The sequence below is a fragment of the Gossypium hirsutum genome, chromosome A01 (genome assembly GCF_007990345.1).
Source record: "Gossypium hirsutum isolate 1008001.06 chromosome A01, Gossypium_hirsutum_v2.1, whole genome shotgun sequence".
In the NCBI taxonomy this organism is placed as follows: Eukaryota; Viridiplantae; Streptophyta; class Magnoliopsida; order Malvales; family Malvaceae; genus Gossypium; species Gossypium hirsutum.
Window position 1 is genome coordinate 11611398 of NC_053424.1, and position 72089 is coordinate 11683486.

General features: G+C 32.4%; 4 protein-coding genes and 2 long non-coding RNA genes across 17 annotated transcripts; 3 read left to right on the forward strand and 3 right to left on the reverse strand.

Annotated features, from left to right (window-relative positions):
• The first annotated feature begins 8177 nt into the window (after nt 1-8177).
• Nucleotides 8178-10126, forward strand: LOC107917609 (uncharacterized). Its single transcript, XR_001689764.2, has 3 exons — nt 8178-8744; nt 9484-9605; nt 9707-10126. It is a non-coding gene; the product is annotated as an uncharacterized lncRNA (long non-coding RNA).
• A 271-nt stretch (nt 10127-10397) lies between these two features.
• On the reverse strand, nt 10398-13197 carry LOC107917070 (1-acyl-sn-glycerol-3-phosphate acyltransferase). 3 transcript variants are annotated; one of them, XM_016846459.2, is made up of 6 exons: nt 13129-13197; nt 12131-12554; nt 11317-11466; nt 11051-11149; nt 10875-10967; nt 10398-10781 (listed from the first exon to the last, which is right to left on the reverse strand). In XM_016846459.2, exons 2-6 carry the CDS (start codon nt 12455-12457, stop codon nt 10515-10517), a joined length of 936 nt encoding a protein of 311 aa, XP_016701948.2. In that variant the 5' UTR covers nt 12458-12554; nt 13129-13197; the 3' UTR covers nt 10398-10514. The 3 variants fall into 3 exon arrangements, with proteins under 3 accessions (XP_016701948.2, XP_016701949.2, XP_040932008.1); XM_016846460.2 differs by lacking the exon at nt 13129-13197 and adding an exon at nt 12670-13099; XM_041076074.1 differs by lacking the exon at nt 13129-13197 and adding an exon at nt 12694-13074.
• A 4198-nt stretch (nt 13198-17395) lies between these two features.
• LOC107944925 (uncharacterized) lies at nt 17396-20189 on the forward strand. The gene is made up of 2 exons (XR_005901009.1): nt 17396-18551; nt 19669-20189. It is a non-coding gene; the product is annotated as an uncharacterized lncRNA (long non-coding RNA).
• An 8274-nt stretch (nt 20190-28463) lies between these two features.
• Nucleotides 28464-28988, reverse strand: LOC107917694 (uncharacterized). Its single transcript, XM_016846980.2, has one exon. The coding sequence runs from the start codon at nt 28936-28938 to the stop codon at nt 28597-28599; it is 342 nt and encodes a 113-aa protein (XP_016702469.1). The 5' UTR covers nt 28939-28988; the 3' UTR covers nt 28464-28596.
• A 16098-nt stretch (nt 28989-45086) lies between these two features.
• Nucleotides 45087-49229, forward strand: LOC107917801 (probable DNA double-strand break repair Rad50 ATPase). Of its 4 annotated transcripts, none has more exons than XM_041076075.1 (4): nt 45087-45138; nt 45322-45804; nt 46522-46650; nt 47342-49229. In XM_041076075.1, the coding sequence occupies exons 2-4, from the start codon at nt 45388-45390 to the stop codon at nt 48902-48904; spliced, it is 2109 nt and encodes a 702-aa protein (XP_040932009.1). In that variant the 5' UTR covers nt 45087-45138; nt 45322-45387; the 3' UTR covers nt 48905-49229. The 4 variants fall into 4 exon arrangements, with proteins under 4 accessions (XP_040932009.1, XP_040932010.1, XP_040932011.1 ...); XM_041076077.1 differs by lacking the exon at nt 45087-45138 and adding an exon at nt 46745-46907 and having other exon boundaries at nt 45585-45804; XM_041076078.1 differs by lacking the exons at nt 45087-45138; nt 45322-45804 and adding an exon at nt 46745-46907 and having other exon boundaries at nt 46441-46650.
• Nucleotides 49230-50975: 1746 nt separating this feature from the next.
• Nucleotides 50976-54698, reverse strand: LOC107918080 (OVARIAN TUMOR DOMAIN-containing deubiquitinating enzyme 2). Of its 7 annotated transcripts, none has more exons than XM_016847587.2 (10): nt 54372-54698; nt 53871-53955; nt 53722-53767; nt 52963-53071; nt 52730-52821; nt 52577-52639; nt 52100-52218; nt 51906-51981; nt 51729-51799; nt 50976-51334 (listed from the first exon to the last, which is right to left on the reverse strand). In XM_016847587.2, exons 2-9 carry the CDS (start codon nt 53933-53935, stop codon nt 51743-51745), a joined length of 627 nt encoding a protein of 208 aa, XP_016703076.1. In that variant the 5' UTR covers nt 53936-53955; nt 54372-54698; the 3' UTR covers nt 50976-51334; nt 51729-51742. The 7 variants fall into 7 exon arrangements, with proteins under 7 accessions (XP_016703076.1, XP_016703075.1, XP_040932014.1 ...); XM_016847586.2 differs by having other exon boundaries at nt 50976-51363; XM_041076080.1 differs by lacking the exon at nt 50976-51334 and having other exon boundaries at nt 51461-51799.
• Nucleotides 54699-72089: the final 17391 nt, after the last annotated feature.

Below are 72089 nucleotides of genomic sequence, written 5' to 3' on the forward strand. Positions count from 1 at the left end.
TACCAAAATGTTGCTGGCAAGTGTGATGACTTCGAAGATGGTCCCGAGTATGGAGCGGATCAAAAGAAATCTAAATAAGAGACAAGTGAACACACCAAATGAGTTTTCAACTCAGTAAGTCATAAGCCATATAATACAAACAATTAGCTGAATATGTCGATCTAGAATCTAGAAAGGTTAATAGATTATCGAAATTATCAATTCAACTACTAGTCAAGTCTTACTGTTAACTCAAGGTATCATATAACCGAATTCCTTAATTCCTTCCTATAATATTTAACAACGATGAAATAGATGTATTCATATACCTATGTTTAAATTTTCATGTCCCCAATTTCCTATTCGGACAATAGTTTTGCCCTCCATTCAGTTCCTGCATTTATTTTATCAACAACCAATTTCGCGCACGTAGTGCTCAAGCAAGGAAATTCATATCCATAGTACCATGTTAACCCGCACACATAGTGCCTTAGTAATTCACATACATATTGACATTCCAATCCGCACACATAGTGCCATACAAATCCGCACACATAGTGCCATACAAATTCACACACATAGTGCCATTCAAATTCGCACACATAGTGCCAAAATCATTTCGTTTAAACAAGTGATTTATTCAATTAACTAAGTATAATCAGTCACATGCCTTTCAATCAAAAGAATACATAAACGAGAGTAATTCTTTCACGATATGCGTACACCAATTATGTATAAAATAACCAAGTTTAATTGCTTATAGACTTACATCGTTTTAGATGAAACGGTTGCAATCGGCTACTCGATATTCTTTGCTTTGCCCTTGCTTGATTCCCCTCCTTTGGGTTCTTGAGCTAAAATAAATAAATTAACTAATTTAATTACATTGATAGTTAGTTATATCCCATAATATTAATGATTTCATATCACGAGAATCACACGGCTAAAATTTGATTTTTTTCACCTTAGGCTTTTAAGCCATTCGGCTATTGTTCACCTAATACCACATTACTATCCATAACCCAATCAATATTTCAATAAAACACCTATATTTATATATATGTACATACGGTAACCACTCCTTGCTAATTACTCACATATATATATAAATTTAATAATTTCCATTTCATCTTATAACCATCGTTGTTCAAGACATTGAATCTTCAACTAAAGTTTATCTAATGTCTCAAGGCCGAATGCATATAAATTTTTAGCATACATATAAAGTTTATACTTTAAATAATTTATTCACATACTAACAAGCCGAATATCATCTTCACTAAACATTTAAACCATAATTCCTTAACAATCTTTTCACTTTCGGCATTATCACTACCAAAATAACAATTGCACATCACTTTGTCATTTAACAAAAAGTTTCAACACATAACCACCTTGACCGAATACTTCTAAAAACTATCAAAAGCTCCACATTTATTCATACCATCATTTAAGTTCACCAATATCTATTTAGCTAGCTCATTTTCACCTTTCTAATATTTCTATCCAAAACATAAAAACACTATCTTCTTAGCATTTATCCATTATAACCGAATGCACATTTTGTCACCAATTCAAAAAAAATTCACATATGGGTTATAATAAGAGCTTGATTACTAACTCAATTTTCATAAAATTTAATAAAAATAACATAAAATCCTACTTAATTAACCCTTAAGATGGTCGAATGCCCTTGACATTTTCCTTCTTCTTTCCCTTATGTTTTCGGCAATGAGGATGGAAGAGAAACATTCTATTTCCTTGTTTTTATCACCCCCACTTAATATATTATAACTTATTTTATATTATAACATATTTCAATTATATAATCTATTATTATAAAAAGCATATAATTATTGTATGCCAACTCCATTACTGTACCCATAATTTATAAAGGTAAAATAGACATGCAAATCCACCCTTTTAGTAATTCAACAAATTAATCCCTTGGACATTTACCTACCACATTTTTAAAGTTCTCAAACAAGTCCTTTTTAGCTAATTTTACGTCCAAGAGACAAAATTAAAATACCAAATTTTCAAACATATTAATTCAGTCATTAAGCATATAAAATATATGCAATTAAATAAAAAAATAAAATTTTATGACTCGATTTTGTGGTCCTGAAACCACATTTCGGCTAGGGTCAAATTAGGGTTGTCACATATTATGACCAACATACTACCATCTACGCAAAAGATCGAGCCACCGAAAAAGATGCTCAAATAGCTGTTGAAGTTATTGAAGAAGTAGATGCTGAGGATGTAGCTATTGCAAATACTCATGAATAAAGAAACGATTAGCATGGATGCGAAGTTGATGTTTCTTCGGATGAGGTTGATCTCTTAGCTACACAACTGCAACCATCTAGAAACCAAGATGATTCAATGTTTTCAAAGAAAAAAAATGGATTTCTAATGCAAGTGAACAAATTTCTTCTACTTCATTTACTGATGTTGAAATGTTATTAGGGGAAAATATATGGACTGTTGGCCTTGAAATAAGTAGGAACATTGCCTCCAAAGTGCTAATTCAACAAAAGTAAAAAATGATCATTCAAGAAAGTACTCTAAAATTATATTTGACCTTATGTGAAGTAGAAGAATTAACTGAGGATGAGTGTTGTCGTGCGTTGAGCAAAATTCCAGACCATCCAACACAAATGCTCATTTTTTTTAGTCTACTTCTTTCGTGCGATTGAAATGGGCGAGGAGATTTCTTTTTGACCATTAAAAATCATGGTTGTGTTGGTTATGTTTTACTAACTTTAGAAGATTTAATGACATAATAGAATGCCACAGAATACTATTATAGGAGTTTTTTACCCAATTGGGTTAAAAAAAATTTTAAAACACTAAAATAGGGTGTCAGATACATTATTTACGAAAATAGGTTGTTTTTTTGGGTTGAGTCTACCTGACAGGCGCGACCCATTTTTTAATAATAATATATATTTTTTAAATATTATTATTTTATTATATTTTAATAATTTTTAAATTTTTAAAACCCAATCGGGTCAAAATCGGGTCGAGCCAGACCCAGAGGGGCGACCATTCGCGCCTGCAGCAGGGGCGCGACTGCCCTGCAGCCTGCCACGTGTCCCTGCCCCCCACCGCCCGGCCCTGCACCCTCCCATGCCACCTGCAAAGAGAGAAAAGAAAAAATTTTTATTAAGTTTAATAATTATTTAATATTATTATTTTAATAATGTTATTAATTTATTATTTTTTATACTTAAATTTTTTAATAATTTTGAAATTATGTTTAATAATTTTTTAATATTATTAATTTAATAATGTTATTAATTTATTGTTTTTTATGCTTAAATTTTTTAATAATTTTGAAATTAAGTTTAATAATTTTTAATATTATTATTTTAATAATTCTGATAATTTATTATTTTTTATGCTCAGATTTTTTAATATTTTTAAAATTAAGTCTAATAATTTTTTAGTATTATTAATTTAATAAATTTTTATTGGAAAAAATACGAGTTGCGCCATTAGGCGTTCTGGTGTGCCATGGAGATTCGTTTACTGTATACGGCAAATCGCGGCTAACTTCCATCAAGATTATAAGAACGCAGACTGGTAACGACAAGTTGTGAAAATGGGCAAAAAATAACCTTATCCTTTCAATATATTACAAAACCCTTTAAAATTGATGGTTTGATGGTGTGGTTCTAGGGGTATATCTTTGTGGAGCTCGACGTTCACGTTGTGGGCAACTACGACGATCAACGTTCTCTTCATCCATATGTAGGGGTGTAGAGAACGTCTCAAATGCCACTGATGAACTCGAGCCGGGTGGAGTAGAGAACGACGCTGGATATGGGCCGGGAGGAGTAGAGTACGGTGGTGGATATAAGCCAAAAGGAGTAGAGTACAGATGTGGCAGTGGGCTGAAGATATCAAAATCTGAATAATATCCCTGGGCTGAAGAGCCCGGGAAATAGTCATCGGCCCCCAAATCTGGATGATAAGAACTACTCCCGGAGTGTAGCTCCGGCTTTGGCCCACGTTTTGGATCCGGTACTGCCTCCGGCTCTGGCTCTGGGTCTGGCTCCGGAGCTGGTGCATGATACGGATCTGGAAAATATTGCCCAATCCGTGTTGTATGAGGGGGGACTACCATCGACCGCCCACCAAATAAAAATGGTTTCCCCTTCTCATAGTACCACTGTAGGTACTGTGTCGAGGGCCGCAGATCCAAACAACGATCCATCGGTGGTATCCTACCAAACCGGTTATTCCACATCGTAACATACTCTTTATGCACATCTCCCCAATCTGCCCAATGCATCCCCCTCCTAGTCATGCCATGGAGCTTTGTAGGCAATCGTACTGGTTGTGTCGGGATATATTGTACACAACCGAACTGCCGGAGTACTCGATCGCCATGATACCACTCCACCGTCTGAAAATGGATAAGGGGTGCGCTAATGCACCATAAGTTTAAGTGGACGTAGGCATGCGAGGGAATAATGGCCATAATCTTAGGAACAGAATACGGCATCCAAATGAACTGCACAGTTAACATTTTCATATTAACGAGAGTTGAGTGAGATAAAAATAATAAAATTAAATTGATATTAGAAAAACCTACCCCTTCCCAGAATGATTCTCGATCATCAGACGGTATATCGGAACCTTGTATAACCTCCCGATACTCGGATTCGTGCTCCATCTACGAAAACAAATTGTTAGAACAATATAACCCAACAAATTCAATTAATTGCTATAACGCGTAAAGATTCATCACCTATTAACAAGTGAAAATATATATGGCTGGTGACTAATGGATGCCAAGAATGGCATCTAATAAAGTGCCCACGACTGCAGCAGTATGAGGCATCCGCCTATGTCTATCGCAGAAGGATCTGCCGTCCGACAAAGTTCGCGGTACAGCGTGGCTAACACTGCGGACCCCCAACTGTATAAACGCGTGTTATGCAAATTAGATAGTAGCGGTAGGTACATCAAACTGACCTTACTGCCGCGTGAATCCGGCACGAGTACACCTCCTATAAGGTGCATAATGTAACCTCGTGTGGCCTGCATAACCTCCAATTCAGTGGCAGTATTGGGCAAATGCTCAAAATTGGCCTTTAGCCATGAAAACCGCAAGGTGGCAAATTTCCCCTCACTTGGGGAGCGTCCAAGTAACTCATAGCAAAGGCGAGCCGGCCTCGAGATCGAACTTACGCTCGTGACCACGTTCTCGTCGATGGGGAGCCCCAGCTGTACTGCAACGTCTACTAAAGTGATGGTGCACTCCCCGCACAGCAAATGAAATGTATGCGTCTCTGGACGCCATCGCTCGACTAAGGCAGAAATTAAGTTATATCGCAGATCAAAAGTCCGGATCAATGCTGCTGATCCAAACCCCGCTAACTCTAAGAACGGTATTACGCGTTCATCCAGCTGAAACCCTACACTATAAATACGACCCCTCAATACGCGGTACTTGACCTGACATTATTATATTTACGAAATGGTTAATACAATATAATTTCATTCAACAAATAATGTGACTATCAAATAAAATTTTCATTACCATCTCACTAAAGTTACTCGATATGTGACCCTTATTTTCATTATCAATCAATGAACCCATTTGCTGCAAATCTGCAATTAAAATTATCAAATAAATAAAAATTATAAAATTACATTATATCAAAATTACATTAAAATTTCTTACTCTCTTTAGAATTATTTAATTCTATTTCTTACTCTCTTTAGATCGTTTATTCAACATCTTTCCATATTCAAAGCAACTTATTTCTCATATACTCACTTTCAACTAGTCAATTATGCATCTATTCAACCGCAAAGTACTACATTACTTCCAATCATAAAGCCAAATGCATTTTAACATATCATTTATATTAATGTGTTTAATTGTTTAATATATATTAATTCTCTTGTTATGTGTTTTATACAAGTTAAAATATAAGCATAATTTATTAATAGCCTATTTTACTCTTAAAAATATTTTATTTTTTCCTTAAGTTTTGATTAAATTTTTATAAAATTTAAAAGAATCATTTTTTAACACGTTACATAGGTAAATTTAATTAATTTTAAAAGTTTGAAATTAAATTAAATTATAATTTAAGAATATTTGAAAGGATTAACTCTCAAGTTTATACATTTTACATAGGTATAAATTTTTATTTTATTTTTTAGAATGTATTAGTCACTGTATTTCTCACTTTTTGTTAACAATGAAGTGAATGCTAGTAAAGTTTTTTTAAAATAAAATACAAAAAATATTGATTCCAAGTAAATCCGGAAATGGACAACAACTGGCAAAATATTGATATTTTTTTATATATTTATTTAAAAGGGAGGCTGCCATCAAGCTATCAAAATCGAGCATCAATGGCAAAATAATGGGGTTTTTTACCCAACTAGGTTAAAAAAAAATTAAAACACCAAAATAAGGTGTTAGATACAAGTAAAACAAAAAATCATGGACTTGAAAATTTAACAAAAAAAAGTTTAAATTAAAAAACAAATAAAGCAAGACTTGACAAGTAGTATTAAAAACAAAAACAAAAATTAGCAAATAATAAACTATATTCAAGCACAATAATTACATAACACTCTTAAATTACTAATATTTTACTTTTTTTAGAAATGTACCCTTTTTTAATTTTAAAATAATTACAACCACTAAAAATTATCACATAACACTAAACTACTAACATTTTAATCTTAAAATAATTATAAAAAAATTACTAACATTTTTTTCTTCTTCCTCCTTCTCCTTCTCCTTCTCCTTCTTCTTCTTCTTTTTCTTCTTCTTCTTCTTTTTCTTCTTCTTCTTCATCTTCTTCTTCTTCTTTTCTCTCTTTGCTGCTGCCTTTACAAAATTGGGGGACCGGTGCTTATATGGTCCCCCATTTCAAAATTTAATTTTTTTTCTCTCTTTCCAGGTCTCTACAGGTGCCATGGGAGGGCAGGGACACGTGGCAGGCTGCAGGGCAGTCGCGCCCCTGCAACAGGATCGAATGGTCGCGCCTCTGGGTCTGGCTCGACCCGGTTTTGACCCGATTAGATTTTAAAAATTTAAAAATTATTAAAATATAATAAAATAATAATATTTAATAAATATATATTATTAAAAAAAAGGGTCGCGCCTGTCAGGTAGGCTCGACCCAAAAAAATAACCCATTTTCGTAAATAATGTATCTGACACCCTATTTTGGTGTTTTAAATTTTTTTTTAACCCAGTTGGGTAAAAAACCCTATTATAGTAGGTTATATATTATTTTTAAAAATAATGAATTGTAGTTTAAAAATAATAAAGTAAGTTATATATTATATTTATAATATTATATATTATAATTTTTATGAATTCATATTTTAATAATAATTATATTAAGAATTTATTAAATTACATATTATATTATTAAATTGTATTTAATAATAATTATGATTAAATATGATTAAATTATTTATTTTTATTTTTATTAAAATATATTTAATAACAATCTTATTAAAATTTAATAACAATAACAATAATTATCTACTTAACAAAATTCTATAGAGTTACTTTGGTTATTTAAGCCTTTTTCCTTATACTATTACAACATATATTCTATTCAACCAAACATAAAAATGTTATTAGAGCTCTATTTCATCCCATTCAACTAAATAATTGAATTGCTGATTACAAGTTTATTTCATTACATCTTTATTCAATTACAACTCTATTCCATTACAGTTAACCAAACATGCAGTTAAACACAACAAAAAAACATAAATAAGAGGACTTAAAACCCAAAATAGCCTTTGCATAAATTGTTCCATATCAGAATAAGAGAAAGTATCATATGAAAAATCCAATAAGCTTTGTAGAATCCAAGTCTGTAAATCCTGTAAACTGTTAACTTCTTCTTTTGCGGAAGTAAGGCTGCTTCGAGTTCATTGACTTAAGAGCAAGTACATCGTTCTTGTTCAGCCAGAGAGATACCGTTATCAGCCTTAGTTTCTTCCCTATGACACCATGGGACTAAACTTTCGACCACGCACGTTTTCTGTTTGCATCCAATTTGATATTCCTCAAGTAGCAATGCATCCAACATCAGAACATGGAAAACACAGCTACTTTTTTTACCGTAACTTTCTTCCAGGGGAAAGAACCATTGTCAAGTGTCAAGTTCCACAAAAAAAAAAAAAAGTGGCATCAAATATTTGAATGACATGGCATGTAAAATCAAATATTTTTCCATCATTTCCAGGACCGTTGCTCTCTGTGTAAAATATAAATAAGGGACATGCATGATATAATTGAATTTCTTGGATCCCATTGTTCTTTTACAGTTTCTGGAGATTTTGAGGGTTTTAGCAGGGCTTTGACGACATTTTTTTTTATCATTGTTAGAATTATTCTTTACCCTTTCTATACAAAATTTTTAGGTCAACGAATTTATTTAGTTATTTGTAAAAAAACATATAAGAAACGATAAACAAAGAAAATTGCCTTTTGTCTCCTTTTCTTTTCCGATTCCATCTATTCAGTCAACCCACTGCTGTCTGCTACCTCAGATCTCTTTTCCTTTTTCTTTACTTATATTACTCCTATAGAAGAGTAGATATGGAACTCAAAAACAGAGTAGAAGAAGAGAACTGTTTAATGAACGAAGCTTTGCTGCTTGCTACCATGTACATCCTTGGTCTGCCAGGGGATGTGCATTTGACAGATGGCTCTGTTTATTCTGGAATCTTCCACACTGCTGCTGTTGAGAAAGAATTTGGTGGGTTTTGCTTCTTCTTTTTCTGGGTTTGTTTCGGCATTACTTCTTTTGTTGGAAACCAATTCTGGTTTTTAATTGTTGATTGAGATTTATATCTGGGTTTTGGGTTTTATTGAATTATCGTGGTTTTGTTTGTAAATTGGATCACATCAGATTGGTATAAGTTTGATTTTTGCTATTTTCTTTATTGGTTAGACTATTTTTTTTAACTGTATTGCTTTCATGCAAGGTTGCAATTTTAAAATAGGCATGGGATTAGGCACTTGATTAAGAGGCATTATTGTTGGAGGGATAGGATTAAAGGAGACATCATTTTCTAAGACTTTGTTATTGTTTCAGGGATTAGGTTTAGGAAACGTTTTTATCCAAGCCTTGGTTAATTTTTCTTACTTGGTTTTCGCTTTTATAGGGAACAACAATGTTTGATTGTCTCTTGCATTCATGTCACTTTGTTATTTTTGCTTTTTAGTCTTTTAAGGAAGTAAAAATGGGAAACTATCACTATCTAGAATTAGACTGAGTGAACATTGCTTAATATGGAATAGGGCTTAGTTAAGGTGACATCTTCCCTTTCAAAAACCAAACGGTACCACTACCAAATGAAGGACTTGAGTCTTTTCCTTTTGGGGGGAGATATGGTTATTGTTAAGACTAATCGTTGCTGTTACTTGACTGTTTCTATCTCTACTTACATGTTGAATGCTGAGGATGATTATTTAATTAGCTTGTGTTTTGTTAGGTACTGTTTTGTAGAAAGCAAAATTGAGTAAAAAGGGAAGATGTGCTACCAATATTGCAAATGGCAGTGTATTAGAGACACTTGTAATCCTTGCTGGTGATCTTGTTCAAGTTGTTGCCAAGGTATATAATCATTCTTATAGCCTTTTCTCAAGTCTCAGGGATTTTATTTGGTTGATGTAACATTGAACAATCTGTTAGCTATTAATTGTTGTTGTATATAGGGAGTTCCACTTCCTTTTGATGGTTTTGCCGGAAATATAACTCATGGTAATGAAGAAGCTGCTTTTGAAATTCTATCTTCTTCTGCCAATCCACTGAATGTGACCAGGAAGTTCAATAAGTCTACCATGGATAAAAGTAAAAGTAATAGGAAAGGGTAGGTGATTGAAATCTGTGTTTTAAGGATAAAGAATTTTTGGTTTTAATCTTATTATTTTTTGGCTAGTATATTCATTTCATTTTACTTAGCAAAACCAGAAATTCAGTCCAAAATGAGAATGGCCAGCCTCCCTTCCCTGTTAATTGCCCCATACAAATTTTAGATTACTTTCTTTTTTGTCACAATTTTTCTTTTTGTTGTAATCAGGGTATGATACTCTTCACGGTAGCAATAACTAATCCCTTCTTGATCTTGGTAAAAATATATATATATAGAAATTAAAATAATGCATTAAAGTTTTTTCAAAACTTTAAAATGATGTATTACAATCTTATTTAATAATGGTGTTTCGGGGCATGAATATAAATAAATAAATAAATAAAACTTTTGAATATCAATGAGAATGCTCAAACTTAAGAAGAAAATGGTTCTCAATAACATGCCACCTTGAGTGGAAGTCAGTACTTACAATATCACTCACGTATACACAATCGGCAACGAAACCCATTTCACATTCAACTTTAGAACAAGGCTAAACAGAACTAACAATATTATAAATTATTATTATGAAAATTTTTCCAAGGCAGAAAATGCGGGCTTATTGCTCTAACAGGACTACAAAATACCAAAAAAGAAAGAAGGATCTTAAGTTATGATCTTGAACTGTTCTTGGTGTCATCGGTTGAAATCGGTTTCTGTGCCTCCGGAAGGTTTTCAACATATATGTCATGCACCATTTTTATGTAATCGTTGATGTTGTCAGCCGTCCAACTATCGGTTTTAATTGGAGGAAGATACTTAACGGCTATTGGTGCTGGTCGAACATGCAAGCTACCTTTCCTCCATGCTAGATGAGTGCCTGTTAAGATTATTGGAACTATGGGAAGGCCAGACTCTATGGCTAAATGAACAAAACCCTGCAATGTTACCCGAACTCTGTTTATTTTGAAGTCCTCGCATTTAACACCTATATTCGAGAAGATTATAAGCAAAAATAGATCGAATCTTACCTTTTTAAATGGAAGGAGTCGTCCATTTTTGGACCTCGTTCCCTCAGGAAAAATAATCAGAGATAAACCATGTTTTTTAACAGCCTGTACTGCCTGAGCAATAGGCAAAAAGAAACATAACTTAGTAACGTTAACGAATGTCTTAAGAGTTGATCATAAAGGGTAACAAAAGATACCTTTTTCATGGACTTAATGGCAGCTCTTGGATCAGATCGATCAATCCAAAGATGATTCGCTAAAACATATAGTTGTCCGAACAAGGGGTACCATATGATCTGCAGGAAACAAGCAGTCCTTTTTCATGAACTTGCATATGCAATATATGTAAATCTTCTAAGGCAATTTTACATGTTGTATGACCAATTTAGAGTTTAGACTGCAGCCAAATGTTAATGTTTTGCATATCATAATCGAAGTTAAACTGGTGTTGAGTGGAACTTACCTCTTTCTTTGCAATGCCGACAGTTCCGGTCGGAGTCAACCACATAATGAGGAAAATGTCAATGGGAGATGCATGATTGCAGATATAAATGGCTCTTTCATTCGAGAACTCCGTTCCTTCGATCTTCAATGGATTTCCTAATATCCACATCTGCAATCAATTTTTGTTAATGCTACTGAGCAAATGTGTAACCCTTTCCAACTCAACTGAACAAATAGCAGATGCTAGACAACATTGTAACATAATATGACATTGTCTTGTGAACAACCTTAATGTAAACTAACATATAAGAAGCTGCTAAGCTGTTCAACTTAATGTTCATCTTCTGCAAAGTGCTCGAAGGTTATTCATTTGTATTAAAACACATTAATACCAAAATATTTGTAAAACAAAGAGTTTATTTCTAATGAGGCCTATCTGATCTTTTCATTTTGATTCTGAAAACACTATCTCATGAAAAAGGGGACCCCAAAAAATAAAAAGAAAAAAGAGTAAAAAGGACCCACACCAGGATATTCAGAGAATTGGATGAATCTGCTAGAAAATTGATGAATAAACAGGTTTTGCCACTTTCTGTACCACACAAATGAAAACACAAGTGGCAAGTTATAAATGCACCCATTAATACTATATGAGCTTTCTAGATGACACAAGTGGCAAACTCTCATTTCAAGGCAAAGGCTTAAGATAAAGAAATTTTGGAGCAATAGATAATAATTATACAATACATTCAAATTTGGATGTGATGGCAATCTAATTGTAGAATAGTCAAGAAAAGCAAATGTCAAAATGAAACAAGGAATCAAACACTTACCAGCAATCTACCAGTGACATGGCCATAAATATTTCCTTGTCTAATTCGCTGAGAAGGCCAAGGAAGGAGCATGAGCATGATAGTTGCCCAGATGAATGTTGTGACCATCATTGCCAGGAAACATGTTACAATCCTTACACAAGATATCAATGTTGGAATCCATCCATCATCATCAACAAAGGCATGAGTTTTATTTGGCCTCTGTCTTGTTATTACTTGTTTGCTAGGTATCTTTTGAGTTTCTCTAACATTTGGACCAGATTTTGTTTCGAGGAAGCTCTCTAATCTTCTGTTCCTTAAAAAAGAACCACTTGCAGAGTTCTCCATCAAAAGGTCAAGTCTAAGACAAAAAGATTTTGATGTAGATATCGGCAAAGACCAAAAGGTTTTCAATAAGAAAGAAACATCTTGAGTTGATGAGAAACTGCAAGAAAATTTAACAACATTAAACCTTGTATCAATTTGATCCTTGATCAAAAGAATAATGAAAGAGGAAAATATTTCCAATCAGATTCTAGTAATCATGTTTCACTAAATACCAGAGGAAGAGCAAATACAAATACGTGAAAATTTATATTCCCTCTCTTTGAGCAATTTTCTCAGTCACCAAACATAGAAAAAACTTCAAGCTAAAGTCCCCGGGTAAACCAATGAAGTAGTTCTCAAAGGGTCAATGGAGAAAAAGATGAAAACCCAAAGGCAATAATAAAAAACCAATGGTACTTATGTTTGGAATTGGACACAAAGAAAACAGAAGAAAAAACAGGATTTTAGAACTAAAGCCACGACCACAAGTTTATGTTACTTCGGAGTCCGTTTCCAAGAGAACAAGCAAAAAGAAAACAGAGAAAAGGATCCAAAACAAGCCAACTCCACATATATTTAGATTAGTTGGATAGAGTTTATATAGTATAAACCATATACTTGTGTTTTTCTTGGTAACCAAACAAAACCAAACAACAAAAAGGCAAATACAAAATCAGTTCCATGCTTTTTACCTTGAAGCTGTGACATTTGAGAGAAAGTTCGAGAACAAGTGACAGCTTTTATTTTTTTCTTATTCTATTTTGTTGTGTAGAAGAAACTTTGAAAGACAGAGACAACGACAAATACAAAATGAAAATGAAAGGTTAAAATGTGCTATAGGTCCTTGTACTCTTCAAAAATTTAGAATTTAGTCCTTATATTTTTAATTTCAGGAATTAGTCCCTTTATTTTTTAGATATCAAAATTTAGGTCCAATTTTAAACACTGTTAAATTTTTTTATTAAATTTATTGGAGTGACATTTTGAAATAATAAAAAAACACACTTAGTAGCAATATAACTAAAAAAATGATGAATCTGAATTTGATAAAATAATTTTAATAGGTTTAACAGTTTGACCTAAATTTTAAAATTCGAAAAGTAGAACAATTAAATTACTAAAAATAAAAGAATAAGGACTAAATTTTAAACTTAGGAAGAGTATAGGGAATTATTACACATTTAAACCAAAGTGAAAGTATGGGCGCTAAAGAGGATTGTGCTTGTGCCACGAAGCTGCTTGGAAATCAAAAGGCCTTTTAATAAGTTTGAAGACGAGTTTGGTATGTGTTTAAAGTGGGTCTTATTCATGTATCATCCCCCAACAAATATTATGGGATAATAATATATGAATTTTGGTACATTTATGACTTTACATAAATTTGAATATGTAAGAAAAGTTGGCTAATGTCATATTATCATATGCTATATCGTGAAAGTGACTTTTTTTTTTTAATAACAAGATGAAGCAAACAATCAAAGAAAGCTAACCGGTGCAGGCAATTTGCACACAGTACAGAGCATCCAAGACCCGGGAATTGGCTTTTCAAAACAGTGTAATGCAGCATCCCTGTTAATGTGGAACTTTGTGCTATAATCAGCCACCCAGGAACCGGCATTGGTCTTTATTATTATGGACCGAAGCCAGAGAGTGTGTTTTTACCGAGCTATATCAGATAACAGCTGCACCAACACCACGCTGTCACTCTCGGCACTATAAGCAACACTCTTTAAGCAACTCCTCGGCACTATAAGACTCATCGCAAAATATAACGATGTTGCTTTCTTTCCCGATTCTCCAGCAAGTCAGACCTAGCATGATTTCCAAGGAACTGACTCCAGATGACAGCTAAGTTTGTTCTTAATACCATCCAGAAGACACATTCCCAAGTCACTAGACAAGAACCTATGCTTGGTATTGTCAGGTAACAGGCACGGCCATACTGCCTTTACAATAGCCAACAGGGCAGTCCCGCAACGAATTTAAAACAGATTCATGCTCAGCTCTACAAATCGAGCACGAAAAGCCTGTGGTTAAATGGCGTCGAAATTGAAGGCAGATCTTCAATCTTTGTCCTACCTTTCGACGCGTCGAAACATTAATAAAGCAGCTTGTGCTCCTATTCCTGTAGCTTTGTTTCATGAGAACCATTTTGTTTGGGATGCTTTCTCAACTTCTCTTTCTAATATCTGATTAACGGATGCTATACCTTTTGGATCAATTGAGGATTTGGACTTGAGATCGATCTACTTATTGACTTGGGTTTTAATTGTCTATTTCCTTGGTTTGATTTTTTTAGTTGAGTATTTTTTTTAAAAAAAGTTATATTGATATACAAATTGATTAAATTATGATTTAAATTTATAAATAATTAAATGCATATTTTAAAATTTACATAAATATGAATAGTCACTCCTATTCTAATATTTATACTATAATAGAAATAAATTATTTAGACTCCACACTCTCCATAGATTACAATAGTCACGAATATTAAATGCATTCTAGGTGTGGTGCAATGAGAATGATCGGCTAGCCCATCGCTTTGTGTCCTCGATAGATTGGTTTATTGTGAGCAAAAGTTGAGGGACTGGGATGTTTGATTAGGCGGTAATTTTGGGAGCCGGATAAAGGCTGTCAAGCGGAGTTTGGGGAGGGCTCGCTCCGAAGGGGACCATGAGCGTTGGTTTGCTTTGTGCTGGGAATTGAACTCTATTCTGTTTCAAGAGTCCGTTTATTGGAGATAGCGTTCAAACTTATTCTGGATGCATTACTATGAAGCAAATTCTAGGTATTTTCATCTTCATGCGTCGAAGTGTAAGTCGACAAATCATATCTCCTTGTTGTATGACGATCATGGTAATCCTTGTTAGGAGGCGGGTATGGGAAGTATCGTTCTTTCTTATTTCTCTAATTTGTTCTCTAATTCCCATCATGCCAATTTTAACCAGTTTCATAGCTTTCCAGCTTTGGTCTCTGCCGATAATAATGACTTTCTTTTAGCTCCATTCAGGCTAGAGGAGTTCCGTACCTGCCGTCTTTGATATGCATCTAGATAAGTCGTCGGGGTCAGATGGGATGAATCCTGTTTCCTTTCAGAAGTACTGGTTGGTGGTGGGGCAGGATGTATTTGAGCAATGCTTTGCTTGGCTTGAGCACTGTCAAATACCCACACGCCCTTAATGAGACGCACATTGTTCTCATCCCCAAGAAAGACAAGCCTTGTTGCATAAGCACTTGCACCCCATTGCACTGTGTAATGTAATTTATAAATTCTAGACAAGGTGGCGAGTGCTCCTAACGAAGCTTATTTCTCCGGTGCAATCTGCTTTCGCTACTAGGAGGTTGATCACAAATAATATTATGGTGGCTTTTGAGTTGATTCACCATATGAACAACACAGGGCGGGGTAGAGTGGGCGAGGTGGCCATGAATATCGATATTAGTAAGGTTTATGATCAGGTCAACTGACATTTTTTAGAGTTCATTATGCTAGGATGGGGTTTGCTTTTGGACGGATTAAATGGATTATGCTATGTGTTTCCACTGTTCGCTCCTTAGTTTTGTTGAATGGTCATGGATTGGGTCCGGTAGTTCCGAAACGAGGTCTCTGGTAGGAGTACTCATTATCTCCATACTAGTTTATTCTTTACACCAAGGGTTTTCGTTTTCTATTCCGACATACATAACTTAAAAGGGGACTTGCATAAGCAAAGGTTCTCAATTGGGTTTAATATGATGTAATTTACCTATAAATATGAATATATGATATGTAAAAAGTTATATTAACATAAAAATTGATTAAATTAAATTTTTTTGTATTTATTATGTAAGTTTTATGGTTCATGTTTAGAGTTAATAATTATTCCTCCCAACAATGATATTTCTAAAATTTAAAAATACGATTTTAATATTTTAAATTTTACATTAATATGACTAGCCACTCCTATATCTAATATTAATTTATATTAAATAAAAATAAATTTAAGATAAATTATTAATAACAATCTACCTTCAAAATAAAAATAATCTAAAGATTGATTCATTTTCACTCTAATTATCCTTACATGTATTTAAATTTCTTTTTTAAGAAAACAAATTATATATACATTCGTATTAAAAAAAATTATATATACTCGAGAGAAAAAATTGTATGAAACAGTGACATCATGTTATTTGTATCTCTTTATCAATAATTTTTAAATAAAAATTTTAAAATTTAAAATGATATTTTTGATATAATATTAAATTATTGGAGTTTGTTTCGTACAACTTGAAGAACGTTTTTTTTTTACCATGTATAATCCAGATACAATCAACAATTTAATAAAGTTAAAATATGGTGTTAGTAAATATATTTTGATAAATTTTGAAATCTACTTAAAAAGTTAACTATTTTTCTATTATATATAAAAAATTATTATACATATAAAACATTATCAAGTCTGGTCAAGCCCATAAGTCGCATTCCCATAACGACAACCTAAATATATATGATAAGAAAGGAGACAAGAAAACAGCAAACAGGAGTGCGTCTTCTCCCCAAGCTGCTTCTCTTCCCCATCTTTCTCCATAGTTCTTCATTAGTTCTTCATTAGAGAGCTCACTTTCTACATTATTTACTATCAAAATAATCGGCTCTTTGTCTTGTCTTAAATGGGGTGAACTGACCCAACACCACCACAATTTCTGTTTTATCTAATCTTTCCATCAATAATTGATGCAGTGAATGTGGATTGACTCTCAATCTACGGTGAATTAAAATCTATACTAGGCATGAGCTACGGGGAGTTAAGATCTGAAGCAGGTCAGTTCTCCCCCCCCCCATCTATTATTGGCATCAAATGTGTGATGTCGAAGTATCATATATCAACATTTTTGGCGAGAGCCATTTTTAGTTGCCTTTTGAGGCCAGCTATTAAGCTCCATTATGTCAGCTATATATTAAAATGCCTATTCATTAGCTTCATTATTTGAGCTTTTTCAAGCTGCTAGCCGAGTGTCTTCTTTTTAAAGAAGTGGGGAGAGACTTGGGGGTTTGTGAACCCCTCGTCATGTGATCTGTAGTTTGGCACCTCTATAAAAGCCGCATATGCGAGGTTTGCACAAATAGGGCATTTTTCTCCTTTCCATGTCTTTTTTTAAATAAATAAAAGAAACATTATGAACACCCCCTTCATTTGACAGCCCCTCGCCATGCATAATAATAATAACAATATTAAGCCCTTGCACTTTACCATATTTGCTCTTTGCAAGCTGTGTCTATTTAGTATAACTAACTCACTGGCGAGGGGTATTGGCGAGCTTCGTCTATTAATATGTTTATTGCTCTTTGCGAGCCGTGTGCATGCTTCTTGCACCTTGGCTCTAGTTTGGCTAAGCACCTCGCCAAGTGTTAAATAATAAAGTATATGTATTTCGAAGATGTGAGTTTTGTATGTCAGCTCTATCATTTATACTAGCAAGCTCACCATGCGAGGTGTCCACCCAAGGAGAGTTGTTAAACCCCTTATTTTTAGGTGTGAAACCCTCCGAGGGGTGCGTACATATGGTGCATTTACATACACGCATTATATTATTAAAAAAAGGGGTCTGAGCTGTTTGTGGGTTTGAACCCCTCGGCTTTTGGGGATATAAATCCCTCGCATAGTCGGCAATTCAACCTGCATATATATAGAGAGGTATATTAGAGCAGTTCGAGGGGTTAATTCATGTATATATTACATTTTATATATAAATATGTATAAGCACCACCTGAGTTTGACCCCTCGAAAGTGATGCACAAGCATGAATATTAAAAATATGTTAAATATTAAGGGTGCGTTTGTTTGGTGTAAAATGTTTTCCGGAAAACATTTTACTTAATTTCCGGTGTTTGTTTGGGGGAAAATGAATTCCTTTAAGAAAACATTTTCCGAAACACGGTAAAATCAAAGCCATTCCTCCGGAAAATGTCTTACCAATTTCTAAGCCGTAAGACATTTTCCATTCTCTTCTAAGCAGCAGTGGTTTTCCCTTCCTCAAAGCTTCCGCCTCTCCTCCTCATCTCTACCTCGCCATCTCTGTCTCTCAGCTTCGTCTTCCTTCTCCATCTTTCTGCTCCATAGATCTGTCGGTGAGTCACTCAAAAGCTTAAAATTGAAATGGAGTTATTGTTTATTGTTAAACCATGGAGGAATTTTATGAGTTTACAGCTTAAAATTGGTGGTTTTTGCTAGATTTTCCAGAAATCGGAAAAGGATGAAAACTCATCCTCTTCTTCCCTACACCACTCGACCCCCACTTATTCACTAAGGGAAGCTTTCCCTTTTAATTTTCTTGCTATTTTCTCTATAAAAATCTCAACATTTCCTTTCAGGTTTTTTTAACAAAACAAACTCATTGTTATATTTCTACCTTCAAAGCTTCAGTTTTTAGCTAAGGTTTTTTTTTTCAGCGATAAACTATTTTTTTGCTAATGTTGTTGGAATGGTATATAGGTTGTTCTTAATATTTCCTTAAATATACTATGATATTCTGAATGCCGTGGGTCTTATTTACTGGAATAAATTGTTAATGCTTTTATTCCTTTGCATTATAATTGATTCCATGGTTTAGTTTTAGCATTGAGTTAATGGATTAAAAGGAAGTATTGAGGTGATTATCCTTACTGTTAAGTTTTTGTTTAAAAATGTCAAATAGAGAGACTTTATGCTTGAGATTTGATCTTTTATTTCTTGAATATTAAAAATTGTTAGCAGCTCATATATAAAGACTTTATGCTTGAGAAACAAACCAATCAAAAATTCCAATAAGACTTTCAGTTCAATCCAAATTTCCTTAGAAAATTCAATGTTAAAATAAGTTTGACTACTAGAAGATCTCTGCCATTATGCTGATTATTAAATACCTTTTTATATGACTATTTTAATGGAATAAGCTATTGTAATTGGTTGCAACGATGTAGGAATTTTGATGGTTAAACGATGTAGGAATTTTGTGGGTTTACAGCTTAAAAAATTGGTGGTTTCAATTGGATGGGGTTATTCTTCAAAATGGACATAAAATTTTTTACTTTTTCATAAATAAGTACTAGGTTAGTTTGGTTAAACTAAGACCTGATTTGGTTAGTTTGGCTTGCAACTTTGGTAAGAAAAACAAGTGCTTTAATTATATATATTATGCATATGTTTTTCAGTTTTTTATTACAGTAATAATATGAGCCATGTATATGTATGTATATACTGTTGGAGGAGTCAAGACCGCAGGAAGAAGTATAGCATTTATCAGTGGGTGAAAACACAAATGGGGACCATCCTTTTAGAAAGAAAGAAAAAACTGATGAAATACTAATGCACATTGGATATTCATGAATTTGATTAACTACTGCAGATATAATGGTGCATAATGGTATTTGTTTTTGCAAATTACTGATTTGCTTCAGTTTGTTTCAGTGTCAAATTTCTGTTAATGTATATCTTTGTTGAACTTTGGTAAAGGTTTTGACATGTTTTAAGTATATATTACATGTTGCAAATTTTTGCCTGATGATATGGTCTGAGATCTTATATTTTGGACTCGTTTTCATATGCCAATTGTTTGTGAAATGAGTTGGTAACATGCTGAACATGTTTAAGAGCATGTAGGAGACCATTAGCATATCTTGAAATTCTATTTTCTGCACTTCTACTCTTTTGTCTCGAGACTATAAGAACATTTTATTGCATTTTTTGGCGGAGGTCTAGAGACACTATTGAGACAAGGTCATGGAGGAAGATAGAAAATATGTACCCTGGTCGCGATGCAGGTACGTTTCATCCTGCTATGCGTTCACCTCCTTTAGTTGCTGTTGTAAATAATCAGCTTTACTCTGCTGATCAAGCAACTAATGAAGTTAAGAAATATGATAAGGTTAATAACTCATGGAGTGTTGTGAAGAGACTACCTGTGAGGGCGGACTCTTCCTACGGTTGGGGGCTGGCATTTAAAGCATGCGGAAACAGTTTACTAGTAGTAGGAGCTGGAGGTCATGAAGGGCATGATGATGGAGTAATTGTTCTGCATTCTTGGAATCCAGAAGAGGGAAACAGGGATGGACAAGAGTGGAATGTGCTTGCTGTCAAGGCACGGGCAGGTGCTTTTGTGTATAATTGTGCGGTAATGGGCTGTTAATGAGAGTTGCCGCATCTTTGGTGCAAACATTGACATCTGGAAGACCAAGATCAACGATCCTCTATCTGTTATAATTTTTATTGTCTCAGTATCATTAATTTTATTGTTCTTTTTCCCATTTTATGATTCAGAAGAATAATTGACCTCGAATCAATTTCTTAAAGTTATCAGCCGATTGTGTTGATCCCTCTATTGTAAGCATTAACCTCAAACTAAGTAATGACTGGTTCCATTTATCTTGTACTTTGGCATTGAATTCATTTCTCGTAATTGCTTTTATGCTGAGCGTAATTTCATCAGGAGATCACTACAATTGATTCACTACTAATTAGTAAATTTTGGAAGTAGTTTGCAATGCTTTTATATTTTAATAATTGAGTATTATTATATATTTAATTTGATTTATTTATAAATAAATTATTGCAATATATGTAAAAACAATTTAAAATATAAAAATTTATTAATATATATTAATATATGTAAAAACAATTTTTCCGGAAAATATTTTCAGGAAATCTGCCAAACAGCAGAAAATATTTTACACAGATTCAATCAAACACCAGAAAATATTTTCCAGTCAATCATTTTACAGAAAAGTAAAATATTTTCTAGAAATCATTTTACGGAAAACATTTTACTGGTAATCAAACGGACCCTAAAAAGAAGAAAAACAACGAGCTGTGTAAAAGAGGGGTTTAACCCCGAGGAGTTCGCAGGGTCAACACTGATCCGATTCTAAAAACAAGATCTTATCATTGAAATTGGTGTCAAACTTTTTGAATAGCTCTTTAATTCCTTGGTGTTTGATTTGAGTAAATTTTTCTAATAAGATCACATTGGAGATTGAATGAATAATGATGTTTTTGAAAGACAACTGAAGAAACAGTAAACATAGTTTGTTTTATTAATTATAGTTGGATTCAAATTCAATTAAAATATACAAAACTTAGAACTAACCGATGATCGAAATTATGAAGAAAAAGAAACAACGATTTCAAATTATGAAGAAAAAGAAACAACGATTTCAAAACAGATAAAAAAATCATGTTAGTGGTTTATATATATTGAAAAAATGGAAAATCTATCGAATATGAAACTATAAGTTAAAAAAATCATGGAATTAAACACAATTTGCCACGATTTCTTTTACAGATCCCTTCAAGCTTGAGAACCTATTTATTTTCTGATCCTCCATTTGTTTCATTTTTTATTTTTTGGTTAAAATAAATTTCGAGTTATTTAATATAAGGTCCCTTCTATTATTTGAAATAAAAAATTTCTAATAAAAAGTGACACATAACACCCTACAATTGGACCACATATCCTAATAAATTACCATATTGATAAATAATATAAAATTAAATTATCAAAATAAACATTTTCAAAGTAGATGTATCGTATTAAAAGATATGATAAAATACAAGGACCACATATTTCATTATTCATTTTTCTTTTTAGCCCTCTGAATCTCATGTGCCAAATCATAAACAATCAAGAGAGAGAAAGAGAAAAAAAACAGCTAACTGCCAAACATTAAGGGCAAAACATCTACAATACCTTCAAAATATTTGTTTTTACATATGTTATACATATGTTATAAATATAAACAACATAAATATTTGTCGACTTTATATTAACTCGATTGACATTAATATTGTGGTCAATACAGGAGGATGTGAATTTGAAGGTGCTCACGTATGTTTATCCTAATTAAACCATTCCATTTGCAAATTCTAGACAGTTAAAGCGAAGATTATGGTATCAAGAGACTCCCGTTTAGATTGAAACCTTATTTGACAACAGAGATAACAAATCAGAACAATAAAAGTGATATCAGCATCCTTACCAATGGGAGGAAATTATTTCTCCTCTTAGTTTTGGAGGTGTTGGGCTTCTAGCATTGATTGTGATGTCGTGAAAACTTAGTGATGAAAGGTGATTGAGGAGAACTTATTAGGTAGATCCTTCTTACCACATCAACCATGATCCCTATCCAATAATATATTGACGCCACGAAAACATTACCTAGTACACTAATTTTTAGCCTATTACTCTTTTCTCTTCCAACCATCTACAACTTTTTTTCCCAAATTTTGAATGATGAAGAAAGCATTTAAGCATATCTTTGTTTTTCTGCATCTCGTCAAAACCTCAATTTTTTTCTTGCCAATTCCTTACAAATTTGATGGTAAAGGTTATATTCAACTTAAAGAAAAAAAAAAGTTTTCATTTTTTCTATGATTCCTAATTTTTTTTATAAAAGATACGAATTTTCTCTAATATAATTACCTTCCTTTTTCGTCTATAACTTCGTTATTTTCCAACCCCTAAAATTTCCTTTTTGAAAATTTGAAATAGATCTCTACAATAATTTAAACTTGAATCTCATCATCCAAACAATTAGTAATTTCATTGAGTGTTGTAACTTAATTTTTATCTATTTTTTTATTTTATTAAATAGTTGCTTCAACTAATCTTCTCCTGGAAACATAAAGAAGATTGTTCAAAAGCACATATATTTTGATTTGTAGTTTATTTCAATAGATTGTTCAAAAGTCGAAAAGCTTTTATAATTTTGAATCAAATTTATTTATTATTAATTAATTAAATATATTCATTGGACTCATTAACTCTACTTGTACCTTCATGAGTGACTTCAAGTTTGTCTCATATTTTCTTGGCATTGTCATACAAAGAGACTCTATTATATTCATTGGGGCCAAGGACACAAAATAGAGTGTACATAGCTTTGCCATTTAGTTGCACCATCTTGATATCAACTTCATCCCACTTATTTTCCTTCTTGGTGACAATGACACCGTCAACTTTCTTCCTTGGAATGGATGGTCCAATTGCAATCACCATCCATACTTCATAGTCCTTTGTTTAGATGAATAGTTTCATTTTTGTCCTCCAATATGAGTAGTTAGTGTCATTGAATAAAGGAGGTCTCATGGTATGACTTTCTTCCAACATGGTAGAATTTTTCTCCAACACCATGAGACAAAATTTTTGGTTTCTTGCTTTTTAAGGATCTTTTCTCTTGGTTATTATATAGTATTTAAAGATCAAGTTCTAATACCAATTGTTAAGCTTGATAATCACTTAGAGGGTGGTAAATTGGTGTTTTTAAAAACTTTAAAGAAATATGGCAGATAAAAGAGACTCAAGAATTTATAGTGGTTTGACCCCAATTGCCCACCTTCACCATCTTATCTTACCACAACTAAGGATTTCTCAAATTCACTAAATTTTAACCTTTCAAGGACAAGGTTCCTGTAAAAAACACTATCTTTTCACTAGGTAAAATAGAGTCAAAATCTTAAGCAATCTCTTACAAAGATGAGATATAAGAATAAAGACTAAAAATACCTCTCAAAGTAAGATATTACAATGATAAAGCTCACTCAATAATAATACAATACTTGAAAAGAATAAGAAAGATGGTTACTCAAGTGTGTATAAAAAACAAGAAGAATATTAATGAAAATATTGGATTTTAGTGCTATTGACTTTACACACTTGTTTCTTGTCTTCAACGTGAAGCTATTGACTTGTATTTATATCGTCTAACAACCTTGGAGCTGTTTGGAGACATTAGGAGTAAATAGAGTCGTTGCTACAATTGATTCGTGCATTTATTACAGACTGTAGACCACTTGTATCGGTACAAGTTGACTTGTGCCAATAAAAACCTTGAAAATTATGATCGTTGGAGCCACGTATATCGATAAAAGTCCACCTGTATCAATAGAAGTTTGAGGGTTTCAATGGTGCAGACTTGTACTGATAGTTGTATTGGGTGCAAGGGAGACCAAAGATTGCTCATTAGCCTGTTTGTATCTGTAGAAGTCTATTGCTTGGCTTGGAGTGTAACACCTTGAAAATTTTTACAGTAAGATATTATCCTTAATATAGTAAAATAAGGAAATAAAGTGACAAGAAGAGGAAAAATTGAGTTGTGCCACTGGGAAGTATATTATGACATATTGATTCAAGAAAGGACTAAATTGTAAAAGTGAGAAAAGTTTTATGGCCCAAGAGTAAATACTCAAAATTTGAGGGATTAAAGTGTAAATATGAAAAGTTGAAAGACTAATAGTGCAAATATTTTAAGGGTGAAATGATCTAGAAACTAAGAAAAATTGATGAATTAGGACCAAATTGAATAGGTGAAGAATTATGAGGGACTAAATTGTAATTTTACCAAATTAAGTGATGACTCAAGAATGGAATTTTAAAAGATCACAAAGGGAAAAATGGTCAATTGGAAGAGAGAGAAATCTAGAGATAATGATGATGTTGGAGATATTTTAGATAAATTAAATAAATAAATATTAGTTTATTTATACTTTAAATTGATTTTTAAATATTATTTTATTATTTTATTATTATTTTATTTAGTATATATAAGGAAAGAAAGATGAAGAATCATCATTTAGTCCATTACAATTTAGTCCTTTCACCAAAAATTCATTATTTTTACCTAAAAATTGAAAGAATTTCCATAGCCATCAAGAGAGAAAGATAGTAAGGAGATGATGGGCAGCAAGAATATCAAGTTGGATTCAAGAAATAGAAGCTGGAGGAGAGAGAAAAATCAAGTTAAAGATTGAAGTCAATAAGAAAAGGTAAGAACACCAAGGTTTCAATATATTTTTAAGTTTAATATTGTTGAAAAAGCATGGAATTGATGTTGATTTAGAGTTTTCTTATATATGGTCTTATGTTCTTGTCATGTTAGTGAAGAGAAAATAAGAGAAAGTAATGAAAAATAGTGTAGAGAAAGAAAATAAGGGTGTTATAAACATGGTAAATAATACCTTGCACTAAAACAGTTTTAGACAGCAGCAATAGTCTAAATTGGAAAAATTACCAAAAATTGTGGGAACCGAATTAGAGGTTAAATAAAAAAATTAAATTAAATCTTATTGAGTCTAGTTTCTTATAAAAGAAACGGTGTAAGAAATGAAAATTTAAATTGTGAGATATAGTAAATTTTGTGAGATAAGGTCAGAATGATTTCGGGTTCCTCTGTTCTGACTTTGAAAAATCATTAAAAATTGGAGAAAAATAATTAAGGGCTTAAATTTATATTATTAGAATTCTGAATGAGTCTATTTTCAATAGAAATAAACGAAACATCATTTGAATTCTGTACAATGAGATAATTAATTTTAAGTTAAGAAGGGTCGAAATTGTCAGACAGCGGAATAAGTGTGACTTTAAAGAATAAACTGTACTTATTGGATAAACCAAAAATTCTTAAAATTTTATGGTAAGAATATACATAAGTCTAGTTTCATCGAAAATTAGCGGACTTAATTTCGAGTTCTGTAGCTCAAGATATAAATAATTTAGTGACTATGATGCAAATGGACAGTTTTGAATATACATATAAGTAAATAGTGAAATTATTGATATTGTTATTTGTAGCATGTTATATAAATTAAGGATGTGGAACGGAGAGGAGGATGAGAAAAATATGTATGAATACTCATCTACCATGGCTAATTTGCATGTTTTAGGCTCAGGGACTAAATTGAATAAAAGTAAAATTTTATGGGTAATTTTGTAAAAAAGTTAGAAATGACCAATTTGCATGAAATGGATTATTTTATTATTTAAAATTACAAAATTGAATGAAATTATTAATTTAGCTCAAGATCGGGAAAAAACATGTTTTAAGGATTAAATTGAAAATTGTTGAAATTATGGAAAATTTTGATATTTTATAGAATTCATGGGTTGTTATCAATTTGTTTGAGAATAACAGCTGGAAATAAGGATTAAATTGCAAGAATTTTATTTTTTTAGCCAAAGGATGAAATCGTCATTAATTAAAAAGTTTAAGGGTAAAATGGTAATTTTGTTTAGAGCATCAACTGAATGTATTAGAACGTGAAATAAATGAAAACGACAATCAAATTTCTTTGTAAAGATCCGGATGACTCGAATACGAGACTTGAACGTGGAAAAGAAAAGATATCGGATTAATGAAATTATAAACATGAATAAGTAACGAGGTAAGTTAGTGTAACTTGAATTGTATTTTTAAATGCATGAAATATCGATATAATAAATTACCTGATTTATGTTTATGAAGAAATGGCAAAAGAATAATATTTATCATGACATGTAAATAGGTGATTATCTTTGATACGTTGATACAAGGAAATTAATTAAATTGAGACGAGTAATAAATTCAAGTACAACATATCGAGAAAAATAAGTACGTTAAGGGACAATATGTTTGATTTTAATTGGTTCCAAATATGAACGTTAGATGAAATGAAATATATGATAAATAAATCGGTAACCCCGGTAATGCTCTGTAACTCTATTCCGGTAACGGATTCGGGTTAGGGGCGTTACATGGAGTGCTCTCTGACTTACTTCTACCAGTAGAACTCAACCCAAGAATCGGTACAACTAGGTTATATTGATAGAAGGATTCGTAAGTATCGATAGAAGTCTGGAAGGATTCTTAGGTTGCTCTCTGACTTGGTTCTACTGATACTTATGTGACCATGTATCGGTAGAAGTCTCCCAAAGTTGTAATTTTTTTTAATCAAGATTTTTCAAAGGCATTTTGTAATTTTAAGTTTCTAAATATTTTGAAAATAATGTTAAGAGCTTTATATCAATTGATTGCAAATTTGGCAAAGGGAAATTTATAATTTAACTTTGATATATCAAAACATTTCAAAAACTAGGATAACAATTAATTATTATTTATTTGTTTTATATTCAATAATTTCAAATTAAAAATAATTCGTTATAAAATATTTAATAATTATTAAATTAAATTATAAATTGTATTAAATTCTAATATAATCCTATGTTAAACATAAGATATTGTTCAATTCATATATGTAAGTTTTTTTTTGGAAATTATATTTATATGTACAGTCACAATTGCAATTACAAAAATTATATCCAAATAACAATAACTAGAATTAATCATTATAAAACACGATTAGACTAATAATTAAAATATATCTAGACCTATACTAGAATAAATATAGAGAGAGTTCATTCATCATAACAAAAGCATTAGTTGACTTATAATTAGAATATATCCAAATGTTTATCAAAATAAATCTATACAAAGTTCGCATATAGTGAGACATAAGCTAGAATAAATATAAATTGAAAACCTATACATGATCTACACAAAATGAGACTCGAATTTAGTACCCCAAAGTTACGAGAGCCTTAACCTTACCATTAAGCTAAAGCATTATTGAAAGAAGTCAACTCAATTGAGAGAAATCTATAAAGTTTTATCTATCAAGAGTTGAAGGACCCCTTAATTGATCGATATTGTCTCCAGTGAGAATTTTCTCTTCACAATCTAATGAGAGCCTAAATGCGCCTAAAGAAGTAGTAGATCCACAAATGAAAACAACTCCAATATTTTTATGTAAATACATATTAAATATTTACTTATTTAATTATAATATTAATTTTGAGATATTTTTATATTTTAATCAATTTTTTTCCATTAAAACTTTTAATAATGATAACTAATTAACTTTAGAAAGTTAATATATAATTGAGTTAAATATAAAATTAAAATAAAATTGAAATTAAACATATTATTTATGAAAGAAATCAACTATATTTATTTTTATAGTAAATATTAAACTTTATTATTATATAATTAAATATAGAAATGAATAATAATAGCAAGGGTATAAATTTTTATTTAAAATTTGTTTAATAAATAAATCTCAAATTTACTAGGATTTGAAAAAAATTTCCATATCGGGAAAGACAAAGTAGGCAAGTGCCTTTAATAATAATAATGGAGCTACGAGTCAAATTGAAGTCTTTTAACTCTCTACAACAAAATCCCATCTTCTTTCTATTTACAAACTGATTATCAAAAGCTGTAAAAACTTAATTTTCTTTGTTCTGTCACTTTCCCAAGAAAATCCCTAAAGAAAAGAGAGAAATTTTCTAGGTTTCTTTATTTTTTTGGCTTTTACCATCTATGATCGTCATCAACTCAATTCACCTTCAGGAATGCTTTGCATTGCAGGCCTCCAGGACAGTTGATTTGCTTCGTATTGATTACCGACATTGATCAACTGTTCCAAAACCTGTTGTACTGATAATTCTTTTGTGTCAACCCTACCTAATAACTCCTCCAACTGCTTCTTTGATATCTTCACTTTCACTTCATGAATAGCTGAAGGAGATGCATTCAAACCAATTTCTGGATTATTTACAAGAAGACCCTTTTCTTCGTCACCGTCGTTAGCCGCCGAGGCCGTTGAGCCCCATTTGTCACCGGCCCACCGTGTTGATGATTGATGCTGTTGATGCCGCAAACAATTTCCCATTAAAATGTGCTTTTTTTGGTTAATAGACAAATGGAGGGAGTAAGGACTAAGGGATTGGAATGTTGATAAGCAATGGGTTATATATAAGCATGGGGGACGAAAGGAGGGTAAAAGCTTCAAGCCAAACTAAAATACTGCCCTAAGAGAAAGAAAAATAAACTAAAAAATAAAGTTTACAAAGGAAACTAATAATATGAAAAGTTGTCCTTTAACAAGTGTTTAAGATCTTATTTACGGAGTTAGGATTGTCGTCGTCCTTAACCCTAGGTCAGCCGACGCTCTTGTATTTAACTTTTAATTGTGCGGACCAAAACACTCATGGCTCGAAAGTGTTTCCCATACAGGACCGATGTCTTGACACAGACACTACTGTGTCATGACATCGAAGGCAGTATGCTCAGGTTCGGGCAGCTTCAAGAGTATGTCGCGACACCGAAGGTAGTCTCGAGATTCTTGTATTTTGCTCCCTATGTTGTGATATCAAACTTCCCGTGTTGCAACACAGCGACTAGTATTGAGTTTGTACTCCCTCTGATGGTCTCCTGCACACTTACTAAGTATATTAGCTCACATTTAGGCCTCATTCGGCCCCTAAGGTCAATAAAAGACTCCAAATACACTTTTTATTGTATTTAAACTAAACTATAAAAACTTAACTAAAACATAATGAAAATGCTTATATTCAAGCTCCTCAAGTGTGAAAACTAATTTAATCTGCTACATTGAATTACAATAGATCAAAAGTGCGTATGGGAAACTTTGAGAAACATTTTGGAAGCCGAAAGAGGATATGTGGTAGATTCCTTGGAAGTTTTAAGGTCCTCAATGGGTTAGATCTTTTATTTAGCTTGTGTTCAAGCAGAGGTTGTTGACTAATTTGGAGAGAGTACGTCGGGGATTCGGGAACAATTCGGTGTGTGGAGTTTGTGGGCATAATTTTAAATGTGTTGCATGTTTTTAGGGATTGCACTCTAGCAAGAAACATTTAGAATCTTTCAAATCCCTATGGATTGACATGATAGGTTTTATTTATATAATCTACTGGGTTGGCTTGTTTGGAAACTGATGGCTCTGTCAAATACAAAGATGGTTCTGCTATTGCAAGAGGAATTGTGAGAAACTGAAATAGGGAATAGATCATTGGGGGATTAATAGATTCTTGGGTAGTTGCTCAGTTGAGGCTAAATTATGAGGTATCTTGTATAGGTTAGGGATTTTAATTGATCGGGGCTATGGCATTGTGGCAATCCAAATTGATAATCTTAAGGTGGCTAAAGCCATTCAGGAGAGAACTATAGGAAGATCCAACTCGGCTTTGATTATAAGAATTCGTTATTTGTTGACGCAGCATAGATCATTGGAGTATTTTGTATATTTTTAGAATGGATAATTAGGAGGATGATACTTTGGTCAAGCTGGCACATGAAGGAAGACATGTTTTTCTTTTACATAATATCTACAATTATTTATATTCCCTCTCCAACCTATAAATAAGAAATAATGTGTTTCAGCGTACTTGAACTCACATCCTCTTACCTTGATAATAATATTAAAAAAATTTAATTAAGAAAACTTCAAGGTAAAAAAACTATTAATCATATTTATCCCAATAAATTTACCAAAAATAAAAACATTTTTAGATATGTCCTGAAACTATGTAACTTTCCTTCTAAATATTTTAAATTTACCATCCATCTTTTATTTATGTTTAATATTAGAAGTTATGAAATATCAATTTCATAAAAATAAATTTAAATACTAAGGGTGAGTTAGGATGTGCGTTTACTTGCGGTTAGTGTAAAAATAGCAGTGGCGGTAAGATTAGATACGGTAGCGATACTGTAGTGTGAGATAAAAAGTAAGCTAAACCCAATCGCCGATCCAAACCCACCCTTAATGTGAATGAATGAGAGGAATGTTGAGATAAATTAAACAAGGAGTCAAATATTACCTAAAATTAAAAGGGATGGATTTTTTTTTTGGTAAAAAGTTGGTGGGTTAAAGGTTTCATTGAAGTAATTGGTCGTATATTTATTGTGTTATAATTATATTTAAATTTTCTTCATAGATTACTAATTTGTATTTTATAGAAATTTTTTCATTTTCATATATTTGTTTCACATTTGTGTTTTCTTTCATGTAGTCTCCTGCTTTAATTATTGTTTAGTATTACGTTCATGTTTGCGAACATATTATGGTGAATGGGGAATCCAGGGGTTGGGATTAAAATGAAAAAAAAATTATTTAATTTTTTATAATTTATAAAATTTTAAATTATTAATGGTAAAAAAAATATTTTAATTTTTTAAAAATAATAAAAATTTAATTTTATTCTTTAAAAATTATAAAAATATAAACTATTAAAATAAAAAATTATATTTTTACTATTATAAAAAAATATACAATTTAATTCTACTCTCCCAAAAATTTTTTTTTACTACACCCATGTTAATGTTTGAAGTTGTGAAGTCTACTCCTAACCTTCAAGGACATAGAAAGTAGGCAAGTCAACGCCCTAGCCCCCTCCTCTTCATATTCTCTTTAAAAAAATTAATTTTTATATTTTTATATTTAAAAAATAATTTAAACTGTTTTAATATAATATAAAAAAATTAATTCAGTTCCCTAAATTTATTTTTAATTTCAATTAAATCTTCTAAAATTTTTAAAAATTCTAATTAATCCTCTCAAAATATTTGAAGATTTTAACTAAAACTATTAAAATTTCTAAAAGATTTATTTAAACTATACAAAATTTAATCCGTCACTTTTATCAATGACTATATTAAATATATCACCAATAACTTAAAAATGATTTTAAAATTCATTGCAAATAAATATAATTATTATATATTTTAATGGATCACATCTGACGTGGATCAAATACTAATCGTTTTCTTTTTTATTCTTGAAAATTTGCATGCTTTTTTTTTCTCTCTATGGGCTTGATATTTGAGAGAGGAACTTCTTGTTTGGGTCTAAGGAAAACAAAAAGGAGAACCAAGATTTGATTTGGTGTTTTTTTTTTATTTTTAATAGAAACAAGATTTAATTGGGCTATGCAAATACCCAATATGATCTATAGGAAAATTAAAATAATCTCTTATTATTATACATGGTAGTTTGAAATAGATTCAATTGATTATACAAACTGATTGAATCGAGAATCGAGTATCGGTCTAGAAAAAGAAATTAGATCAATTGGCTCAAGAATTGGTATGAATTGATTGAACTAGGCAATTAAATTAAATTTTTTGTTTTTAAAATATTTTTTAATGATTTAATTAATCAAACTAAATTAACCTATTAGACTGATTAGACCCACCAACCAATTAAATCGACGAAAAATAATCTAATTTGTTGGACTATGATTCTAAAAATCTTATTATTAGCCTAGCAGGCTAGCACATACTCAAAAGAGAACTACCCCTGAGGCTTAGCCCATCACCAAGCAAACCTTAACCAAGGGCCATGCATGCCTTCATAAGTTAGTTCAAAGGAATCTTGCAAGTTATATGCTACAACCCAAAAATCCATGCAAATAGCTTAGATTCTTTTATATAAACAAAAACCCATGCAAATATTTTATACTATCCCGACGCCTACACTTTAAGCTTAAATATGTTGCATTGCTTTTTAGGCATTCATATATGCTATACTATTGTAGTACCTTTTTAAAAGAGGTGAGTAGCTATTTCAGAGGATGTGATTTTTTTTTTTAAATTTACATATTTTAATTTAAATGCATTTCACTGATTTTGATGCTACTGTTTTTATAATCAAAAAGGCGAAGGGGGGGGGGGTTGGCCTCCCTAAAGGCCCATAGCTTACATAATTTATGTTCCTTAACAATTGCCTAAAGGCATTTTATGACTTAAATAATACAATCAACCATGCTTACATATTGAATTAGACTTGTTCATGGACCGGTTAACTTCTTCAAATATGAAGTTCGTCCAAAATTTAACAGAATTTAGATAAAAATATTAAATTCAAAAAATGAACTTAAGTAAAAAAAAATTATGTACATTTAAAATATGGGTCGGGCTTAGGCTTAAGCTTGAACACTCAAGGCCGAGTCCAGCCTAATCTGTTTTTAAGTTTATAATATTTTATATTATGTTATTTTTATTTATTATGTAATTTATAACACATTAAAAAAATATATCTATATTAAATATATAATACTACTTTAATGTAAACATTAAAATAATGTTAAGATGACTATATAAAAATTTCAATAAATTAAAATAATATAAAAATTTTAAAAATAGTATGGACATATCTAAATTGAGCTTGGGTTAATCAATTGAAAATATGGACAAATTTAAATAATATTTTAAGTCTATATTTCGGACTGGATCAAACTTAGACAAGTATAAAATATTTTAATATCCTGACCCAGCCTGACCTATGAACACCTCCATTTAACACTAATCCACTAAACTATTTATTTATTTTTCTTAGGAACAAAGTAGAGAATAGAAAAAAAAAAGGAAATAGTAGAAACGGGGAGATTCTTGTTTTATTTTTTTATAATTTTTTTATAAAGTATCAAAACTTTATTGTGCTAAATTTATATGGAATTTGTGTTTATATAGCTTCAATTATTTTTAATCTTATTTTAATCTAATATTTTTTTATAATAATTCAATTTTAATCTAAACTCATTTATTTAAAATATTAAAAATTTTAAAATAATTTTAATCTAAAATATGTTTTTAAAATAGTTACCTTTTTAAGTTAACTCAGGATTAATTTTAAAAATTCTATTCGGTTAATTAAAAAAAGTTTTTAAAAATTATTTAATCATTATCTATGTTATAATTTAAGTTTTTTATTAAATTAATGTCATGAGTCAACCGAGTATCAATTCAATTAAAAAATTGTCGAACTGCAAAAAGTTTAAAACAAAATTTTAGATTGATGTAACAAGTTAAGTGAGCACTAATTTAATAAAAAAATTACTAAATGACAAATCTTTTAAAACAAAAATTATATATAAGATGACTTAATTATTTTTAAAATAAAATAAAAATCACCTAACATTACAAAAGTTTAATATTTACAATTTTATTACTTTATCAGTAATTATTAATTTTCAAAAAAATTGTTATTTAAATAATTTTTTTCACTCACGTAATGAATCTACCTTAAGATTAGTTTTATTTAAAATACTCACATGTCTATTTAAAACCTATATATATTTTATTTTATTAATGAAGCCTTGACATTGATACTTTGAAAGTTTAGGTTTCAGTCTTATCATCTACATTTGTGATATACGAATTTCTCTTTTACTATCTTATTTGGTTACTAATTATTTTTAGTGATTTCAGGTATTAATTTAATATTTATACATGGTTTTATTAAAAATTATTTATTTATTTTAAATTTTTATTTATTTAAAATTATCAGCCTTATTTATGCATAATATCAACAAAGGTCAATATGGAGAGGATAGTCTTCTTCCTACTTCTTTAGAAAATATAGTGAGAGCTCCCCTCAAATAAAGTACTTTAGGTTACTTAAACTACTGATATGTTGAGTCGAATCTCGAGTTGAGTTATTATATATTTTATTATAATTGTATAATAAGTCTACAAATCAATTTTTTATTCTATTTAATCTTAATCATATTTATAAAATAAAAATCTAATAATTATTTATTATTTAATACAAATTAATTTAAAATCAAATTTCTTATTAATTAAATATATTATAAAAAATTTTGAAAACCCCAAAATTAAAAGTTCGTCCCTTTTTTCCAAACTCTTTTTAATGATTTCTAAATTTGAACTTACCAGCGCTCTTTAAATTTTTTTATCATATATATATATATATAAACCTTATCTAACACTTTAATATGTTTACAAATAAAAATAAGATTATGTTAATGAGTTTTTTAAAATTTTACAGGTTTAAAATATAATATATTAAGACGAATTTTATATTTTTTTGTGGTTTTTTTCATAATGTTAAATTTAATTTTTAATATTTATATCTTTTGTTAATTTGAATTTTTTAAAGATAAATTTGACTTTTAATCTTTTAAAAAGATTCAGGTTTGATCATTAACTTTTCAAAAAGAGTCAATTTGCTATTTTATAACGAAAATATTGATTAAAATTGTACTTTATTTTTTAACAAACTTTGTATAAATTTATTTTCTAAAATTTATATTTATATTTGCATTTTATTTTGTCAATTTTAAATTTGTTATACCTTACCTCACACCGTACCCAAAGAGAACCACATGCCTCTCTTCAGAACCAACGACACAACGAACCATGCATAGACGACCTCCCAACCAATAGACCTTGAGTTAGTTTGTGAACTTTGGGACTTGCCATCTCCACTAAGACTATATGAAAACCACGAGGAGGTCTAGGGTAATTGATTGGAAGTCGTCCTAAAACATCTTAACCTAGGACGTAGCGTCACTTTCACTACGAAATTAATGTTTCAAACCAAACTTGCCTCCTATTATAAAATGACAATGTAAATAGCTCACACAAACTATGTACTCACTTCTTTCTTAACCCCTAAACTCTCAAACCATAAAGTTTTCTTCCTAACCTTCACTCCGGTATTTCACCATGTAAGCTACTACCTTCCTCCTCTGTTAATTCAATTGGTTAACAAAATTATTTATTAACGTGTCATAGAAGATAAATAGTGTCATATTAGCGTACAGTTCATGCAGATTATATGTAGACTATCACACGAGTTGCTAAGTCAACATTATTAAAAAATTCATATTTTAATTAATATTTTCTTTTAAAAAATGATTTGACTCTTTAATTTAAAAAAGAATAATCAGCAAATTACCAAAAGATCTAACGTTAAGTGCTATAAAAAGAATTCACAAAAAAGAAATAATTATAATTATAATTATTTAAAATATTTTAGCATTAAATACTTCAAATTCAGCATCCTAGAATGGAATCTTATACATGTCGAAATTATGGAATGTAAAACGATTTATCTATCAATAAATAAATAAAAGTTGGGTCTACAATTTTATACATTCTCATTTATTGCTTCCACTAATGGGACACCTAAAGAAGAGTCAATGAGTTTTAATGTTTGGAATGTAATTAATTTTGTTCATCATTTAAAATTTATATATATATATATAATGGATGAAAAACAAAATTATATAGCAATTATATTTATTAAAAATAAATGAGATTTTAGTTGAAATGGTAAAATACAAATATTAAAAATTATAATATTTTAAGTTTAGATTTTAAATGTATACGTGTGTTTTTTTTATTTTCTCAATATAAAATATATAATTTATTTTATAAATTCGTGATATTTTAATTATTATTCAACTGAGTTAATGCTCGATTAATTTGTGACATCGATCCAATTAAAAAAATAATATATAATAGAAATATATACAATATTTTATAATAATTGATTTGATATAAAAGGTTGTTGAACTATATTCTCTTTCTATCATTAATGAATTTATTCACGAGTGAAGCTATTATTCGTATAAAAAATGAATTAGTTGGAACTTAACTTGGATTTTCCTCAATTCCATTCAAAATATTATTATTATTATTCTAAATTTTTTAATGAATTAAATATGTATATAAATATATTCAAATTGGTTGATGATGATTGGAAGCCTATAATTTTTATTTGTAGCAGTCCCACATTGATGACATTCAGTGGAACAGTGAACTACAAAACATGCAAGCCACATATACCAATGCGCGACGCGACTATCATGGAGGACCCTCTTCATCCTTGGCTTAAAGCTGGTCCATTCATTTGGAAGATTTTATTTATTAAATTTTCTGTTAAGACATAATTGTGGAAACAGTATATTCTTTATGTTGGTTTTACTATTAATAAATTTTTGAGAATTTTATTTTTAAAATTTAAATTTAAAATTTTTTTTAAAAGTAAAATATGTCTTATTATTATATTAATACGTGTTGATTCGTAAATTGTTAAAATACTAATAAATCCCTTTCATATTAATTGTTTAGTTTTGAGATTTTGATTGTTATTAGGTAAGAAAATCATCAGAAAACATAGGTACTAAAATAGTTTCTTTTGGTACAAACTTCAAGCTATGAAAAAGCAGATATGAAAGAGATGTAAACCAACATGACAATAACATGGACAGCTTTGGTTTCTTATTATTTTAGAATTTTAAAATTATCATCTTTCACGTATGTGGTTGGGTGATTAATACAAATTTATTAGTTTTATAAAAAACATTTAAGGGTAAAAAAAAACCTTAGAAAAAAAATAAAAAAATCAACCTTATTGAGTCTTCAATTGTAAGAAAAATAATCATATCTTTTCATTAACAAAAGTCGTCAGTTAATCAAATTAACTATTAACAATGCTAACAAAAAAATTAAAAATAATAAATTAAAATATATATATATATATACATCTAAAATAGATTGATAAATAGTTCAAATTTATTATGAATGAGTGCAAAACAATAAAAATCTTAAATATTAAAAATATTATAAAAACTTAAATATTTAAAAATAATAGAAAAGGAACATCTAAAATGAATCTGGACAAATAATTATTCACACTTATATGAATCAGTACATATTGATAACTAGATTCATTTTAGTGTAAAACTATAAAAAAATTATAAATAATAAAAATGTAGAAAAAAAACCGATGAAATGCTTTTGGTCACTTTCATGTACAACTGATTTTCAACTAAGCTTTTTGTTTTTTTTTGGTTTCCAAGTCAAAATTTCATGACTGGCAAACTAAGCCAAAGGTGATTTGGATCGAAAAAAATGGTCCCTCATTTGTTGCCTTTTACATTTTATTTTGAGTTAACAAAATTTTGTATTTCTCAAAAAGTGAGGATACTTTTTTCTTTTAATTTCTTAAGGTATCTATTGGAGCAAGTCTAGTAACTAATTTTTCGTATTTTGTAAGTTCATTAAGGGGTACGTACTCTCCCCAACCCGACTTAAAAGTTAGACTTGAATTCGGAAGATTACATTAGCCACCGAGATGGCTCAGTAAACTATCAGAGTTTATAAAACAGTTGTTTTAAAACATTTGTTTAGTTTAAAAGAAAACATAGTAAAAACATAGTAAATTTTTAGGCAAACTTACGAATTATCAAAACCGGTTTAAATTAGCTAATGTATATAACGGTACTCCTATTTGAACTTAATTAATTATCGATTTGTTTATAAAGTCTGGATGTTGTGTCCGTGTCCTAACTTGATGGGTTATCTGTAAGGATGAAAATTTAGGGGGTGAGCTATGACGCTCAGTGTGAGTTCAATCACAAGAAAAATCAGTGTAATATAATAAACCAAGCATATAATAACAATATTCAATACAAGAACAATCATATGGTAAAATAGTAATTGACAAATCATTTGAGCATGCTTATGCCAATGTAATGCAATTTCAATTTAACAATAAAGAAAAGGGTCCTACACTACCACTACACTCCACAATAAAAGTTCCCAAGAACTTTTATATCCCAGACACTCTAGTTTGTGGATAAACCACTAGTGTTGTAGGTTAATACGTTGCCAGTAGTATTGTGAGTACACAACAGGTTTGCAGATTAAAGCTTCCAGCAAAAAAATGTCGTTGAACAACTAGTGTTTACAATTTAATACGCTGCCAGTGGTTGTGAATACACAACGGGTTTGTATATAAAAGCTACCAGTATGTATGTGGATAAACCATTAGTGTTTGCAATTAAACTACCGGTACTTCCTCATTTCAAAGCGTCCCGCCTCATGCAATGTAGTATGGCATGCTAATAGCAGTACAATATAGAGATAGTGGACATGCATTACATGTACTCAGTTTAATGGTAGCAGTAGATATGAATGTCATAATTTCAGTTTATCAATAATAATAGGCATGTTATTCATGCAATCAGTAATACAGTAGTACAAGTAACATTGACAATATATTAATAATCCAATGACAGGAAACAAGTTTCAATCCATATCATGCATAAACAATAATATTCTAATAAATCAAATCATGGATTCCACATTATTCAAATTATCAGGGACCTATATTGTAAGAGATAAAACTTTAAAAATAGTTTAGGGATTATACAAGGACTAAATTGAATAGTTTAGAAAATTTTAGGGAAAAATTATAAAATTTAAAAAAACAGGGGACATACGATTGTGTGGCTAGGTCTATGAGATGTTATAGACCATGTGGAGGGGTTACATGGTAGTATGGTCAGGTTGTGTAATAGACTGTGGTCGTGTTGAAATTGTAAATTCAACCTACAAGGGAGACACGGCTGTGTGGCAAGCCATGTGGAGAGGTCTTGGCCGTGTGGTTCACGAATTAGCCTAGGATTTTAAGGGGACATGGCCATCTTAGGGGTCGTGTGGTCCACATGCCCATGTGGCAGACCGTGTGGTCCTATCGTAGGCACGATTTTGCTTCTGATTCACTTGTAAAAGAACACACACCTTTCACCAGCAGTTCGAGTGAAAATCCTCTCGTTCAAATCTATTATTGGGGTACCTAAATCGGGTCCTTCAACGATAAAATTGCATGAATTAACATTGGGTTTCAAGATTTGACAATATTATAGAAGGATTTCAACAAGAACCGTGAAAGATTGTTTAATCTCTCACAAGATTATCATTAAATAGAAATTCTATAAAGATTCGAGTTCAAACATCGGGATTGAGCTGTACTTACCGATCTTTGGTAAAGATTAAAGATGTTATTTGATGACAATTACAAAACCGATAGAAAGAACAAACGAGTGAAGGATAATTTGATTCAGGAAAGCAAAGTAATTATCAACAATTAGGATGAAAATATGGTGTAAAGAAAAGGGAAATAAAAAAAAAGAATAAATAGAAAGATGGAGAGCAAAATCTATTAGGGTTTGAAAAATGGCAAATTGAAATTCCCAATTTATGTTCTACCATACGATCCGTTATATAAATGGGCAAATGTTCTTTTCCATTATGGATGCGATAGTATGGCCGATAATTGTGGGTATAATGGTAGATGCTATGGACCAAGTCATTATTATTTCTTTTTTCGCTTTTGTATTAAGCCTTTCGATTTTTTTTAATAAATGATTTGCTACAAAAGGATTTTTTTTAGTAAACGCGCCATTTTTTTTACTTAAAAAAATATATATTTTTGTTTTTGTAAAGACAAAGAAAGAAATAAGGGAAGGTTGTGATTCAAACATAGGAACACAAGGAAGGAAGGTTAGCTAGCTCTTAATCGTTGGGCTATTGCCCATTTCTTGTTTAATTTTTAATCCCAACAGTATATATTTCGTGTTTTGCCAAAATCTCAAAATTAAAGGGGAAGGGGGGATGAGACTAACACTTAACCATTAGGCTATTACCCATTTATTGCTTTATTTCGTTGCTTAATTATATAGATATGCAGTGAGACATTTTTGGTGAAATTACTAAATTAAAGGAGAATGAGTGACTCGAATTTAGAACCTCCAAGAAATATTCTAGCGTGCTAACCATTGGCTTAAGCCTATTTTTTGTTTAGTCTTCACCCCCAACAATATTTATTTTAATGTGGTTTATATCCTATAAATTGGAACATGGTCATTCTTGATTTTCACAAACTCGATTTTTGGGGTGTTACAAGGTAGATGCTAGCCACGAATTTTAAAATTGCTCTATACCTAGAGTAAGGATCGAACCTTCAACCACTGATTAAAATAGGAAAGATCCTTACCATTTCACCTAACTCTCGTTCTTAGAATAGAGATACTTTAATTATGTAGAATATAATCCATTTAATCCAGCCTTTTTATAAATAGTTTTGATTGGATGGTAAATATCAATTATGTCCCTAATACAATCCCAAATCAGATTGATTAGGAAAATAAAACATTATTGTGAGAAAATAGTTTTGTTAAATTGAAAGATAAGAAAGTATGTTTAAATTAATACGACATTAGAGTTGTATTGTAATAATGGAGTACTTATTTATTAAACAAATAAAATCTCAAATTTTCTAATTTTTTAAAAAAATTGAGCCAGGAACAAATACTAAAGTAATGGGAATGAAAAGGGAGCTCAACTTTTAGTAATTATTAGTATTGTTTTGTACATCTATTAGATTGATTTTAGATATGAAAATTTTAATATATATTATAAATTCTTAATAAATTTTTTATTTCTTGAATTTTAAAATAACTAATTTTTATATACACTTTTTATAAATTTTAGTAATTTTATAATTTATATTTTTAAATTTTTTTTGCACTTGTTTACCATGACTGTGTGGATTCTAAACAATTTGAACAATCATTTATTCAGGTTCATTTTAAATATATAATTTTTTAATTTTTAATTTTTTGTTTACATGTTAGCGCCACTAATGGTTTCCGTTAATGAATTACTTTTTGGCATTGAAAACTTAATAAGGTGAATTTTTTAAAAGAATTTAATTGATTTTTTAATAAGAGCTTAAAGAAAACTAATAATAGAACAATTTTTCGAATCCTTGGAACCAAATAAAACCTTGAGCAAATAAGTAAATATCAAAAATGAAAAAAACCCAACCATCAATGATAAAATTTCAGTTTATTCCGTTTTAAAATTATACATTAATATAATAATAAAGTTTTAACTTTGACTCACTAAAAAAATTATAACTTTAATTTTAAAATTTAAAAATAAATCTTTGACTTCGCTTTGACTGATCATCTATGAATGTTCAAATATACCAAAGGTTAAAACAAGATTGGTCTCGATATTTTTATGGAATTTCAGATTTAATTCCTATACTTTAAAAGTTAAAAATTTAAATTCTCTTCCTTTCCAATATGAAAAATCCTAATCTGATCATTATTTTCATTGGTAGCTTTCGTTAGAAATTATGAATATAACATATTTATTTTCCACTAATCATATGTTACATCACATCAAGGTATTTAATCGACATGTTAAATTGACAAATTTTGACGAAAAATACTTATATTTTTAATGATTAGACTAAAAATTTTAAATAAAAAAATAAAAAAATTTAATTTTAACATTTTAAATATAGAAACTAAAAGACATCTTCACCTATAGATAAAATAATTATCAAAGTGATAATTAAAAAATGGCAGCATAATAAAACCAGCATGACATGTGAAATTTGGCATTAATGGATCAACCCTCAAAATCACATGAAACTTGGCACTTGTATACCAAAGGGGATTAAAGTTTAGATTTCCAGACTCTTTAAGATATAAAGTAAATATGGGCACAAAATCACAACCCCCAAAAATAAAATCAATCATCTTTGGTAATTAACCTTTAAAACACAAATTGGCCCACTATTATGGGATTAGCAGCAGATGATATTTATATCCCACAAAACCCATAATTTCCCATTGTCTATTTGTCTCTCTTTTGGGTACCCATAATCTTTTATTACACCAAAACATATGTAAGACATGAATATTACTAAAACATATCCTTTTTTTTTTAAAGAGTTCAACCATAAATAGTATATACATTAGTAGTTATAATATGAAATAAATCATTACAATACATAAATAAATAAATTAAAGATCAGAATATATACAAAAAAATAAATTTAAATAGAAATTTAGTGCAATAAAATTTAAACTAAAATAAGATCTAGAATGAAAAAATTCTCAAAATCTTGTCTCTACAAAGATAAAAATATGAAAAAGAGTCTATTAATTTAAATGGTTAACTTTAAAAGAAAAAAAATTTAAAACAAGTATTTTTTTTAGATTTAAAATTCGTTTACTAGTAGGTTTGATCATGAGAGGATGCAGGTAAAAATATATGTCTGAAAAATGGGTTCGGATAAAAAAATAAGATCTATTTTTTAAATGAGCTGAGTCTTGGGTAATCTTTTTGGCCTTGACCCAGCCCGAATTTGTAAAAAAAAAATGATCCTATTGTTTATTGTTGTTTGTCAATATTTTGTTGTCATTTCGCTATAATATACTATCTTGTTTTGTTGTTAATTTTGTTACTATTTTAAAGGTATCTGTTTATTAAATTGCACATATCTTAGTGTTATTTAAGTATAATTTTTTTAAATTTATTTTTAATTTGCTAAAAAATATTTATTTTAATATTTTTAGTGTATCTAATATTATATTTTTTAAATATTTTTATAGAAAATAATATATAAAAATTTAATACAGATAAATTGAGTATGACTCAAATTTTAATATTTTTATTTAAATTGAATTTGGAAGAAAATTTAAGAATATCTTCGGGACCCAACCCAAGAATTTTGCCTCTATTCACTGGGTTTTGTAAATTCATTTTCCTTTTTCCATTGTCATATTATTGTTTGCTTATAAAAAAAAATTGAGCATTAATAAACCCTTCCATGGTGTTTTATAAAGAACATATCTAAGCTTCGAGCAAGGGTTAATTTATTAAAGATTAGATCTGTATTTTATAAGTTAAAATTAAGGGCATAATAAATTGGTTGAAGTTTAAGTTTGGCTCGAACATCAAGTCAGGCCATGTGGGTACAATTCGTCGCCTTGCAAACAATACATACAAAAATAGTGATGGTTAGATTAAAATAAATTTGGGTGGCTTTCCACGTGTAATTTATTGAAAAAGCCACGTGGTATTCCCATTGGATACCTTTGGAAACCGGTCTAAAATAATGAAAAAAAAAGAAGAAAAAACAAGAGTTAAGATCTGCCCACCACCCAAACATTATACCAATAAATTAACCAATTGAATCTTTTTTATGTGTAAGAAATAGTTGAAAGCTGGTGGACATAGGGTTCTCAATTGCCCCAAACTTTCATTCTTTCTTTACCTTGCATCCATTTATATAATCATATATTATTTTAAATACAAATATGATAAATGTATAAATTTATCATATTTTTATGTTTATTAGTAATATTTAGGATTATTCTTAAAAAAAATAAATACTCGATTAATAGGTCAAAACTTAAGGTTTAATGTATTTATTTTTTTAAAATGGTCATTGCATTAATCGAGTTTGAACTTAACAAGTGTTTTAATATTTGGGTATAAATTTTTTTATCCAAATTAATCTTTGAACTTTACAATTATTTTCATATTGCAGTTTAAACTTAACAATTGTTATCATATTAGAACTTAAATTTTTTTTGTCAAATTTAATTTTTGAAATTTTCTTAAAAAAAAATTGGACCAAAAAAAAAAAGTGGGTTAAGCCTTAATGTTAAAAGTCAAGATGAAAGTAGAAATCATAACCAAAAGAGGTAAATCCTTGTCACAATCTAGGGGGCTTTGAAAATTTTATTTAGGCCTCTCAAAAATTTAAAAATTATTATTAAACCTTTTGAAAGTTTTTAAAAATTCTAATTAGACATTTTATGTAAAATTTCTTAAAACCTCAAAATCCAACCCTGATTGATTACCGAGTTGAAGCTTGGATTAGGCCTAGAAAAAAGCTGATCAACATAACATGAAAGTTGATACAAGTCTATATAAAGAAAAACAAAATGGGAAGAAACTTGAATGAAGAAATATTCCAAATTATTATATATACATTAAATTCTCCAATGTCAAGTATTTATTATCCATTGAATTCTATGTGATATTGGTACATAATTAAGTAACTTATAGCTTTTTGGACCATTTGATTAAGCTACATTATCTTTTGCTTCTATGAGGAACCCTTTTTCTTTCTTTTATATTAAAATATAAATTCTATTATACGAAAGGTTATAATAAGAATATAATCATTACACTCATAAAATACTATCTTGAAATTTTTTGATCGAAAATTGATAAATTACGAAATTAAATATTTAATTATTTATATATATTTAAGTTACTTGTTATTGCTTTATAATTTAAGAAAAATAAATAGGGAAAAATGTTTTAATCTACTAATTGCCAAGATATTGTCTTATTGTTTAGAACGAGGTCGTTTAATTTCCTATTTACCAAAAAAAAAGTATAAACCTACAGCGTCTCTCTGCAAACCCACCACTAATCAAGTAAAAAGTAATGAAGTGAACCCCCCGGTGGTGTAAAAGAGGTGCCCTGGTCCGCCTGTGAAACGGTACCGTATCTTACCAATTTGTAGGTTGACCGTATAAGAATACGGTGATACAAGATTTAACTTATTTCTATACATAATCTGGGATACGTCCCTTTCTCCATTTTCAGATACATACAAGCAAAGGTTAAAAAAACATAGAAACATACACACAGACAGGCATACTCTCTCTCTCTTTCTCAATCCTTTCTCAGCTCAGCTTTTGCTCTCTATTTTAGTGTTTCTTTTTTTTTTCACTTTTTTAAAATTAGTTTCACACACTTATGAAAAGGGAAAGATATTTCACAAACTAATATGCAGTTTTTTTTTATTTGGGTTGTTTTGTTTTTCTTTATAAACTAGGAATTTCGTGGTTTTTTTTTTTTTTGGTTTTGGAATGTTGATGGAAGAGGTTTGAGTTTGAGAGTGATGAAGGTGACGGGGAAATCTAGTATGCCAGCGACATTTTCGGGGAGGAATCCGACGGACGCGGATCTCAAGCCAACGACGAAACGGAAGGCAAGGAACAGGAGGTGGAAACGGGTCGGCGGTACGCCGGTTGTGGGGAGGCGGAGCAGGCCGGAGACGCCTTTGTTGAAATGGAAGGTGGAGGAGAGAGAGAAAGAAAGAGGGAAAGAGAAAGGTCGTGGAGTTGAGGAAGAGCTCGAGGACGAGGTCGAAGAGGAGGAGAAGGGTGGCCGGAGAGGTGGTGGTCGAGGGCATAGGAGGAAAGGTGCTTCGAAAGTGTCCGCGAGGAAGCTTGCAGCTGGGTTGTGGCGGTTACAGTTGCCGGAGACGTTGACATCTAGTGTTGCAGAAAGGAGGAGCGATCGCTTAGGGTTTAAGGTCAGATTTTTAACGTTTTTCTGGTTCCATGATCTGTGGTTTTTTTTTTCCTTGTTTATTCCCCTTCTTCTTTTTATAGTTATAATGAGAATAAGGTGATCAAATTGAAAAAACTGTGATTTTGAAGGGATTATTTTGGGTATTTTGCTTGTTAACGATTGTTAATTTTGTGCTTAAATTTGAAGTTTCAACTGTTGATACTGAAAAGAACACTGATCTTTGTAATGCCATCATTGTTTCATTGGTTTATTCTTGAATTTTTTATGTTTATGATGCCTTACATTTTGCTTGCATGTCTAACAAAAAAGTGAACCTTTGAAAACTTGCTAAATGTAATTGATTCATATGATTATGTACCCAAAAGTCTCCTTTTTGATGCATTTATCATGTTTATAGTAGTTTTGTCATCATTGTATGCTCTGGTATAGTTTTGTTTTTCTAATCATGCGAGGCTTTTGTGAGCATGGTTTTACAGGTTTTCTATGGACATTTCCTCGATAACGTGCTATACTGTTTGCTCACATTTACGGCCCTGCTTGATTCACACAGCGAATGCATTTGATAGTTTGTTTAAATTGCTTCGGAAAGTCATCCTACTTAGTATTTATTGATAGTTTTACTCTTTTCCGTCTCGATGGATGGATCCAATTTATGTGTTATGAAATTTGAATTACAATTTTGGACATTTCGAGTTCATTACTTTGTGCTTTACCGCAGCCTGGTAAAGATTTTATGGGTGTTCCATTCCATTATCATCACAAGGACAAAATTTGTAGTTCAGATGCCAAGGATCCATTACAGAGCCCTGGTTCTGCCTCTGGCACTAAGAACGGTTTCTTGCGTAAGGTATGCTTGCATCCGTGAGCTCCTTATCTGAATCTTGAACTTTTGCTGACCTCATCAACGATCAATATGGAAATGACGAATGGAAACCGTATAGGAAACCAAACCTTTGTCATCTCACACATAATACGGCACATGTGTCATGCTACATGTGGGACCCGCATTTGGTACTTTCTTTTAGATGGGATTTGTTGTGCACCATTTCGCTCATTTTTGGGCATTTTGGATGTTATCAAAGATGTCTGCACTCTGCAGGACCGGTATATTATTAGTCTATCTATTAAAACTTTTTACATTCATTGCCTATTCAAAACTCTTGACAAGTCTAGACAAACTAGAAGGGGAAAGAATAAAATTACAGATCACATGCATTTAATGCATGAATCAACATGGTTTTAGTTGTATCAGTAGAGTGAACCAGTTCATGATTAGGGGGAAAAAAGGCCAATAATCACTCCCAACTCTGGGATAAACTAGAGAAACTGCTCAAAAAAGAAATTTGTAAGAAAAAAATTTACAAAATGAGGACATTGCTGATGTTTGCTTGCTTAGATCCATATATTTACTCTCGGCATGCTTGTAGCTTGTGATAGTTACACGAAAAAGAAAAGAAAAGAAAAAAGAAAACAACTGCATGCTTTGCATATTGATTTCTTTGCACTTCTGATATTAACCTGCTTTTCTCCTTCTTAAGATCGAGCCTTCAATTCAATTTTCCAACTCTGCGATGGAGGGAGCAACAAAGTGGGATCCTGTCTGCTTAAAAACAACGGATGAGGTAAGGCAAATTTACAACCACATGAAGCGTATTGACCAACAAGTAAGTGCTGTATCAATTGTTTCTGCCCTTGAAGCTGAGCTCGAGCAGGCTCGAGCTCACATTGAGGAGCTTGAGACTGAGCGCCGATCCTCGAAGAAAAAACTTGAGCACTTCTTGAGGAAGGTTAGTGAGGAAAGGGCTGCTTGGCGGAGTAGAGAGCATGAGAAAATACGTGCCTTTGTAGACGATGTTAAAGCGGACTTGAATCAAGAAAAGAAAAAACGGCAGAGGCTTGAAATTGTTAATTCCAAATTGGTGAATGAGTTGGCTGCTGCCAAGTTATCGGCGAAGCAATATATGCAGGATTATGAAAAGGAAAGAAAAGCCAGAGAACTAATTGAAGAAGTATGCGATGAACTTGCTAAAGAAATTGGAGAAGACAAGGCTGAATTGGAGGCAATTAAGAGAGATTCCATGAAGCTTCGGGAGGAAGTCGATGAGGAAAGAAAAATGTTGCAGATGGCTGAGGTCTGGCGTGAAGAACGTGTACAGATGAAGCTCATTGATGCAAAGGTAGCACTTGAAGAGAGGTATTCACAAATGAACAAGCTTATAGCAGATTTGGAGACTTTTCTAAGGTCAAGGACTGGAAATCTGGACACGAAAGACATGCAAGAAGCAGAATCACTAAGACAGGCTGCTGATTCAGTTAATGTTAAAGAAATTAAGGAATTTACATATGAGCCAGCAAACCCAGATGATATTTTTGCCGTTTTTGAAGATGTTGCTTTCGGTGAAGCAAATGAACGAGAAATTGAACCCTTTACCGCATATAGTCCTGCTAGCCATGCCTCGAAAGTTCTTATGGTGAGTCCCGAAATGAGCATGATGAAGAAAGACAGCATTATGGAACATTCAAATGCACTTTTTGATCAGAATGATGAGATAGAGGAAGATGAGAGTGGTTGGGAAACTGTCAGCCATCTCGAGGATCAGGGCTCAAGTTACTCACCAGAAGGGAGTGTTGCATCTGTCACCAGGAATCACCGGGACAGCAATTTCTCGGGTAGTGGAACTGAATGGGAAGAAAATGCATGTGGAGATACCCCAATCACTGAAATTAGCGAAGTTTGTTCATTACCTGCTAGGCAGTCGAAGAAGGCGTCGTCCATAACGAGGCTTTGGAGGTCATGCCCGAATAATGGAGAAAATTACAAGATAATTTCAGTAGGAGCAAATGGCAGACTTTCAAGTGGAAGAAAGTCTAATGGGGGTATTGTATCCCCAGATCGAGGATCCGGTAAAGGTGGGCTCAGTCCTTCAATGGGACAGTGGAGTTCACCTGACTCTGGTCATCCACACATAACGAAAGGGATGAAAGGGTGCATTGACTGGCCTCGTGGTGCACAAAAGAACAGTTTGAAGGCAAAGCTTTTGGAAGCAAGAATGGAAAGCCAAAAGGTCCAACTACGGCATGTTCTTAAACAGAAGATTTAGAACAGTGAAGTTCCCAAATGAAATAAGGAATATATTGGTCAGAGACATGAGCAACCTCTGCTGCTAGTTCAAAATCGGTTAAAAGTTGAATACAGGCAATTGGTCCCATAGATTTTTCGATCCTCCGGTTTTTCGAGTTCTTGCTGTGTAAGCCGGATGATGTTGTTCATGAAACAGATTATTTGGGATCATCTCCTTTCATTTGTAATAGTTGTAACACTGCCTGGAGACATTGCCATTCTCTATGTAATAGAGAAAACCAATGCATGACATTTGTATTGTATCACTCGGATCCGAGGTTATCAAGGAAAACAAGTTCATGGTAGTCTGAAGTGATATCATTTTCATCTGTAAACTTGTTCTTTTTAATATATATATATATTTGTTAAAAGTGATTCTTATTCTAAGTTTGGGTAAACTATCAAAATAGTCATTTTTGTTTACATCAGATTATATTTTAGTTATTTATATTTGAAATGTTAAGTTGTAGTCATATTATCGCGTTATAACATTTTAGTCATTGTTCAAAAAAAAATGGAGACCTATTGTATAAATTAACATAAAATTTTCGTTTAAAATGATGATTTAACGTGTTATGTCAGCTTACTGTAGCATCGTTAACGACAATTAATGGCTCAGTGACTAAAATGTTACAACATGATAACGTAAGTAACTAAAACGTAATATTTCAAATATAAATGATTAAAATGTAATATGAAACAAACAGAAGCGACTATTTTGAAATTTACCCTTTTTTTTTTAAGTTTCTTATGGATGAAATGAAGGACCACAAGGCTGTCCTCTAATTGATTGGGTTATTAACTGAAGAAAGGTTCTTTCGATGGCTTGAGCGACTTGGGCCTATGGGAATATAACTTACTGGTTTGAGAATGTCTGCATGGAAGTAGAAGGTTAAGATGATCCCTGCATAAGGATAAAATACATATAACGTCCGTAATCTAATATCATAATCTTGGACCTTCAATCTCACTTTGAAAACTATGAGCATTCCTTAATATAGTATTGTTGATACATGAGAGTTTGGAGATGAGTTAGCTTTGGAGGGTAGGGAGTAGTCTTGTTTGCAGGTTTCTTTGTCTAAATTTGAAGGTTCGTTTGAAGTTTGAAATTTGACAGGGATTTAGCAAAAATATTAGTTTCAAAAAATAAGTTGAGCTCAAGCATTCAATGCTTAAACTCAACTCGATCTAACCTGTTTTTAAGCATTAAAAAATGTCTAGTTTCTTATATATAAAATTTTAATAAACAGAATATGCATAATTATTAAATATCAAATTAAAAATAATATAAATATTTTCTCAAATAAATTTAAAAATTAATATGAGACATGACTTCAAATAAACTTGGATTAGCCTTTTATAATTATGAGTAAATTTGAGTAAATTTTAAATTCATATTTTGGGCCAAATCAAGTTTAAAAAAATATAAAATATTTTAATATCATACTTAAGCTTGGTCTGGACCGTCTCATAAACACCTCTAGCTGAGAGCCAAAAAACCGAATGGGCCCATAACGATGGTGAAAAAAATGAAGTTGTAGGATTTCCAAGAGCGGTCCCAAAATGTGTTCTTTTATGGGAGAAGAAAATGAGAGAATGTTGGAGCGGGTCCTCCTTTTCTTTGTTCCTTTAAAAGGATATTACAAGGAGCTTTTGGTGGGATCTGTACAATGATACTGTATAAAGTGGCTCTAAAGTTGGAAAGATGTGATGGAGGCAAATGCTATAAATAGTGGGGGCATTATTCCATGAGCCCCACCAAAAGGTTCTATTTACAAACCCTCAAAGAACCAAAGAAAGAACCCTATTTTTGGGACCGACCTCATTAACATCTTGGACATGCTACAAGCTTTTCCCCTTTCACCATCCTTCCTAAACTACTTGGCTCCAAAATTGAAACGTGTTCCAACTGAACTAATATGCGCATAGGATTGGAACACACACACACACACACACACATCTACATCCATATCTATATCTATATACTATATTGCAAGACATTTTCCAAACTGTAAGAGGCAAAGTGGGCAATGAATGCCAATGTCCACATATTTCTCATTTGGGATCAAAACTTTGATTCATGCAATATTATATCTTAGCATTTGTAGCCTTCTTATTAAACTATCTGGTTAGCCTTTCTTTGTACTACAAACTGAAATGCAAATTACTCAAATAGTTAGTTGATTACTTGCACTTGAGATAAAACACTATACAATGTATCTTGCCTTGATCTTCCATGGCTTATCTTCTTCGAGAATGATGGTATCTTTCCTCGAAAGACAACCCTCAAGTATCTAATAAACATTCCTCCTCAGCTTATCAGGCTGCCATCTTTGCCATTCAAAGAATGCAAGGTTGCTAGTGTCTAGAAATACCAGCTGCTACCCAAATTGTGTCATTTTCTGCATTCCTGTTTAATTTCGAGAAAGGGGTTCCGAACTTTCCGGTTGAATCGATCATTGATGGCATGGATCAAGGTTAAGAGTTTGAGAAATTATATCAAAGTTCTAGGCATAAATAAAAAACAAGAGAAAAATCTCCTATATGGTCTCTTATTTTTATCATTCCGTGAATGTAAAATGTTTTTCATTGCCGTAACAAATATATAGGACTAATCAACAGTAAAACAGTCAATATTTTCATCTTACACAACATCCATCCTACAACAACAGTTCCCGAACCAACTGGAACCAACTCCATTTTGTTATCCGAGAATTCAATAAGATGATTTATCAACCAAATGATACAAGTCCGATGAACTAGGTAGGGTATGAAGGAGCTGAGCTTAAGAAAATGCCACTAACCTCTCAGATTTCTATCATCTATATTCTTGAAAGTTTACATGGCCCATTGCTTGTGCATGCTCAACAGCTTCCTAAAGATTCACACGGAATTATGTGAGAAGCGTTGTATTTGAAAAAATATCAAGTAAAACCGGATGCAAAAAGAAAAGTGAGATAAAGAAATGAGAAGAAAATGACCTTCTGGCCAATGACGCCAATTTGGCATACTCCACAACGCAAAGTGAAGTTGGCTGTGTCGGTGTATCTCCTCTTACTAAGAAACAAGGACATGAAATTACCCAAAATCAGTTCAGACATGGACATCAAACCTTGAATTATTCGAGCACTTCCCGACAAACAGATATAATATAATAAAAAAATTAAAATGCTACCTTTGTTGATCCTTGACCAGATTCAGTGCTAGGCCTTCAACCGGCCCGATGGTTCTATCCTTTTGTACGGAAAATATAGTCTGATCAAACTCCTCGGGAGCATCCTCAAACGGAGACATCTATTGATACAAAACCCCGGAACCGGAAAAAACATAAGCATAGAAAGGAGAATAGCAGGAACAAGTAACAAAGTGGAAAACATACGAAAGGAATAAGAACACCATCAGCATCTGTGATGCAATATTAATAGTCATTATTCCGTATAGATACTCTTAAAGTTTTCCCTTTTTAGCAATTTATTATCTTTGGATGATCACAAACATGAAGGTCACATGAATGTAATCAAGTAGTAACAAATATTATCTTTTCAAAACTTTCAAAAATATACTCCAATGCTGTTGTGATATTCCTCTAGTTTAAGAAGATGACAATAAGGACAGCCTCGAAAATAGTAAATTGGTTAAAAAAACAACATACAGCCAAAGCATCATAGTGGAGACCGTCATAGATCAGCATGACTCTTTCTGAATAGTTCCTTTCCTGTCATGAAGGCCATAATAAAAAGGGGGAATTGTAAGTATCGATAACGACAATATTACAACTAGAGACAACAACATCAGCAGTTCTAACCTGACCATACAAATCACAACGGGATGTCTGAATATCATATGCTGCGATTTCACGTCCATAATAATCTGCTAATATTGAAAGCTCAATGGCACCTTCATAATAGCACATAACATAATGAGATAGCAGCCAATTGAGTAAATAACCCAAAGACGACTGTCCTCGTAATAGATTCAATAAAATAAATAACTAGAAGAACGGACATGGAAGGGGAGAAGTTTCAACTTTCAACTAACCTCCCCACTTTTCCGAGTCGAGAATCCATGAACAATACTCTGAATTTGGCTTTCCGAGAAATGCCTCAGAATATTTCGTCGGATCGCTGGCCACTGTTGCTGCTATAACCTTCAAACAATCATCAAGCACACAAGGTTAAGAAAACAAAATAGCATCTAGATATGGTAAGGATAAATGGCCTTATATCGACACTTTTAAGTATGCTCATAGATTTCCGCCTTCAAATGAAAAAACATTATTCTTTCTATCTACTTGGGCATTCTACATGCATGCAGCATATGATGATAACGACTGAATATGTAAAGTATATCGTACCTCCCACAGGTACATCAGAAATTATAGTAGTAAAACAGTAGCAAAATAAAAGCAAAGCATAGACTTCTTTGTTGGTAATAGCAAGCAACAACAAAAAAGCTTTATTAATAGCTAATAATATCAAAATAAGCTAAATATGGTATATTAGTAACACGTAATCTTGAACATTTCCCTTTGAAGCCACTGTTGTATTGATTTGCATATAAACGTATAAAGCTTCCTATTTTGTAATCATAACCGTTCTATCCACAGATCAATGTCTTAAAATGCTAGAATTGGCAAGTTAACATAAACTACCTATCCACAGATCAATGTCTTAAAATGCTAGAATTGACAAGTTAACATAAACTGCATACGAAGTTCCGATATTCGACCACCCATTACATTGCAAGAACTAAATAACATAATCTAAAGAACGACCACGAGATCAAGCAGATAAGAACCTGTCTCAATTCCGAAGCTTTGGTCTTGTCATGGTCCATAACATACCTAAACACAAAGAAAAACAATCCGAAATAAACAATAATGACTCCAATCAAACTAATAACAAATCCAAATGGAAAATTAACCATCAAGCAGTTTATGAGCTAACTCAATAGCATTGAAAAGGCAGCTGTTATCTGAGGGGATGACCCTTCTAACGATGATACCTTCCATTTTTCCAAACTATTATGCACCTAAAAAAAACACAAACTCAAAATCAACTTGCATCATTATATGATTAAATAATTGGTAATGGAAACAGCTAGCAACTGGTCCTTTAAATTCCAGATATATATATACACACACACACGCACGCACGCAGAGAGGGAAACAAAACATGTGAAGATGAAACAGAGAATAGAAGATTAATCAAGCATATAATTCCATTAAAATTTCTTGAACAATTAGCCAATATCTATGATGATAACAATGAATCTTTTTTTCTTAAAGAAAATAATAAAAAAAGTATGGCAAGGAAAATTAAAATAAACAGAAGAAACATATTTAAAAAGAAATCAAAACTTTGGACCTTGAACAAAGAACGAATTCAATCAAAGGAAAAGAGCTACTATCAACAAGATCTAAAACCAACCCAGATTCAAAAACCTACCGAAAACCAACGATATGATGCAAATTTTAAGAATTAAATCACCTAAAAAATAATTGAAGCAAAGAAAAAAAACCCCTCAACAACCAAATTTATCACGAGAATATATATATGGCTCAGATCTAGAATTAGGGCCAAGAATAACTTTAAAATAAAGGAACTTCAAAAGGTAATGACTGGACCCCACGTGTAACTCATATCATATGAATAAAATTCATAAGAAAGACGAAAATTTTAAACAAGAAAAATCTTCCAGCTTTCTTTCTTGGTTTTCCTCCTGACTGAGTTTTTAGTTAATGACAAAAAGAAAGGATTTTTTTTTTGCTTTATTTGGTAATTATTGTCATGGGAAACGTGTGAAGTTTAATTAATTAATTAATTTTTTTTTTTAAAAAATCCATTTATCTCTGAAGTTTTTTTTTATCTTGTTCCCTTGTCCCTTTGGTCCCACTTTTCTGGGAAAATCTAACCTTTGATTCGATAATATCCGTCATCTCAAAAATGCTTAATTTATTTATTGGAAATAAAATTATTTTTTTTTTAAAATTTTCCGTAAATCAAAATATCAGTGCAGTACTGGTGAATGCATTGTACAACGATGAAATTTTTTATGGTTTGATTAGCTATTAAAGTATTAATTTTGATTATTATTAACATCGACCATTAGCCATTAATTATTAATAACTCGATTGCCAATTTTGGAAACTGAAGAACAGAATATACACGGTACTCGATTTCCGAAAACGAAGAGCAGTGAGATTGATTTGAATGCTCTGGTAAACAAGAGTCATATGCCTGAACACAATGCAATTTGTTGCTAAGGAGCTGCGACTCAAAAACATTATTAAAGCTCAAAAATCACATTCAAGTTTACTCAATGTAGCTCTGCTAGGCTGCTTGCTACACAAGACTTGCTAGTTTCGAGATATCGAATGGGATCCACTAACTGCATCAGTAACCCGACATGACAGCCAAATTCAAAATCGAAAAAGCGAGACTCTTAAAAGCTTAGTTTCCTACCTTACGAACTCTCCCTTTTGTCATGCCTTAAGTGCTGCAATGCATTCGAATTCAACCTTGGCATCCAATGGTAATGCTGCTACCCGACACGTTGAACGAGCTGGAGCCGGTGAAGGAAAGTCTGCAAAAGGAACCGTGAAGCGAAAAATGAATAGAAATGTCCTATTTTTAACGATGTTATAAGGTTAGTTATGCAGTAGGAAGATTCGGAAAAGGAAAACGTCCAGCTCGTTTTAGTCGACAATTTTTGACAAGTCATAAGTTTACGTAAGCGCAAAGGTCATATTGATGCATGTGACAGCATTCGAAGTCTTTAGAGACAGCTAGAAATTTTCAGTACGATATGCTGTAAATGGAAATGGCATTGGCATCTGCCGTATATCTGGCCTAGAACAAGCCGGCCGTTGACCAAAATGCCAGATATACCAGATACCGAGTTATGTATCTATGATCTTGTTTTCTTTCATATATATATATATTGATGAATACGAGATTTAAGGCAAACTCGCAAAACCATGTATAAAGCAATACTCACATTTAGCATACAATCTCATTCACTTTCTTGATGTCTTTCAAGTCGGCCAGCCAGCATGAAGGAAACCAGAAAAGAAAAACAGTAAAGATCTTATCCATTTCAGATTATCCACCCTTATCCATGTAACAAGCAAAATGCCGGAGAAAACCGAAGAAGAGTAATACATAATTGTTGTCTTAACCACAGCGGAATAGTTAGCAACGCCAGCTTTCAGTATTTCTCCCATATTTTTCAGTACCTGTAGATTTGCATAGCAGTGTCGAATCAATTACGGACATGTACTCGGTTCGACAATTGGAAAGCTAAAATAGCAGATTTACAGACTCATAGTTACTTGCTCCGTTTGATCCTCTATTTGATCGAGATGAACTTCTGGTTTGGAATAAAACCCTACAGACATTATCAGTACCTTGCTTATCAACCAGACATCTAAGACTACAACCTTAACATGTCAAGAATCTTCAACAAATATGGAATAAGACCGAGAACACTTGAGACAAAGAGAAAATTATTAGCGTTGATGACCTGTGAATGCGATCCCAATGTCGCCGGAGCTTTGTCGGTTACCACGGCCACCTTTTTCACTACAATCATAGACATAGTCCAACTCACGACACGAACCGTAGACACATAATAAAGAAAAGCAACAATGCAACTGATAATGAAACAAAGATTGGTCCAAAGTGTTTAACATATGATGAATTTGCTTATAGCATCATTAGCCCCTAATTTCCACAATGTCGTTTATCATTCGACAATAATGAAATTCAAGGTTATAATCCACAACAGGAAACGATAACAGTTTTCTTTCTCAGATATTGGTTTACAATCACAATAAAGTCCCTAAAATAGCCATATATGAATATAAATTCCCAGAAATCCCATCATGCATGATTTCACCTAAAGTGGCCCGGCCTGAAGGCCTGCCCGAAAAATGAGAGTTCGGGTAAAATTATAGACTCGAAAAATGGGCTTGGACAAAAAATGTGACCCGTTTAAAAAACGGGCTGGGCCTCAGATAAATTTTTTGGCCCTCGCCCGGCTCGAATATATTAAATGTTTTATTTTATTTTTTATCATTTTAACTTTACCTTTACCTTTTATTTTGCTCAGTTGTCCTTATCTTTTATTTTGCTCAACTTTCCTGCCTTTCTCTTCCTCCGAATAAGCCATTTCCAAAAAATCCCTAATTCACACCACCACTTCCACTGACCCCTACTCCCTAGTAAACTCAGCTCAGGCCAAAATGGAAGAAATTTGCCATTCGTTAAGTCGCTTCCGAGCTTGATGTCGAAGCTCAGCTTAGCTCAGGCCAAAATCGAAGCTCTCTTTCATTTCTCTCGTTGAAGCTCTCTCTCATTTCTCTCGTCTCTAGCTTCTTCATTTGAGGTCTCAGAGCTCCCCACAAGTTGTAACTTTAAGCTTCTTCTTCATTTACCACAAGTTGAATATTACTTGTAGGCTGTAGTTTAATTTTTTTTCTTATTCTTCTTCATTTGAGGTCTGTAGCTATTTTTTTCCTCATTCTACTTTTGGTTTTTTTGCTATTGTGCTTATAGTTTTTGTGGTTTTTCTTATTCTGGTTTTTCTTCTATTGGGTTTTTCTACTATTGTGTTTATAGTTTTTGTGAGTTTTCTTATTCTGGTTTTTTTGCTGTTGCGGTCTCTAGCTCTCGTAATTCATCCAATAAATAATTTAAAAAAAGTTTAAATCGGTAAAAAAAATTGACACTTTTTTTAATCAAGGTTGAATAAATGGATATTTAAGTTAAATTTGGAACCGAGAAATACCGGCTCGGCCCATGCTCAGCCTGAGAGTCCTCTTACTTCAACTATGGTGTCGGCCTTCAAATAAAAAGGAAGATTAAAGGTACCAGTTGCCTAGAAATGGAGAAAAAAATTACACAGATTAAAACCAGAAGCCTCAGAGTTTTTCCGTATAAATATGCCTTCAACTTCTTTATGGTATTTATATGGCATAATTTTCGAGTATTCAAAAAGATCGAGCTTATGGCCGTGTAACAACTGTCAACTGGCTCCCTGATATACCCCGATCCATTACTGTATAACAGTCGTCGATTGAGGTCTCCACGTTGACTTCCACCCTCAACCGTAGAAAGAAAAATCACCTCATAATTGACTTCCCTAAGATAGGCTTCGGAGGCAATGATCCCATCTCGACATTATATATGAAATGTGTACGGCTTGGAGTGATATCGTATCACCGACGACTCAAGAATACATCAAACATAAACCAAATATTTTTAACGATCGAAATTTTTTAAGACCGGGAAATGGTTTGCAATGAAGAAATGGATAGGATGGAGGAGAAATTATATGATTCAAGGATGATGAAGCCTTGATGTGTTAGAGCCCTTTTATAATCGCAGGGAATGGTCTGTTTGCAAAAAAAAAAAACCTTGAAAGCGCGTTGCAGGAGTAATGAACATATTCTAAATGTGTTTAAAGCGTCTGAATTATTCGAAGCTTCAAGCATTTCTCCCTGGGGAATAAGAATTTTGTTAGAGAAAAGCTAGCTCAGTTGGGCAGGAAAGCCCCCCAGTTGGGTGAGCTTTCTCTAACAAAATTCTTATTCCCCCTAGTGTGATGGTACCTTTTGAAATTATATGACTTCTGAATGTATGATGAAAGTTAATTGCACCATATGATATGCAACGAATGTGTACATTCGTAAACGAGATACTTAGTACATATTCTTTTTCTCCTTACATAATTCTATTATAAAAGGGGTGTAATTTTCATAACATAGACACATATCTGGTTAATATAAACCATAAGAACTTTGCATTACGGGTGAGAGTTGTAAATATCCTTGGGACAATTATCTACTTAATTTTTTTTGTTTGTTCATCCAAATCTTGAAACGTATTAAAATGAGTCGACGAGTGGAATCCATTATGTATTACGACAATCAAATATTTAATACAAAGTTTGGGGTGGTGTTTGTAGGGGCGAAGTACATGAAATTTGTGTTAACTAGTACTATTCAAATGTGTGAGCTATAGAACAGGATCAGGAAGAAAGTCGGGGGATCGACTCAGGGAAGAATTATAAAGTTGCAATACAAATATCTTGCATCCATTGACCTCATAAGTATGAGTTATTCAATGTGATCAGCCAGACGTGTAACGCTTCCTTACCCAAGACCGTCGCCGGAGTCGAGCACGAGACATTACTAAACTTATTTGAGCACTTAAACAAATTCAGACAATTTATATCATATATACTTTCTAGACAAGCTGTCCAATTGCGTCACAGTCGCTAAAAAAATCATATCTCGAGTTACAAAACTTGAAATCAAAATCCTTAAATTTTCCCCAAATCTATACTCATATATCTACTTACTATTTTTTTTCTAGAATTTTTTGGTCAGGCCAATTAGTACATTTTATTAGTTAAAGTCTCCCCTGCTTTAGGGTTCGTCTACTCTGACCCCTGTGCGCTACGAACCAAATTTCTCCCTGTATAGAATTCAAATAACTAAGAAATTTGTTTCTACTAAATAGACTCAATAAAGAATCCATAGATATATAGTATGACTCCTAATTATTTTTTTATAATTTTTAATGATTTTTACAAATCAGAATAGGGGAGCTCAAAATCACTCTGACCTTATCTCACAAAAATTCAAATATCTCCTGATATGAAAGTCTTTTGCTTACACCGTTTCTTCTATGTGAAACTATATTCAATAAGATTTAATTTCATAATTTATTAAACCTCTAATTAGATTTTCATAATTTATGGTGAATTTTCAAAGTCAAACTACTGCTACTAACCAAAAACTGTTTTAGTACAAAATATTGTTAACTAGTTTATAACAACTTTACTTCAATTCATTTAAACTCTATACATGCCATATAAATCTTTAAACATAAAACAAAATCTACCGGAATTGATCTGGATAGTGTGCCTTGTTGTGTTGATCCTATCTACCAACTTCACTTCAATTCAATCTACATAAAAATATCAAACACACACGAGTAAGCTTATTGAAACTTAGTAAGTTCATAAGTTTAAAATTAATGCTTACCAAACATAATATTTCCAAAAAATACCAAAACATTTACTAAAGTTTCCTACCATTCACAACCACTGTATAATACTTCACATAGTTGAGTTCAATAGTAACAACTACTCAATCTCTTTCATTTGGTTCACTTCTCTTGTATTTCTTATTATCAAATTAGGAAACGGCTTACGAAATTGAGTACGTCGTTGTTCAGTGCCACGATTCATAACTCAGTATGGTTTTCCTCATTGAAATACCATACCTACATTTTACAACTCGGTATAGGAAATGCCATACCTACATTTCTTAACTCAGTATAGATTTGATAATACCATACCTACATTTCACAATGCAGTATGGATGATACAAATACCTACATTTCACACTTTGCCATGAAACAACCATGGTCTTATCTGTCTATTCATCACATGTCACGATAAGAACGTACTCAATCTTGCGTTTTTTCTAATTTGCATTTCCACATTTTTTTTCATTAACAAAATTTTCACAATCCCACAACAAATTCATATATAATAACACATTATATCATTCAATCATTCACAAATAAGCATCTAAATTCAACCATATGAACTTACTCTGCTAATTTGTAAAAGATATCGAAATTTAGGGACTATTCCGCAACTTTTTCTTTTCCTCGTTCTCCTTTGAATTCTTGATCTATAATATAAACTATTTCCACTCATTAGCATTTATTTGATTTCTATTTCACTTCACAATTTATGCTCTTCAACTTTTAAAATTGCACTTTTACCCCAAAATTTTTAGTTTTTACAATTTAGTCCCTGCTCAATTCACCCATCAATTGAACCAATTTTTATAAATTAACACTTTATTTTATCATTATAAACTATTTAAAAACCTTTTAAATTTTGAATTTCAACACCAACCTTCAATTCACAACTTTTTCACAATTAGGTCCTAAATACCATTTTCTATCAAAATCACTTAATAAAACCACCTTAATATGAAATTAGAACTTAAATTTCATAATAATTAATCATAAAATTCCCTTACCCATCCAGGGTAACTTCCAATTTCACCCATAAAATCAAAAACTAATGAATTCTATAAGTGGACCTAATTGTAAAAATCATAAAAACATAAAAATTATCAAGAAAAAGCAAGAATTAAACTCACATGATGTAAAAATATGAAAAAAAAGCTTTCTCCAGACCTTATATGGCATTTTTGCTGAGAAAATATGAAGAGATCTCTAGATTTTTCAATTTTGTCCTTATTTTATATGTCAAAATTGTGAAATTTCCAATTTTGCCCTTATTTCCCTTATTTTTCTGCTGATTTTCTTGCCCTTTCCGTCCAGCCTATTCACTTTTAGGCTTAATTGCTCTTTAAATCCTCTTTATTTTAACACTTGAGCTATTTAATCATTTTAGCAAATTTTATTTTTATTACAATTTAGTCCTTTTTATTTAATTGACTACCCAAACGTTAAAATTTCTCAACCAAACTTTAATACTAGCTAAATGACACTTCATAAATATTTATAAAAATATTTATAGCTCTATTTTCAAATTCGAGGTCTCGATACCTCGTTTTTTGACCCGTTTGACCTAATAAATTCTTTTAATTCACCAAATTCACCAATTCACAAATTCTTCTAAATTCTTACTTGACTCATAAATATTTAATAACTATCTTGTTCAATCTTACTTGTCGGATTTAGTGATCTCAAATCACCATTTCTGACACCACTGAAAATTAGGCCGTTACAAGACGCATCTCGAGACAGTTATATCATCCACATCAAAAGCAGAAATATGGGCTTGTAGACTTCTTTGTCGTCGTCATCATCGCCTGAGTACGTAACTAGAATGGCCCCCTGGGCGAGCGTATCTTTTGGATCGACACCGTTGTAGCGACGTAAAAATTTCGCTTTGGTCGCTAATTGAAGCGATTATTTGAAAATTTGAAAATGGAATTTCGGTTTTAAAGAGAAAATGAGTCGCCACCGATCTTTTTTCCTAGGTGTGATCGGACACTTAATAAATCCTTTTTTTTAAAAGAAATTTTATTTTTCAACAAAAATGAAGGCCGAATTTGGGTCTACGTGAAAATCCAGAGAAAAATAGGGTTCGGGAGTTGGTTACGCACGAGGAAGGTATTAGCACCCTCGCGACGCCCAAAATTGGTATCTTGTTAAACACGCGTTGTCTTAATTCTCAAAAATACAAGTTTAATTTAATATTTAATCGCGATCCGATTGAAATACGAGAATTTGAAATTTTTGGTTTTTTAGAAGGACGTCTCGTTTTTAACACGTGCCAATGATATCCACCCAACATAGTGATGAAATCAGCGACTTAGTGTTGAAATCGGTACGTTGCCTTATTTATTGAAATTAATTAAAAACATAAAAAAATCATTTGCAATAGGAATTTGTAAATAATGCAAACGATGATACAATTAATGAAAAATATTGAAATATAATATTAGAATAAAATAACAATAATATTCACAATAAAGAAAATAATAATAAATATTTTTCTAATAATATAATAAAAGAAATAATATATTTGTAATAATAGTAGAAAATACTAATATGTACATGAAAAATACACATGTATATATATATGTTAATAATGATGATAATGATAATCATACTAGCAATAATAATGAAATACAAAAAAGCAAATATAATATAATAATATCAAAATAAAGTAATTAAAAATAATACTATATATAAATATATATATACATATTTATTAAAAATATACACTAATATTAATAATAATAATAGTAATAATATTAATAATATTAGAAATAATAATAATATTTAATAAAGAAACAAAAATAAACAAAAAAAAGACTAAAATTGAACTAAAAACAGAGTTTTGGGGCAAATTTAAAAAGAAATAAAGGGAAAAGGATCAAAATGCAACACACGCGTAACCTGGAAGGACCGAAACAGAAATTATTCCTTCCCCTTAAAACGCAGCGCAACACAGGGGACCAAATTGCAGAACATAACGAATTTCAGGGCCAAATTAAAGTAAATAGAAACTTGATTGCAGAACATAAAAAAAAGCGGAAGGGCCTAATGCGCAAATAGACCATTAAGCAAAAACATGCGGATCCTGAGGCGGGTTCGGGTCGGACGGATCGGGTATGCTCAAAACGACGTCGTTTGGGGTGTTAATGGCCAACCCCAAAACGACTTCGTTTTAAGGGGCTATAAAAGTCATGTTTTTGAAAAAAAATTCATTTGTTAGCATGAGGGGAAAAAAAGAAGAGAGAGAAGAGAGAATTCTCTTTGAACTAAGCCCCAGCTCCGACTAGGAAGGCCGCCGTCGTCTCCGCCAGTCCGCCGCTACTGTGGCCTAAAATTTGAAAAAATGTACTTTTTTAGTGTTTTTTTTTAGTTTCTTTTTTTGCTTAATAATACATATATTTAGGTATAAATTTGCAAATAAAAAAGGAACAAAAAAAATAAGAGATTCGTCAAAAAAATGAATCACCTTAGGCTTTCAATCTTGATTTTTTGGTACTTAGATCTTCTGATTTGGTATTGTGATTTGGTATTGTGCTTCTGATTTGGTATTACTGTAGTCACTGTTTTTGTGTTTGAAAATATAGTATATGTATTAGAACTGTCGAAATTGTTTACAATATTTGGCTTCGCTTTTATAGCCACTTTTACATGCTTTTATTATTATTATTTTTGCTATTTCTTGCTTTTGCCTTGCATGTTTGCTTCATTTTTGTAGGGTATGGCCGGTGGAGGTGACCGGTGGAGGTGACCGGTGGAGCAGGTGGCGCCAGGGGGTGGCGGCGGCTGTCAGTGCTAGGGTTAGGTTTTTTTGTTTTGGGTTCTTAGGTTGTTTCTTGGGCTGACCGGGTATTTGGGTATTAGGTTGGTAAATGGATATTGGGTTTTGGTTTGTGGGTCTTTGTATTGGGTTTTGATGTAATGGGTTAAATGGGTTTAAATTGGGTATGGGTTTTATGTATATGAGGTCAAAATTGGCCTACAGCAGCTGCCCCTCTTTGCTCATTGTCGTGTAACGAGAATAGAGCAAAGACATAAAGAAAGGCCAATTTTGCCCTGTCTTGTTGAGTATTAACTTCTTTGGCACTCCTCTTCTTTAAGTAGCTTCATTCCAGTCCACCACATCTTATAGCTTTGATCTACCTCACCGCAACTTCACAGATATGACTCGTAGCTTCACTTTGCTCGCATCTTCAGGGGTATGAGGTTCATAGCTTCGATCTGCTTCACTGCTCACTGCAACTTCATTGAAATAAGGTCTAATATCTTCAGTCTGCTCCACTACAACTTCAAGGTTCCGCTACAACTTCATGAAGATAAGACTTGTAATTTCAACTTGCTCCACTACAACTTCAGGGAGGCAAAATCTGTATATTCGATTAGCTCTAATCTTTATTCTTTATTGAAAAACAAACATCGAAAATAGCTCGGCATACAAACTGACGTTCAACTCATCTCTCGGATTATGAGTTAATTTTTGAAAAAAGTAAAAATTAAAAATACCTTAGTGTGTGACCTGAGGCTCAACTGACCTCTCGCAATATGAGTTGATTTTTTTTGAAAAACAGAAACTAAAAGGCTCAACTCACTTCTCGCAATATGAGTCAATTTTTTTGAAAAAAACATAAATTGAAAATACCTCAGCATGTGTCCAGAGGCTCAACTCACCTCTCGTAATATGAGTTGATTTTTTTGAAAAATAGAAACTAAAAATACCTCAGTGTGTGACCCGAGGCTCAACTCACCTCTCACAATATGAGTTAAATTTTTTTGAAACATAAACTAAAAGGCTCAACTCACTTCTCGCAATATGAGTCGATTTTTTTGAAAAACATAAATTGAAAATACCTCAGCATGTGTCCCGAGGCTCAACTCACCTCTCGTAATATGAGTTGATTTTTTTAAAAAAATAGAAACTAAAAATACCTCAGCGTGTGACCCGAGGCTCAACTCACCTCTCGTAATATGAGTTGATTTTTTAAAAAAAAAAAGAAACTAAAAATACCTTAGCGTGTGACCCGAGGCTCAACTCACCTCTCGCAATATGAGTTGATTTTTTTGAAACATAAATTAAAAAAACCTCAGTGCGTGATCTGAGGCTCAACTCACCTCTCGCAATATGAGTTGATTTTTTTGAAAAATAGGAACTAAAAATACCTCAGCGTATGACCCGAGACTCAACTCACCTCTCGCAATATGAGTTGATTTTTTTAAAAACAGAAATAAAAATATCAGAATACCAAAACATATCACCTGATGGAACTCAGGTGTCTTTTCCTTGATCCAGTATAACTATCATCAAATCCTCTTGCTCTGCTAGAGTACCTGTATATGTCATGCATGATGTTATCATGATATGCACATGTTGGCCTTAAATGCCTTTATGCCTATATGATTATACTATGAGCCTTGGGCTTGTTTGTCATGTATCTCTTTTCGTCATGCTTCTTGTGATGATCTACATTCATTGCTTCGATTCTTGACTTTTTTTTTAGGCTTTGTACCCATCCTCAAACTTTACGAGTAATCTGTGTTTCTCAGATATAACTATTTTGCTCCATGTTGAACTTTGTCCTTGCTTTGAGGCTTTTGTACTTATCGAATTCTCATCCGGATAATGCTTAACATTTCTTTTGTTTAGAGTATGTTATTCTACTATTTATTATTCAAATAAACCATACAATGAGATGCATGAAAATGGTCAGATAGGTACAAAAGAAATACTTCACATTTATTTATTTCGAAGGTAACAAACAAAAAACTTAACCAAGGATAGTAAAAAAGTGTCATAAAGAAAAAGGGATCGCATTCAGTAAATACAAATGCTCTAGATATTCAACGCATGATCTCTTCCACGTTTCTTAATCAAGAATCTTTTCGAGCATGGCTTCTTACGTAAAAGATTTCGAGCTTTCAGAGAAATACTATAGTCTTACCGTTTGACCCACCGTTAAAATCGCCTTGCTCTTTAAGCCCAGGTTTGCTTCATTAGGACATCTTCTCAGGTTTTCATCCTAATCCTTTTTGTTCATCAAGACGCCCTTTTTGGGTTTTCACCTTGATCTTTTTTTTAGGCATAATATTTCTTTGCAGCATTTGAGTTCACTGGGTTAGGTAACTCTTTTCCATCCATCTCAGTGAGAATCAAAGCTCCACTTGAGAAAGCCTTCTTTACGACATATGGTCCTTCCCAATTTGGTGCCCATTTTCCTCGGAAGTCTTTTTGTATTGGAAGAATCTTTCTCAGCACGAGTTCTCCTTCGTGGAATTCTCTTGGCCGTACTTTCTTGTCATGGGCCGCGATCATTCTCTTCTGGTACATCTGTCCATGACAGATTGCCTTCAAACGTTTTTCTTCCATAAGGTTTAACTGGTCATATCGAGCTCGAAACCACTCTGCTTCCTTTAATTTCGACTCCATTAAGACTTGTAGAGAGGGGATCTCAACTTCGATGGGTAACAAAACTTCCATTCCATAGACCAGAGAGAAAGGAGTTACTTCCGTAGATTTCCGCACAAATGTGCGATATGCATACAAAGCGAACGGTAGCTTCTTCTTCCAGTCTTTATATGTCTCGGTCATTCTCCCAATAATCTTCTTAATATTCTTGTTGGCCGCTTCAACTGCTCCATTCATTTTCGGGCGATAGGGTGAGGAGTTATGATGCCTTATTTGAAATTGTTCACACACTTCCTTCATCATCTTGTTGTTCAAATTGAAGGCGTTATCTAAAATGATTCTTTTAGGCAAACTATATCGACAAATGATTTCCTTTTTTAAGAACCTGCAAACTGCAGTCTTCGTCACATTAGCAAATGAAGCGGCTTCTATTCATTTCGTAAAGTAATTTATCACTACAAAAATGAATTGGTGTCCATTAGAAACTTTTGGAGAAATTGGACCTATAACATCTATGCCCCACATAGAAAAAAGTCACGGAGAAGTCATGACATGAAGGGGCGAAGGGGCTACAAGAATTTTATCACCATAAATTTGACATTTGTGGCATTTTCGTCCAAAACTAATGCAGTCACTTTCCATCGTTAGCCACTAATAACCGAGTCTCATAATCTTCTTGGTCATACTGAAACCATTGTCATGTGTCCCACAAATTCCCTCATGAAATTCTGCTTCCAGCATCAGCACTGATCTTTCCTCTTTGTAAGTTATCAGAACAATCCTACTGCATTCTTCTGATTTTTCTTTTGTCGTTCTCATTTGCTTGTTCAGGATACTTTTGATTCTTAACATATTCTAAGATATCATGGAACCATGGTTATCCATCTGGCTCTTTTTCAATGTTGAAACAATGTGTAGGGACTTCATATATGCTCATTTAAAGAGGCATTATTTCTGTTTCTCTGTTCGCTTTGAACATTGAAGCCAAAGTGGCCAAGGCATCAGCCAATTGGTTTTCTTCTCGTGGGAAGTAATTAAAAGTTACTTCTTTGAATTCTTTAATCAGTTCTGCTACTAGATCGCTGTATTTAACTAATTTCGAATCTCTCACTTCCCAATCTCCATGGATTTGGTATATCACCAACGCTGAGTCCCCGTACACCTATAAGATTTCGACGTTTTGTTCAATAGCTGCACGAAGTCCCATGATACAGGTTTCATATTCCGTTATGTTATTGGTACAGAAGAAATTCAGCCTGGCAGTGAACAGATAATGGTTCCCTTCTGGTGATACTAAGACTACTCCAATCCCATGCCCCAATGTATTCGGTGCACCATCAAAGCTCATCTTCCATGACTTCTCTTTGGATGACTCACATTCTTTTCCTGTAATGCACATCAAGTCTTCATCTGGAAAATCAAATCTCAATGGTTCCTATTCCTCCGTTGTTCGAGTTGCTAAGAAGTCAGCTATTGCACTTCCTTTTATCGACTTTTGGCTCACATAGACGATGTCGACTTCTGATAGTAGGATCTGCCATCGTGCCATTCCTCCTGAGAGTGCAAGTGATTCCATCATGTACTTTTTTGGGTCTAGCTTTGAAATTAACCATGTCGTATGATACAGCATATATTGTCTGAGCCTCCGAACTACCCAAACTAAAGGGCAATAGAATTTTTCAATTGACGAATACTTTGCCTCATACTCTGTGAACTTTTTACTGATATAGTAAATCGCCTTTTCTCTTTTCCCTGACTCATCATGTTGCCCTAGTACGCAACCCATTAAATTTTTGAACACAGTCAAATACAATATTAGCGGTCTTCTTGGAGTTAGCGGTACTAGCACGGGGGGACTAGACAAATACTGTTTTATCTTGTCAAAAGCCACTTGGCACTCCTATTTCCATTCTCCCAGATTATGTTTTCGAAGGAGTCAAAAAAAGTGGGTCACACTTGTTGGTAAGTTGAGCAATGAACCGAGCGATGTAGTTCAACCTCCCTAAAAATCCTCTGACTTCTTTTTGCGTGCGCGGATGTGGTAGTTCTTGTATGGCTTTTATCTTATCTGGATCAACCTCAATGCCTCTCTTGCTGACAATAAAGCCTAGTAACTTTCTCGAGGTAGCCCCTAACGTACACTTGGTTGGATTAAGCTTCAGCTTAAACTTTCTTAGTCTTTCGAACAATTTCCTGAGGTTCCCAACATGCTCTCTTTCCCCTCTGGAGTTGGAAATCATATCATCGACATAGACTTCTATTTCTTTGTGAATCATGTCATGGAACAACATCACCATGGCCCTCTGATATGTTGCCCCAGCGTTCTTTAATCCGAACAGCATCACCTTATAACAGAATGTTCCCCACATCGTTACGAAGGTCATTTTCTCCATATCCTCAGTAGCCATCTTTATCTGATTATAACCAGAGAATCCATCCATGAAAGAAAACAATGAATGTTTTGCTGTGTTATCCACCAACGTATCGGTATGTGGCAAAGGAAAATTATCTTTAGGACTTGCTCGATTCAAATCGCGATAATCCACACACATTCGTACCTTGCCATCTTTCTTCGGTACAGGGACTATGTTAGCTACCCATTGTGGGTACTTGAAGACCTGTAGGAAGCCAACATCGAATTGTTTCTTGACTTCTTCTTTTATCTTTAATAGCATTTTAGGTTTCATTCGTCTTAGCTTCTGTTGAATGGGTCTGCATTCTGGTTTCAGTGGGAGTCTACGGACCACTACATCCTCATTCAATCCTGGCATGTCCTGATACGACCATGCAAATACATCTTTGTACTCATGAAGCAAAGTGATCAAATCATGTTTGGTGTTATCTGAAATGGAGGTCCCAATCTTCACTTCTTGCCTCTTTTCTTTATTTTCCAAGTTTACTATCTCAATAGATTCTTGATGAGGTAGAATTTATTTATCTTCTTGTTCTACCATTCTTAGTAAGTCAGAAGACAAGACATAGTCTTCAACATTTTCCTCAGCTTCGAACTCTCCTAAACAAATAGCTTTCTCGAAATCGATTTCAAGATTTGTAACGGGTTTGTTCATATCGTTGATATCTGAGCACCTGAAAGTTGAATGGAAAAGAAAACTATAGAGGAGCATCAAAGTATTGAGACCAACAAGCATAATATTATGGCATGATGTGAGATATATGCAATGACAGGTTGTGAGAAAAGGGAAAAATTATGAAGTTAATGAGAATGAAAAGACCATGACAAAATACATCTCCATTAGTGTTCATTTAAATGATAAAGAGCAAACATAAACTCTTACAAAAGAATCCCACTATTACTTAGGAACACACAAAAAGAAGAGTGTTAACATTGAGCATTACTCTGGAAAAGACTTAGAAACTACAAGAAGGTCCACAGCAGTCTAATTGTTTAAAACGAATCCCGGAGGACAAGGGCGTATCATTGAAACATCTTTAATTACATCATCTCCTTTGTCAATGACATTTATACTGACATTCTGAAGACCCCTTTCAATCAATAACAGCGTGCTTCGTGGATTATCTTGCCCAGGGTATATCATTCCTGCAGATGTAAATGTTTTTGACAAAGGAGGGTACGTTATGGGCTCCCATTCCAATTCTTAGCCTAAGGCTCTTGAAACCTTCCTTTCTTGATCTTTCTGCAACTTTTTTCTTCTCTGTCGTATATCCGGCTGGAACACTAAACCATATCGAGCCTTATAGGGCACTGCTTTCAGAGCTGTAACTATCCTTTGCTGATATCTTCCCAAACCTTTCCTTGCTCGGGCTCCCTTTCCCGTAGTCAGCTTAATTCCCATCTTGGTATTCCTTAACAGCTTAGGCATGGCAATTCTATTTCCTTCAGTAACCAATGTAGCATTGATAAATTCGAGGCAACGAAAGGAACATTCCACTGCGTTATTGCTTACTTTGAGGTATGGAGCATCAGCAGAGATGGATGCGACAATGTCTTCCTCACCTGCGACAGTGATCAAACAGCCATCCATGATGAACTTTACTTTTTGATGGAGAGATGAAGGAACTGCCTCAGCAGAATGGATCCAAGGCCTTCCTAAAAGGCAATAATACGAAGGCGTTATGTCCATGACCTGGAACTCGATATCATGTATATAGGGGCCCACTTCTAGAAGGATTTCGATCTTTCCCATGACTTCTCGTCTTGTCCCATCGAATGCCCTTACTGTAAAGTGACAAGGCTTCAGATAAGACTGATCAATTGGAATTCTAGAAAGCATGGCCAAAGGCATGACATTGAGTGTAGACCCATTATCAATGAGCACATTCGGTATTATGTAACCCTTGCAACGAGTTGTGATGTGCAATGCTTTTACGGAACCCTTGCCATTTGGCAGTATTTCGTCATCACTGAAAGAAATGAAATTATCCGCGTTCAGGTTATTCACCCACCTATCAAGCTTTTCAACAGATATGTTGCTTGCCACATAAGCTTGATTTAACACCTTCAGCAAAGCATTCCGATGTGGTTCTGAGTTCAACAGCAGGGATAATACCGAGATTTGTGCTGGCTATTTGCTCAATTATTCCACGACATTATAATCACTATGACTGATAAACTTTAAGAATTCATGTGCCTCTTCCTCATCCACAGGCTTTTTAACTCCTAGTTCAGACCGAGTTTCAAGCTCGACTTCGGCCTCATGCATCAGTGCTTATCCTTTCTGGTTCGAGTCACCAGTTTTCTTCATTGGTTCAACCATTTTAGAATAACATCTCCCCCTGTGGGTAAAGTGTCCTACTTCACCAACATTTCCAGTCGTAGCTTTGGATTTTTCACCTTCAGGTACGATAATGTTGACATCGTATTTCCACGACACCGCATTGTTGTCTTTGTAAGGAAAATGATATGGTACCTCAATTATCATCTTTGGTTTCACTTGTTCCTTTTTTGCATCGTAATAAATCACCAATGGTCGATCAGTGCTATAAGGGAAACTTTATGATTTACTATCAGAAGCGCATACTTCTTCTTCATCGGCCTCCTCCACTTTGTTAAAGATCCCGATTTCCTTGTTGTCCATCATGTATTGAAGTAATTTTCTGAATCCTTCACCAGACTGAATGTCATGCCCTTCGATACCATGGAAATCACAAAAACATTGACTTTTTGTAACGCCCCTTACCCGAGACCGTTGCCGGAGTCGAGCACAAGGCACTACTAAACTTATTTGAGCACTGAACCAAATTTAGATAATTTATATCATACTTTTCAGACAAGCTGTCCAACTGCGTCATAGTTGCTAAATAATTATTATCTCGAGTTATAAAACTCGAAACCCAAATCCGTAAATTTTCCCCGAATTTATACTCATATATCTACTTACCAATTTTTTTTATAATTTTTGGTTGGTCCAATTAGTACCGTTTATTAGTTAAATCCTCCCCTGTTTCAGGGTTTGGCTACTTTAACCCCTGTGCACTACGAACCAAATTTCTCTCTATACAAAATTCAAATAACCATGCCGTTTATTTCTATTAAAAATAGACCCAATGAAGAATCCATACATATACAGTATGACTCATAATTATTTTTGTACAATTTTTAATGATTTTCTAAAATCATAACAGGGGAACTCGAAGTCATTCAGACTCTGTCTCACCACACTTTAAATATCTCATAACATAAAATTCAATTGCATGCACCGTTTCCTCTATATGAAACTAGACTC

Bases quoted from the DNA above. Each gene is read 5' to 3' on its own strand.
- LOC107917070 (XM_016846459.2), bottom strand. From the start codon at position 12,457: ATGGAGAACTCTGCAAGTGGTTCTTTTTTAAGGAACAGAAGATTAGAG. The intron at 11,467-12,130 runs GTAAGTGTTTGA...AATTGATTGCAG, and splicing joins ATGTCACTGGTAGATTGCTG to ATGTGGATATTAGGAAATCC. The intron at 11,150-11,316 runs GTAAGTTCCACT...TGTTTCCTGCAG, and splicing joins TCGGCATTGCAAAGAAAGAG to ATCATATGGTACCCCTTGTT.
- LOC107917694 (XM_016846980.2), bottom strand. From the start codon at position 28,938: ATGGGAAATTGTTTGCGGCATCAACAGCATCAATCATCAACACGGTGG.
- LOC107917801 (XM_041076075.1), top strand. From the start codon at position 45,388: ATGAAGGTGACGGGGAAATCTAGTATGCCAGCGACATTTTCGGGGAGG. The intron at 45,805-46,521 runs GTCAGATTTTTA...GCTTTACCGCAG, and splicing joins GCGATCGCTTAGGGTTTAAG to CCTGGTAAAGATTTTATGGG. The intron at 46,651-47,341 runs GTATGCTTGCAT...CTCCTTCTTAAG, and splicing joins AGAACGGTTTCTTGCGTAAG to ATCGAGCCTTCAATTCAATT.
- LOC107918080 (XM_016847587.2), bottom strand. From the start codon at position 53,935: ATGGAAGGTATCATCGTTAGAAGGGTCATCCCCTCAGATAACAGCTGC. The intron at 53,072-53,721 runs GTTCTTATCTGC...GATTGTTTGAAG, and splicing joins AAGCTTCGGAATTGAGACAG to GTTATAGCAGCAACAGTGGC. The intron at 52,640-52,729 runs GTTAGAACTGCT...CCTTCATGACAG, and splicing joins GTTGTGATTTGTATGGTCAG to GAAAGGAACTATTCAGAAAG.